General features: G+C 40.4%; 1 protein-coding gene and 1 long non-coding RNA gene across 3 annotated transcripts; one reads left to right on the top strand and one right to left on the bottom strand.

Moving 5' to 3' along the window:
* Nucleotides 1-20,192: 20,192 nt before the first annotated feature.
* LOC107783153 (uncharacterized) lies at nucleotides 20,193-35,040 on the top strand. Of its 2 annotated transcripts, none has more exons than XR_001647394.2 (4): nucleotides 20,193-20,740; nucleotides 33,267-33,398; nucleotides 34,096-34,501; nucleotides 34,585-35,040. It is a non-coding gene; the product is annotated as an uncharacterized LOC107783153 (long non-coding RNA). The 2 variants fall into 2 exon arrangements; XR_012711681.1 differs by lacking the exon at nucleotides 20,193-20,740 and adding an exon at nucleotides 22,918-33,184.
* A 7,685-nt stretch (nucleotides 35,041-42,725) lies between these two features.
* LOC107783152 (FCS-Like Zinc finger 8-like) lies at nucleotides 42,726-45,204 on the bottom strand. The gene is made up of 3 exons (XM_016604125.2): nucleotides 44,840-45,204; nucleotides 43,874-44,749; nucleotides 42,726-43,194 (listed from the first exon to the last, which is right to left on the bottom strand). Exons 2-3 carry the CDS (start codon nucleotides 44,689-44,691, stop codon nucleotides 43,089-43,091), a joined length of 924 nt encoding a protein of 307 aa, XP_016459611.1. The 5' UTR covers nucleotides 44,692-44,749; nucleotides 44,840-45,204; the 3' UTR covers nucleotides 42,726-43,088.
* Between the last annotated feature and the right edge of the window lie 26,885 nt (nucleotides 45,205-72,089).

Here is a 72,089-nt window from a genome sequence, read left to right on the forward strand (position 1 = left end):
TTCCACTTTTTCATATGTGTCATCATATTTTGCTTGTTATTTGGATATGCCCTATGAGTCTCTTATTTTATCTATTCGTGTATCTACTCCGGTGGGCGATACTATTATTATGGACCGTGTGTACCGGTCGTGTGTGGTAACTATTAGGGGTCTGGAGACCCGAGTGGACCTGTTATTAATTTGTTTGGTAGACTCCAATGTGATATTAGGCATGGATTGGCTATCTCCGTGTCGTGCTATTTTGGACTGTCATGCTAAGAAAGTAACATTAGCTATGCTAGGTGTGCCACGGATTGAGTGGCGACGTTCGACTGATTTTGTCCCCAATAGAGTGATTTCGTTCTTGAAGGACCAGCGGATGGTAGGGAAAGGTTGTCTTTCATACTTAGACTTTGTGAGGGATGCCGGTTCAGAGACTCCTAGTATTGATTTTGTTCCTGTTGTAAGGGATTTTCCCGATGTGTTTCCTACAGACCTGTCGGGCATGCCAGCGGACAGTGCTATTAATTTTGGTATTTATTTGGTGCCGGGCACTCAGCCCATTTCTATTTCACTGTATCGTATGGCACTAGCGGAGTTGAAGGACCAGCTTCCGGAACTCCTTGATAAGGGGTTCATTCGGTCTAGTTTGTCGCTGTGGGGTGCGCTCGTTCTATTTGTGAAGAAGAAGGATGGTACGATGAGGATGTGCATTGATTACAGGCAGTTGAACAAAGTAAAAATCAAGAACAAGTATCCTTTGCCTCGTATCGATGATATGTTTTACTAGCATTAGGGAGCGAGAGTGTTCTCCAAGATTGATCTTCGTTCAAGGTATCACCAGCTAAAGATTAGGGACTCGGATATTCTTTAGACAGCTTTCACGACTGATATGGTCATTATGAGTTCCTGATGATGTCGCTTGGGTTGACCAATGCCCCAGCAGCATTCATGCATTTGATGAACAACGTGTTTCGGCCTTATCTCAACTCGTTTGTCATAGGTTTCATTTATGATATTCTGGTGTACTCGCGTAGTCAGGAGGAACACGCCGAGCATTTGAGAGTTGTGTTGCAGAGATTGAGCGAGGAGAAACTTTATGCAAATTTCTCCAAGTGTGAGTTTTGGCTTAGTTTAGTGGCTTTATTGGGGCACGTGGTGTCCAGTGAGGGTACTCAGGTTGATCCAAAGAAGATTAAGGTGGTTTAGAGTTGGCCCAGACCGTCCTCAGCCACAGAGATCCGCAACTTTCTTGGTTTGGCTGGCTATTACCGTTGGTTTGTTCAGGGATTTTCATCTATCACATCACCTTTGACCAAGTTGACTCAAAAGGGTTCTCCATTCAGGTGGTCGGATGAGTGTGAGGAGAGCTTTCAAAAGCTGAAGACTGCCTTGACCACAGCTCCAGTGTTAGTTTTGCCATCAGCTTTAGGTTTATATACCGGGTATTGTGATGCTTCGAGAGTTGGTATTGGGTGTGTGTTGATGTAGGAGGGTAGATTTATTGCTCATGCTTCTCGTCAGTTGAAGCCCCTTGAGAAGAACTACCATGTTCATGATTTAGACTTGGCTGCGATTGTTCGAGCGTTGAAGATGTGGAGACATTATTTGTATGGTGTGTCTTGTGAGGTATTTACTGATCATCATAGCCTCCAGCACTTGTTCAAGCAGAAGGATCTCAATTGTGGCAGCGGAGATGGTTGGAGCTGCTAAAGGACTATAATATCACTATTTTGTACCATCTAGGGAAGGCCAATATGGTGGACGATGCCTTGAGTAGGAAGGCGGTGAGTATGGGGAGTTTGGCGTATATTCCTGTTAGGGAGAGACCTCTTGCAGTTGATGTTCAGGCTTTGGCCAATCAGTTCATGAGGTTAGATATTTCGGAGCCCAGTCGGGTATTTGCTTGTGTGATTTCTCAGTCTTCCTTATTTGATTGCATCAGAGAGCGCCAATATGACGATCCTCATTTGCTTGTCCTTAAGGACAGATTTCAGCACGACGATGCCAGAGATGTTACTATTGGTGATGATGGGGTATTGAGGATGCAGGGTCGGATATATGTGCCCAATGTAGATGGGTTTTGCGAGTTGATTCTGGAGGATGCCCATAGCTCGCAGTATTCCATTTATCCGGGTGCCGTGAAGATGTATAAGGATCTGAGACAGCATTATTGGTGGAGGAGAATGAAGAAGGAGATTGTAGATTTGTAGCTCGGTGTCTCAATTGTCAGCAGGTGAAATATGAACATCAGAGACCGGGTGGCTTACTTCAGCAGATGGATATTCCAGAGTGGAAGTGGGAGCAGATCACCATGGACTTTGCAGCTGGGCTCCCACAGACTTTAAAGAAGTTCAATGCTATTTGGGTGATTGTGGATCGGCTGACCAAGTCTGTGCACTTCATTTATGTGTGTACTACCTATTCTTGAGAGCGGTTGGCAGAGATATATATCTGGGAGATTGTTCATTTGCATGGTGTCCCAGTTTCCATCATTTTAGATAGAGGTACTCAATTTACTTCATAGTTTTGGAGATCTGTACAGCGAGAGTTGGGTAATCAAGTTGAGTTGAGCACAACTTTTCACCCTCAGACGGACGGGCAGTCCAAGCGCACTATTCAGATATTAGAGGACATGTTGCACGCTTGTGTCATTGATTTTGAAGGGTCGTGGGATCAGTTTCTAACGCTCGTAAAGTTTTCTTATAACAACCGTTATTAGTCAAGTATTCATATGGCTCCATATAAGGCTTTGTATGGGAGACGGTGTAGATCTCCGGTCGATTGTTTTAAGCCGGGTGAGGCTAGGCTTTTGGGTATAGACTTGGTGCAGAATGATTTAGACAAGGTGAAGGTGATCCAGGAGCGGCTTCGTACAGCACAGTCGAGACAAAAGAGTTATGCTGACAGGAAGGTTCGAGATGTGTCCTACATGGTTGGTAAGAAGGTTCTATTGAAGGTTTCACCCATGAAGGATGTTATGAGATTTGGGAAGAAGGGTAAATTGAGTCCTCGGTTCATTCGGCCTTTTGAGGTGCTTCGAAGGATTGGGTAGGTGGCTTATCAGCATGCTTTGCCACCCAACTTATCGAGTGTGCATCCGGTATTTCATGTTTCTATGCTCCATAAGTATATTGGCAATCCGTCTCATGTTTTGGATTTCAGTACGGTTCAGTTAGATAATGATTTGACTTATGATGTGAAGCCAATAGCTATTTTAGAGCGTCAGGTTCTAAAGTTGATGTCAAAGGATATAGCTTCAGTGAAAGTGCAGTGGAGAGGTTGGCCCGTAGAGGAGGCTACCTGGGAGACCGAGCAGGAGATGTGGAGCAGATATCCTCACCTATTTGAGACTTCAAGTATGTTTCTTTACCCGTTCGAGGATAAACGTTTGTTTAAGAGGGGAATGATGTAACGACCCAGCCAGTTATTTTATGAGTTATCGCTCCATTTCCCCCATTTTTTCTCCTTTATGTCTTGTTTAGCTGTTTTATGTGGTATCAGGTTGGTTGGCTCGAGTTCGGAGAGGTTTTGGAAAGGAATGAGACACTTAGTCTCTTTTGAGTAAGCTTAGGTTGGAAAAGTCAACCGGATATTGACTTATGTGAAAACTAATAGCTTCAGGAGGTGATTTGGGACTTAGGAGCGTGATCGGAATGTGTTTTGGAGGTCCGGCGCAGATTCAGGCTTGAATTGGCAAAATTGGAATTTTGGCGCTTTTCGGTTGATAGGTGAGATTTTGATATAAGGGTCGGAATGGAATTCCGGAAGTTGGAGTAGGTCCGTTGTGTCATTTTTGACATGAGTGCAAAATTTTAGGTCATTCGGATGAGGTTTGATAGACTTTTTGATCGAAAGCGGAATTTAGAAGTTTTGGAATTCTTTGGCTTGAATACGATGATGATTTGGTGTTTTGATGTTGTTTTGAGTGTTCCTAGGGTTGGAACAAGATTGAATAATGTTGTGGGATATGTTGGCATATTTGGTTGAGGTCTCGATGGCCTCAGGTGAGTTTCGGGTGGTTGAACGGATCAAATTCATGTTGGAGAAGTTGCAGATTTCTGCTGTTGGTGTTAGAGACATTTGGCCTTCGCTTTCGCGAAGAGATGTGGTGTGAGGCTGGGAGTTTGGCCTTCACGTTCACGATGATGGTCCCGCATTCACGAAGGGTTAGGTTCTATGTTCATCGCGAACGCGATGAGGTTCCCACGCTCGCGTAGAGTAATGAGAGCAGCTGGGTCTAGGTTCATCTTTGCTTCGCATTCGCGAGCTAGAGGTTGCATTCGCGATGGGTTGAGTAGCTGAAGCTTCGCGTTCCCATTCAGGATGTCGCGTTCACGATGAAGGATTTAAGTAATCAACATTTTTGTGCTTCGCGAACATGAGGCGTTGACCGCGTTCGCGAAGAAGGAAAGGGTCACCTGGGCAGAATGTTTAAATAGCCAATGTTCGTGATTTTGGGTCCTACTTTCACCATTTTTTAGCGCTTTTGGAGCTTTTTGAGAAGGATTCAAGAGGGAATCAAAGGAAAATACTTGGAGGTAAGATTTATGGACTTAATACTCGATCCTATTGTGATTTCTACCTAATTAAACATGAAATTTGTGGAATCTAAAGCCTAAAATGGGAGAGTTAGGGCTTGGAATTTGAGACATTGATTTGAGGATTTGAGGGGTCATTTGTGGTCAGATTTTGATGTATTTGATATGTATGAACTCGTGAGAGTGTAAGGATTCTAGTTTTATGATTTTTGTTAGAATTCGAGACATAGACCCGGGGTCGGGTTTGACCAATTTCGGGATTTTTTATGTAAATTGGTTGTATTCGAGTGGACTTTGTGCTTTTAGCATATTTTGATGGTATAAATCTATTTTTGGTTAGATTTGGAGCATGCAGAGGCCGATTCGAGGGGCAAAGGCATCGGGGCTAGAGTTTAGATCAGATAGAAGTAAGTAATGATTGTAAATGTTGTCCTGAGGTTATGAAACCCCGGATTTCACATCGTTATGCTACCTTGAGGTGATGCACACGCTAGATGACGAGCGTGGGGTCATTCACCATTGGGGATTGTAACTTAGTCCATCTTGTATGACTGTTAAGTCGCTTATTTGATTGAAAACTGCTAGATATCATTGTGTTTAGAAAGTATTATCATGTTTTGGGCTGAGTGATATATTTGGGCCTCGTGCCAACTGTTTTGGACCCTTAGGGGATTTTTACTACTATTCCTCACTGTCTTCACTTCATATTTTTACTCAGTCATGATGTATTCTACTGTTTTCATAACTCAGCCATATTTACTCCGTTTTGATATTTTAAATGATATTTTGGGCTGAGCATCATGTTTTACTGTTTCCCGAGTGGCTTGAGAGATTTCTTACTGAGTGAGTCCGAGGGCCTGTATGGTGAGGATATTATGGGATCAGGCTGCGCACCGCAGTAGTGTTGAACTGATTCATCATTATGAGGCCGGGGTCTTGATTTCTTACACCACGAGGTGGCTTGTTATGAGGTCGAGGGCTAGTTTGATTATGCCACGAGATTGCTTGTTATAGCGCTTGGGTTGTAGGAGCCCCTCTGGAGTCTGCACACCCCTAGTGAGCGCGGGTACCCAGTGTGAGATGTGATATTGCCCGAGGGGCTGATGTTGTTTCATGTTATTTCCCGAGGGGCCGATATGAGTGATTGTGAGGTAGCCCGAGGGGCTAGTTCTATTGATATTTTTACTGAGGGGCTATTTTGCGTTTCTATCCTTTTTCTTACTATTTTCATCCCTCGTTTGAACAACTGAAAGATGTTTTAAAAAGGTTTTTACTGAACTGATGTATTTTACGAGTTTTACTGCTTTACTGCATTGTTCTGGATTAATACTGTTTTGTTATAGCATTATGTTGTGGTTTACGTGTTTTCTTACTGCTCAGCTGCCTTTACTTTTATTACTTATTGAGTTGACATACTCACATTACTCCCTGCACCCTGTGTGTAGATCCAGGAGTCTCGGGTCATGCTAGTGAGTGTTGATTTGTCTTCCAGCAGGCTTTTCGGAGTTGACTATATAGCTGCTTGGCGTTTGCAGCCCAGTGCTTCTCCTTCTTATCTCTATTCCGCTTGTATTAGTTTTGTTCAAACTATGTTGTCCTTTTTTCATATTTCTAGACGAGTTGTCGATGCTCATGACTTGTGACACCCCGATGTCGGGCTATGTTTGTTTCCGCACTGTTCTATTCTACTTTATATTTTGGAATTTTTAGCTTATTAATAACTTTAAATGGCTTATCTTAATTGTTTTGGTTGGTTTGGGGTTTCCGTCGGCTGGCCTAGTTTCACGATAGGCACCATCACGACCGGGTTCGTTTTAGGGTCATGACAGTTGTGGCTGATAGAGAGGTCAGTTGCAGATACTTCATTCTGGAGACCCAAGGTACTCCTGCTGGTGTCCGCAGGCCCTGGCGTCCCTCCTTTGTTTCTATTTCCCTGTTTTCTCTTCTTTTCGAAACATATGTAGTATCTTTCATACCAGTATTTGTAGTAATTCTTAGTATATTCGTGGAGTGTGACACCAGTTTCTGGGTGGTAACAGTTTCAATATTGTTAATAGTATATAGATCATCGGCTTATTATGTACTTCTGCATTTATTTCCGTTTGATTTAGCTTTGTTAATTTTAACTATAAAAATATAAAGGAAAAAGGTGAATATAACTCTAACGTTGGCTTGCCTAGCGAGTGCGATGTTAGGTGCCATCACGGTCCCGACGGTGGGAAATCCGGGTCGTGACAAGAATATATATACACACACACACACACATCACTGACAACAGTAACTCAGTACCGAGGAAGGCCAATCCACCCCTATGGAGAAGATCCATCTCCAGGTATCAAATGCTTCGGACAAGATCCATGTCCAGGGAAGATCCATCCCTCAAAAATACCAACTGCGCTCACTGGGGGTGTGTTACAGACTTCGGAGGGGCTCCTATAGCCCAAGCGCTATCACAAATCAATATAACCATTGCGGCATGCAGCCCGATCCTATAACTGTAACTCATAATTAGGCTCTCAGCCTCACTCAGTCATCAATCTCTCCAGTCTCACCCATGGACTCACAATGTCATGAAACTAACCCGAAACAATGATATGATGCATCAATAAATAACAGAGACTAAGATCTGATATAAAAATGCATGAATATGATTGAGCACAAAATAGCAATGAAATCAGTGAGATGACAGTAAGAAACGACCTCTAAGGGGTCCCAACAGTACTGACATCAAGCCTAAACATGATATCTAGCACAATTTACAGCTTAATTACTTTATCACATTTTGAAACACGGATATGAACAAGATAGAGTCACTATACTGTAGACATGTGATTTTTGACCCTCCCCAAGATTTTTCATATTTTAGCGCGTAAACATTTAATTTAGGCGTAATATAGATATTTCAAGTAATTTTTGCTCTTTTACTTTATTTTATTACAAGAAAATAAAAATCACAAAAAATAAATTCATTAATATTTTGTAGTCATTTTTAATCTTAAAAAAAAGCTTAAAAAAATATAAAAATAGTATCGTATTTTTATTTTAATATGATATTTGAAATGTCAAAAGTAGGTTTGCTTTAATGGTTAGTTTTATTTTAGTAATTATTTGAATAGTAGGATTAATAAATGGGCCCGTATTTTTAATTTCGTTCGCAGGGAAAGAATAGAACTTGGGCTCGAGCAACCCATTTTCAGGCCTAATTTTGGACCTAGCCCACAATTTCCAAGTCCATAATTCCTAGGCTCATACCCCTTTAACCTATAACCCCTACCAAAACCTAGCACCTACAATATAAAAAAAAGCCTAAGGCTAGAGACTAGAAAAGGAAAAAAGCTGAAGAACGAACAAAAAGCTGCGCAGCCATAAAAAAAAGGGCGATCCTTATCGTCGTCTTCTTCAAAAAAAAAAATCAACGCCAAAAAACGACCTCGACACCCCCCCCCCCCCTACGTCGTCTATCTTCTTCAAGCACCCCCACCCAAATGACCACTTTTTCTAAATCTCAAAGAGAACACCCAAAAACCAACCCACCCCTTGAACCTCTGCGACGCTGACCAGCCCGAGCCAACAGCCACCACCCCACCACCATCTTCTCCACACGCACACATAACTCCTCTTTCTTCTTGAGACAGAGAAGCAGCAATGTTCTTGATTCGAGTTTTTCCTTTGCCATGGCTTTTAATTCGAGTTTTTCCTTCTTTTTGATTTTGTTTCACTGATATAATCCAAAAACAAAAACAAAAAAAAAAAAAAAGGATTTCAGATGGTTTATCTTCATTTTTAATTCCAAACTCAGAATACATAATGAGAAGTTAGTCTATTACGTTGTCTTCGATTTTCAAATGTTGGAGTTGTTGTTCGAGTAAGGCTATCAGTCGAGGTCGGAGCTAGCGGTTATTGTCCTTGATTTTGTAGCTGATTTTCCGATCAAATTTCATCACCGAGTCGCGCACACAATCGGGCCGAACATATCTTTGTATTAACTGATCCTACTTGTTTTAAAAAAGGGTATATCTTAGGTCCATTTCTTGACTTCCTCCTCTCTTATTTTGGCGACCTTATGTGCTTGAGAGTTTTTTTTAATTTGACTTAATATATCAGTGATGTGGTTTTATTATTAGCCTGACTATTTGTTGTATATACTTCTTGTGTTGTGAATGTTTTAAACTAATTGTTATTGGTCGAAAATCACTGTAATTGTCTTGTCTTCTTTGATCGGTTAATTCGGCTAGTGCAACATTATGTTTGGATTTGAAAGAAACGGAGTCAAGAGTTCTATATTCGTTGTCCTATTTTATTGCTTTAATCAAGTTTCTGGCAGTAGTAGACAATTTCAAGCGTTGTTAGTTTCGTTTGTGAATTGGAGATTATTAGTTTGAAATCAATTCATAGACTTGTAACTACAAGGCAAGGATAACTATTTTTAAGTGGCTCTTGTTTTGATTTGATTCACTCCTCACCTTCTTATATTTGGGCCGTTGAAACTTTATTATTGTTTATTACTTTTCTTTGATATTCTTGATGAAATACATGCATTTAGATGCCGTAATCATCTGGTCCAATTTGCTGGAAATGGGTTGTGGGGTTAGACATTAAATATAGAAAGTTGAGTTTATAATGTTAATCATTTACTTTATTACTTATCTGTCAGTAGCACGCCTAGGCCATCAATAAAAAATGAATTTCGTAGTTTACTTTAGACACGTTAATTAAATAATTATCATGGCTACGGGTACGACTCCCATGATATAGTTGTGATTTATAACTACTAAAACTCGGGTGTGCATTTATGTGACCCAAATCTAAATTCGAACAATGTTAGACAAGATGTGTTGCGGACTGCGGGTGCATTTATGTGACGTGGTTCAAAACGCGTTTTATGTGACGTTGAATCTTCCTAAAAATATTAAATAAAAGCGGTTATAAAGTTAAAATTGAACCATAGGTTAAAACATGTATTAAAAAAATCAGATAATTAAGCCGAATATAACAGTTGAGCGACCGTGCTAGAACTACGGAACTCAGGAATGCCTAACACCTTCTCCCGGGTTATCAGAATTCCTTACTCGGATTTCTGGTTCGCGGACTGTTAAACAGAGTCAAACTTTTCCTCGATTCGGGATTAAACCGGTGACTTGGGACACCATAAATCTCTCAAGTGGCGACTCTGAATCTTTAAATAAATAAATCCCGTTTCGATTGTCCTTTAATTGGAAAAACCCCTTTATACTCTTCCACGGGGGTGTAGTGTAAAAGGGAGGTGTGACAGCTCTGGCGACTCTGCTGGGGATCGAACCCAGAATCTCTGGTTCAGGGTTCAAGAATTCAAGCTTATAATAATTGTTATATCTAGCTTTGTTTATTATCTGATTTTATTACATGTTTGGGTCTAATGTGTTAAATGTTGCTTTTACCACTTTGATATTATTTGAATTGTATATATAAACTGCTACGAAATCCCTCTCTTCTCTCTCTTGAGGAGTGCACGTTGGTCGTGACTTCTTTCTGTTAGTGTCATATTCCAAATAGAACGAGGTTCGGACATGTTGCAAAGCCGGATGATCTTTTGGTTACCGGTATGCAGCCCACCCTGTGCTCGAGCTGTCCGCTCGGGTAAGCCAGATCTAGAACAATACACCCAGGTTTTAAACCTAGAATAACTCAGCCTCATACCGGATTCCTAGTAGGAACGCTTGTTTGCATCATGTGCATTTGACTTAGGGGACTCAACACACGGGTTGGGTTCGTCTAGGACAGGTGTACCCAAAATAACAGACCATCTTGATGCATCCTATGTGCTACATGTTGCATTTCCTCAAGGGTAAAAGGGTCATTTGGCAGACCACTGATAATTGAGGGCAAATGAAAAAAAATGAAAAAAAAAAAGAGAAAAAAAAAGGAAAAAGAGAGGGAGAAGTATGAAGATAAAGCGAGTGGGGCCTAATTATGTTTTCTGTCACATTTTTGTTAAGAAAAAAAAAGAGCTTGAAAATTCAAAAAAAAAAAAAGATTTTGCACTTTTCATCATTTTCCGAAAAATCAAAAATCAAAAAAAAAAGGAAAAAGAAAATCCAAAAAGATTTTGTATGTTTCATCATTTTTCAAAAAAAAAGACAAAAAAATATTTTCTCCAAAATTAGTTGTTTTTTTAATTCTTGCCCGTATCCAATTTCCCGAACTACGCAAACCTGATTCGCGTCTTTCGGGGCGGGATACGTAGGCAACCCACATAGGGTCCGGTATTCCTAGTAAATCATAGGTTCTTGGCTTTGTGGGGTCTTAGCTAAATCTTGCATTTTTAGCCACTTTCAGCCACATAGGTTAATTTTAGAAAAATGGTCACAACCATATCTTGCGTGTGTCTAGTAGGGAATATTTTCATCTCACATAGTATTGGTTTAAGTTTTCTCATACAGGTGTGGATTTATTTACCGGAGTTTGAGCAGGACAGACACCTCATGACCATCCAGTCAGGATCGCTCATTCGGGAGTTGCTTAAGGAGATTTGTTTTATTTTTTATGTCCTGAGGTTGTTCTTCATTTTATGTCGTCTTTTACTTTGTACTTTTGTACAGTAATGTCAAGTCTTTTGTTATTGTTATTTTATGTTTTATATTTGAAAAAATGTGCTGTAACTCAAAAATCCAAAAAAAAGAGATGTTGCATTTTATATTTCCGTTATAAGTTTTCTTTAGGAATACTACTCCTAGAAATTGAAAAAAATTCGTTTGATGTGGTTTTTCCTTAAGGTAATTAATATCTAGAACTTAAATAAAAATTTTGTTTTTATATTTCCTTTAGTACATTAGGACTAAAAAAAGAGAATTTTTATTTTTAGTACCTCTTTAAAGGTTTTCCCTAAGATATTAATTGCAAAAATCCAAAAAAGATTTTCTTTTGAGGTTATAAAAAAAAATTCTTTCATTTTTACTAGATTTAGGACATTGCATATAGGAGAAATAAGATACCTTATCTTCTGTTTATTTTTAAAATTTCTCCTTTAGGTAATTAAAATTGAAATCCAAAAATAATTTTTATCTTTTTTATTTCTCGTTACGAAGTTTTTCTTCAGGGATATCAAATGAAAATTCAAAAAAAGAGTCAAAAAATATCTTTCTCTCTTCTAGGATTTTTTTTTAATAGAGTATTTGTCTCAAAAAGAAAAGAAAAGAAAAAAAATCCGTTAAGCTTGAGTTTAAAATAGGTTATAGAACATTAAGTTTAGAAAATTAAAAAAAAGGGTTTGCTTCTTTTATTTCTCTTTTCTCATCAAATTGTCATAAAAAAAGGGGAAAAGAAAAAGAGAACGTTGGTTTGTTTACTTTATTTTCGATCTTCCTGAACTATGCAAAGATCTGATTCATGCGGCGTCATGATACGTAGGCAAACTACATACGGTTCGATCGACTCATTTTCTTATTATTATTAAGAAATGAAATAAAAAGAAAAAAACAAACAAAAGAAAAGAAAAAAAAAGTTGAAATCATGGGATGAGAGGGAGGAAAAGAGCGATAATCAGAAAGAGAAAAAGAGAAAAATGAGCGAGCTAAGAAGTGCAAGAAAAGAAAAGAAAAGAGAAGGTTCAAATGGACAAATTGGGATGATGCCAAGTGACCTTGTGACCCTCGAAGTCATTCTTGGTCCGTTAATTATTGCTAGGTGCATGGCACGAAATGTGATATTTTTAGCTGTTAAATGCTCTAACGCTAACATGATGACTTCATTTTGTTTCTTTTTGTTCTCCTCATTATAGCAGAAGGTTGGTTGGTTTGTGGTTCTTAAGATAACTCATCCATTCAACGCAAGGCCAAAGGGCAAGGTAGCCATGACTAGCAAAAACTTGGGCACAAGAGTTGTTGACCCGTCAAGGGAGTTTGTGGAGTCAGAGTCTGAATTGAAAGAGGAGTTCCAAAGGGTGAAACAACAGATGGCAGAAATGTATCAGTCTTGGATCAGGGGGCATCCTCCGCTTTCATTCCCCACTACCTACACCGAAAACCCTGCAACTATCCCACCACTATCCCAAATCCAGATTCCCACTGCTGCTGATATCACCCCACAACCTTTTCACACTCTACCCGCCAAAACCACCTCGTATCCCGCTCTTTTGGCCACTCATGCTCTTGTAGATCCTCCCCCAGCTACTTTTCCTCGATCCTCTAACGAGGTTGTGTTCAAAGTCCCTGATTCCCAACACTATGCACCAGAACCAACTTTCAAAGTCTCAGATTTATACTCTCTCGCTCCTCATTTTGAGCCTCCTGGTGAAACTGAAAAGCCTGCTAAGATAGTGGAGCAAGATGAGATATCCAGGAAGGTGAAAATCTTAGAGTAGTCTTTAATAAACATGTAAGGGATAGGGAGCCAGATGAGCGTGGCTTACAAAGACTTGTGTTTGTTTCCTGACGTCCAACTGCCTGATGGGTTTAAAATGCCAAAGTTCGATTTATATGACGGGCATGGAGATCCCGTGGCCCATTTTAGAGGCTACTGTAGTAAGATGAGAGGCATTGGTGGGAAAGACAAATTATTGATGGCGTACTTCAGTCAAAGTTTGGGTGGGGCAGCTCTGGAGTGGTACACCCGCCAAGATGCTGGCAGGTAGTAAACGTGGGATGATATGGCTCAGGCCTTTGCCAGGCACTTTTAGTACAATGTAAAAATTGTCCCAGATCGCATGTCCCTTGCCAAGATAGAAAAGAAGCCTAATGAAAGCTTTAGGGAATACAGGCTCAGATGGAGAGAGCAAGCTGCCAGAGTCCATCCTCCCGTGGAAGAAAAGGAGATGGTCGAGTACTTTCTTCAAGCTCAAGAACCAACTTACTTTAGGCATTTGATCACGGCTGTGGGTAGGTCTTTTAATGATGTGGTAAAAATGGGAGAAATGGTAGAAGATGGGTTGAAGTCTAGCAAGATCATAAGTTATTCTACTTTAAAAGCCACAACACAAGCAATTCAGAACGACACAGGAAGCTTGCTGGGTCAGAAGGAACATGATGATTTTGCCATGGTTGTTTCAGAGTCACGACATGGACCAAAGGGTTTGCCTCACCAATATACCCATCCTCAACTCCAACCCCAAACCTGTCCCCAAGCTCTACATAATCCACCTCAGTATTATCCTCCGAACAATGTCTAGTCATATGTCCAACCACCAGGTAACTTCCTATGGCGAGTGCCAGCACCACATAATGCATTCTTGCCTTTACAACATTTTTCGAGCACCCAACAACCCTAGAAAACAGGGGCGGGGAAGGGAACAAAGGCAAAGAAATAGTTCTACGCCAATTGGGGAGTCCTACACAAGCTTGTTTGAAAAGTTAAAGCATTCTGGCCTGATTGAGCCGCTCCTCGGCTATACTCCAGACCCATATACAAAAGGCTTTGATCCTACTGTACGATGCATGTACCACTCTAATGTCCAAGGGCATAGCATTTAAGATTGTTGTTCTTTGAAAAGGGAAATAGAAAGAATGATTCAAGAAGGGGTAATTGTGATCAATGACAGTGACAGGGAGCATGCGAATCCTCTTGGGAACTTGCTGACTGAAGTTAATGATATTGAAGTTGGTAATGGTTTTGGCAATATTGATGTGGAAACCTGTGGCTAAGATGTCGTGCTTGGTAATTGGAAAGACGCTTCATCTCTTGGCTAGCTGGAGAGGAGTCTTGGTGGTTTATTTTGTTGTCATTTCTGCTATTCGGGTTATTTTCAGGGTTGTAATCCGGATATTGTCTTGTGATTCAAATCCTTCTATCCTTTTATTTTGCCTAGTTTATTTTTTGTAGTAACTTGTTTAGTGTTGTCTAGGTTTGTTTCAGGGTTGTAACCCAATTTAGTTTGCTTGTTTTGTTGTTCAAACCCTTTCACCATCTGTCTAATGCAATTTTCTGTTTTCTGTTATTTTTAGTCATTTCTGTTTAGTTCTCTTTTCCTTTTATAGTCCTTTTCCTGTTGACTCTAGTGACATGACATGCACGCGTAATTCTCAGCCTAGTCTTAAAAAGTTAGTTTAGTCATGAAGCAATGAAACAATTTTGAAGATGACAGGGACATTTGAGAAAACAAATATAAAGTCATTTTGTGATCACTTCAAGCCCGAATTGTGAAACTGGGGCAGATAGAACATAAAGAAACCTTATTGAAATGTATCATGTCGCATCGGATTGAAGCTAAAGGCAAGTTTTCCCAAATTGACAGGAGTCGTTCGTGGTAATGAGAGTGAGAGTATTGTCCAATAGTGCTTTGTACTTAACAGATGTAGAAGGCAAATGTGTGGATATGGCTACCAATTCTGATGCAGTCAAAAGATATTATGTGTGATTTCTTTGGATTGTTTAATTGTGCCATTTGCATCTGGCATGCTTTGAAGATTGGAATGACGAAGGCATTTTGTTATGCTATCTAAACACTTTATCCTTTGTTACCCCCTTTGAGCCTTACTTACTTCCTTTCGTATCCCTCTTTTGGAATCAGTAACAAAGATCAAAAGCGCAAGCGCAAAAGATAAGTAAAGGAAAAAAGAGAAAAGAAAAGATGAAAATTGAAAAAAAAAAGAAGAAGAAAAGAGGAAAAAGAAGAAAAAAACAACAACAAAACAACAAAAAGAGAAAAAGAGTAAAGAAAAGAAAAGAAAAGAAAAGAAAAAAAAGAGAAAAAAATAGAGAAAAAGAAAAAAAAAGAAGAGAGAGAGAGAAAGGTACAAAAACGAAGCAATTCCTATATCATGAACTACGTTCGACCTGATTCCTTTTAAGGATACGTAGGCAGCCTCACGGTTCGGTCTCATCAAAATAAAAATCTAAAAGTCCCCAAACAAGAAACTAGGGGCAGAAGTTGTGGTTGTTGTAAGAAATCTGATTCCGAAAGTTGTAATTTTGAACCCATTCAAATTGTTTTGAGCCTTTGATATCCTTTCTTTCTAACCCTATCCAAAAGCCCACATTACGGTACAAAGAAAGACCTTCCGATCAGTCTTCGAGAAATGCCAAGTCAAGCAAGTGGAGGTGATTCATATCAAGGGCAACACTCTAGTCCAAGCAGAAAATAATGAAAATGAGAGAGTCTTATTGGTGAAAACCCTCACGGGCACTGTAAGGCGACGGGAGCTGAGAGAAATCAAAATGAGAGAGTCTTATTGGTGAAAACCCTCACGGGCACCGTAAGGCGACGGAAGCTGAGAGAAATAAAAAATGATAGAGTCTTATTGGTGAAAACCCTCACGGGCACCGTAAGGCCATGGTAAGTTGAGAGAAACAACAAAATGAGAGAGGCTTGATAGTGAAAACCCTGCGGGCACTACAAGTCGAATAAGGATTGTGAATCAGATTGGATGATCGGAGTTTTGAAGCCCAGTTTCACGGTTTAGCGGTATAACAGGAGTTGAACATCAAGCTTGCTTAACAAAATAGGCCACAGGTGCATATCATGGTCATTAGAGTTGGTATCCACATCTGATAGGTTTCTACTTCGTAGCTTTCTTGTTAGGAATCATCCCTTTCTTTTGCCCTTTACTTTATTCCTTTTGTCTTGTTTACCTCCTCTTCCCGAGTCTGTTTGGTCATAACAAGTGAGAAATGATTTCAAAATTTGCCACCAGCTTTCTAATTGCACAAAACGGGATCTGGCTAGCACATCAGTCTCATAAGTCAGGAAAGAACAACAAGCGCACTGAGTTTGTAGCAATCAACATGCTTTGGGGTCCATGAGAAATACAAAGGTTTGGTATGTTTCAATTTGTGAACAGTGCAACAGATAGAGGATGTTGGGTGAAAGGGTCAAAGGTATTCTCTGTGATGAGATCAACAAAGAAAGTGGTTAACCAGTGACAAGTGAGGTCTTCCAAGCAGAAATCAAAGTTATCGTGACAAGTGAGGGAACAATAGACTTAAAGGCCAAGGCCAGTGATTTAAGTTAGGAAAAAAAAATAGCATATGCACTAAGTGGATGGCAATTAACGTTATTTGGGATTCATGTGAAACACAAAGGTTTGGTAGATGTCAGTTCATGAGCAATGCAATAGATAAAGGGTATTGGGTCTGAACGGAGAAGAGGTATTTTTTGTGATAAGGGTGACAGAGAAATTGGTTAGTCAATAAGCGAGCAATGTCTTTCAAGGTGAAATCAAAGTTATCATGGCAAGTGAAGGAGCAGTCGCCGCAAAGTCAAGGCCACAAACCAACCACCATGTTTAAACTCACAAGTTTTCTTTGTCTGAAACAAGGACGGAAGCTATGTTCATATCAAAGCTTGGAAGGTTGAAATTTTCAGGTGTAATGCCCCAATTCTGCTTACGCAAAGGCTATTGAGAAGATCACACATCAACACTAGGAAAAGCATTTCCTAGTCTGGGTTTTCAAGTTATGTTTTGCTCTAGGAGACGCACTTCCTAGTTTGAGTAATTGAGATTTCACCCCTAGGAGACGCACTTCCTAGTCTGGGTAGTTCAGGTTATATTTCTGTTTTAGGAGACGCACTTCCTAAATTGAGATTTCACCCCTAGGAGACGCACTTCCTAGTCTGGGTAGTTCAGGTTATATTTTTGTTTTAGAAGACGCACTTCCTAAATTGAGATTTCACCCCTAGGAGACGCACTTCCTAGTCTGGGTAGTTCAGGTTATATTTTTGTTTTAGGAGACTCACTTCCTAAATTGAGATTTCACCCTTAGGAGATGCACTTCCTAGTCTGGGTAGTTCAGGTTATATTTTTGTTTTAGGAGACGCACTTCCTAAATTGAGATTTCACCCCTAGGAGACGCACTTCCTAGTCTGGGTAGTTCAAGTTATATTTTTGTTTTAGGAGACGCACTTCCTAAATTGAGATTTCACCCCTAGGAGACGCACTTCCTAATCTGGTTCATTTAAGTTCATTCGTGGGAGACACACTTCCTAGTTTGAGTCATTGAAGTTTCACCCCTAGGAGACGCACTTTCTAGTCTGGGTTTTTCAGGTTATATTTTTATTTTAGGAGACGCACTTCCTATATTGAGCTTTCCCCTAGGAGACGCAATTCCTGGTTCCACGCACTAAAGTTATACCCTTAGGAGACGCACTTCCTAGTCTAGGTCTTTTAGGATACACTTTCAGGAGACGCACTTCCTAGTTTGGATCGTATGAGTTTTAGTCACTGAAGTTCTCACCCCTAGGAGACGCACTTCCTAGTCTCGGTCATTTAAATTCATTCTTAGGAGACGCATTTCCTAGTTTAAGTCATTAATGTTCCACCCCTAGGAGACACATTTCCTAGTCTTGGTATTTCAAGTTATATTTTGGTTTACAATATTGCTAACAACTCACAAATCTTCCTAGTGCAAACTGGGGTAGAAAAATTTTCTTTGTTTTGTCTATTTTGTTGAAATCAGGAGCCCGCCTGGAGAGCAGGGAATACTTTCAAGCACAGCAGTCAGGAGCACGCTTGGAGAACAAGGGAGTACAATTTAAGTTTTAGCTTTCAAACTCTTTGTTTTGTCTATTATGAAGTCAGGAGCCCGCCTGGAGAGCAGGGAATACATTTCAAGTTGAAGTCAGGAGCCAGCCTGGAGAGCAGGGAATACTTTCAAGCGTAGCAATCAGGAGCCCGCCTGGAGAACAAGGGAGTACAAATTGAATTTTAGCTTTCAAATTCTTTGTTTTGTCTATCTTGAAGTCAGGAGCCCGCCTGGAGAGCAGGGAGCACTTTCAAGTTGAAGTCAGGAGCCCGCCTGGAAAGCAGGGAATACTTTTAAGTCAACAATCAGGAGCCCGCCTAGAGAACAAGGGAGTACAATTCAAGTTTTAGCTTTCAAGTTCTTATTGATATTTGGCAATGTGATCCATTTTACACTTACATCTGTGCCCAACCACCAAACCGGGGCAGAAAATTTTCTTTGTTTTGTCTATTTTGTTGAAGTCAGGAGCCCGCCTGAAGAGCAGGGAATACATTTCATGTCAGCAGTCAGGAGCCCGCCTAGAGAGCACGGAATACATTTCAAGTTAGCAGTCAGGGAACCCCGTCTGGGGAATAGGGTCAGTTTTTACTTTATTCAAGCTTAGTTTATAGTTTTCCTAGTCTATTCTTTAGTTTAATTTCATCACTGCATCAATAGTACAAGTGGTTTACAATTTTGCTAACAACCCACAAATCTTCCTAGTGCAAACTAGGGCAGAAAATTTCTTTGATTTGTCTATTTTGTTGTAATCAGGCGCCCACCTGGAGAACAAGGGGAAACAACTCAAGCTTCTAGGGAAAGCAGTGTCGAAGGAAGACAACTCGAGTTTCAAGGGAAAGCAGTTTCGAAGGAAGACAGTTCAAGTTTCAGGGGAAAATGGTTCAAGGTGCAAAGGAAAACAGTGTCAAGTAACAAGAGAAGACGGTTCGAGTTCAACAGTTAGGCGTCCACCTGAAGAAAAGGAAAAGCATCTCAGATTGCAATTCAAGTCAGCAACCAAAGAATCTCGCGGCAAGAATGCGAGTCAACAGTCCGAGGTGATCAATAGAAGTTAGTCACAATAAAGAAAAGAGAGAAAGGCAAGAAGTGAATCCAACTGCAGAAGTTGATGAAAGATGTGAACTGCTTAAGACGTGGTGGAAGCCACAAGCACTACATGTCCGGTCCTGACCCAAAAGCTGTAGAAGAACGAGCTAGCACCTATGGCTAACAAGCGCCAAGGTTCAAATCTAAAGTCTGCATGAAGAACCATTTAAGACTCAAAGTCAAGCTTCAGAAGACTTATAGATAGGAATCTTGTAACTCGGAGTTGATAGACTTAGCTAGTCTTTTTCATGTTTTGATTTTGATGTAATAGCAGGACTGCGGAATGGAACCTCGACGGAATGACACCTCGACCGGCTCTCCACCTCGGTATACTCCATCACCTCACTCATCTCTGAACTACACGTGGCCTGATTCCTTTATAGCCAAGGATATGTAGGCAGCCCAGATATCAAGGCTATGTCACATTCCCCTTTTCTCTTAATTTTAGTCTCTCCAAATAAGGGTCGGGTCAAAAATCTGTCTAGTCATTCTTTGTCTGAAATTACAACGTCTTTCCAGTCAAAGAGGGGCAGCTGTAGACATGTGATTTTTGACTCTCCCCAAGATTTTTCATATTTTAGCGCGTAACATTTAATTTAGGCATAAAATAGATATTTCAAGTAATTTTGGCTCTTTTACTTTATTTTATTACAAGAAAACAAAAATCACAATAAATAGATTCATTAATGTTTTGTAGTCATTTTTAATCTTAAAAAAAAATCTTTAAAAAATATAAAAATAGTATCGTATTTTTATTTTAATATGATATATGAAAATGCCAAAAATAGGTTTACTTTAATAGTTAGTTTTATTTTAGTAATTATTTGAATAGTAGGATTAATAAATGGGTCCGTATTTTTAATTTCGTTCGCAGAGAAAGAATAGAACTTGGGCCCGAGCAATCCATTTTCAGGCCTAATTTTGGACCTAGCCCACAATTTCCAAGCCCATAATTCCTAGGCCCATATCCCTTAACCTAAAAACCCTACCAAAACCTAGCACCTACAATATAAAAAAAGCCTAAGACTAAAGACTAGAAAATGAAAAAAGCTGAAGAACGAACAAAAAGCTGCGCAGCCTTAAAAAAAGGATGATCCTTATCGTCTTCTTAAAAAAATCAACGCCAAAAAACGACCTCGACCCCCCCCCCCCCTCCCTACATCGTCTATCTTCTTCAAGAACCCCACCCAAACGACCATTTTTTCTGAATCTCATAGAGAACACCCAAAAACCAGCCCACCCCTTGAACTTCTGCGACGCCGACCAGCCCGAGCCAACAGCCACCACCCCACCACCATCTTCTCCACACGCACACATAGCTCCTCTTTCTTCTAAGAAATAACGTTCTTGATTCGAGATTTTCCTTTGCCATGGCTTTTAATTCGAGTTTTTCCTTCTTTTTGATTTTGTTTCACTAATATAATCAAAAAACAAAAAAAGGATTTCAGATGGTTTAGCTTCATTTTTAATTCCAAACTCAGAATACATAATGAGAAGTTAGTCTATTACGTTGGCTTCGATTTTCAAATGTTGGAGTTGATGTTCAAGTAAGGCTGTCAGTCGAGGTCGGAGCTCGCGATTATTGTCCCTAATTTATAGCTGATTTTTCGATCAAATTTCATCACCGAGTCGCGCACACAGTCGGGCGGAGCATATCTTTGTATTAACTGATCCTACTCGTTTTAAAAAAGGGCATATCTCAGGTCCATTTCTTGACTTCCTCCTCACTTATTTTGGCGACCTTATGTGCTTGAGAGTTTTTTTTAATTTGACTGAATATATCAGTGATGTGGTTTTATTAGTAGCCTGACTATTTGTTGTATATACTTCTTGTGTTATGAATGTTTTAAACTAATTGTTCTTGGTCAGAAATCACCGTAATTGGCTTGTCTTCTTTGATCGGTTAATTCGGCTAGTGCAACATTATGTTTGGATTTGAAAGAAACGGAGTCAAGAGTTCTATATTCATTGTCCTGTTTTATTGGTTTACTCAATTATATAGCAGTAGTAGACAATTTCAAGCGTTGTTAGTTTCGTTTGTGAATTGGAGATTATTAGTTTGAAATCAATTTATAGACTTGTAACTACAAGGCAAGGATAACTATTTTTAAGTGGCTCTTGTTGTGATTTGATTCACTCCATACATTCTTATATTTGGGCCGTTGAAACTTTATTATTGTTTATTAAATTTCTTTGATATTCTTGATGAAATACATGCATTTAGATGTCGTAATCATCTGGTCCAATTTACTGGAAATGGGTTGTGGGGTTAGACATTAAATATAGAAAGTTGAGTTTATAATGTTAATCATTTACTTTATTACTTATCTGTCAGTAGCACGCCTAGGCCATCAATAAAAAATAAATTTCGTAGTTTGCTTTAGGCGCGTTAATTAAACAATTATCATGGCTACGGGTACGACTCTCGTGATGTAGTTGTGATTATAACTACTAAAACTCGGGTGCGCATATATGTGACCCAAATCTAAATTCGAACAACGTTAGATAAGGTGTGTTGCGGACTGCGGGTGCATTTATGTGACGTGGTTCAAAACGCATTTTATGTGACGTTGAATCTTCCTAAAAATATTAAATAAAAGCGGTTATAAAGTTAAAATTTAACCATAGGTTAAAACATGTTTTAAAAATCAGATAATTAAGCTGAATATAACAGTTGAGAGATCGTGCTAGAACCACAGAACTCGGGAATGCCTAACACCTTCTCCCGGGTTAACAGAATTCCTTACTCGGATTTCTGGTTCGCGGACTGTTAAACAGAGTCAAATTTTTCCTCGATTCGGGATTAAACCGGTGACTTGGGACACCATAAATCTCCCAAGTGGCGACTCTTAATCTTTAAATAAATAAATCCCATTTCGATTGTCTTTTAATTGGAAAAACTCCTTTATACCCTTCTCCGGGGTTGTAGTGTAAAAAAGGGAGGTGTGACATCTATACAATGCCATGGAATTAACCAGATCACAATTCTCATGATGCACGCCCATCACTTGGCATGTGCGTCACCTCGATACCAATCACATGACCATTATTCGGGGTTTCGAACCCTCAGAACCATGTTTGAAAGCGTTACTTACCTCAAACAAGCAAAATCCTATTCTGCAATGCCTTTGCCTCTCAAATCGGCCTCCAAATATCCCGAATTTATCCACAAGCAATACAATACGATCAATATAGGCTAAAGGAATCAATTCCATAAGAAAAATACCAAATTATATCCTAAAATCCGAATTCGGCTCAAACTCGGCCCCTGGGCCCACATCTCGAAATTCGACAAAAGTCACAAAACTAGAAAGCCCATTCACTTACGAGTCTAACCATACAAAATTTACTCAAATCCGATAACAAAATCTCATTCAAAACCCTGAAATTCTAACTCAAGAACACTTCATCTTCTTCCCCAAATTTTCCACCCAAATCACAATTTAGATGATAAAATGTCACGGCCCAAACCGATAGGTCGCGACGGGTGCCTGAGTCCTACCTGTCAAACACCCCTAATCATGCGTCTAAGATATGAAACTAAATAACATCTACTGCATTACGAAATTAACATACGTGAAGGAAACCTATCATTAAGGCATATGTACGTATACATGTAGAATACAGTGGGCGAGCTGGCAAGGCTGCTATAGACAACAATACATCCAAAACTAAAAGCCGACAAGGCCACATACAACCCAACTAGACACACTGTCCACAGACCTCTGACAGAAACATAACTATACAAAGACGGGACTGAGCCACATCATACCCATATATATATATATATATACAAGCATATCGTACCAAAATCAAAAGCAGCTCCGGATCAAGTGGAGCACGCCAACTCTTGTTGATCAAGGATCCTAAGAAGGGGGACCGATCAGCTTGCCTACCTACACCTACGGGCATGAAACGCAGGCCCTGTAAAATTGGGCGTCAGTACGAAAAATGTACTGAGTATGTAAAGCATGAAAATTAGTACGTAAAAGACATAGATGAAACATGGAATACAGAAACACATCTTTAAATCTGAATAAGTTTGTAAATTCTTAAACGTTTATAATGTCATGCACGTGCATATAAATGTCGTGTCATGCATAAGTATGGGTGTACATAATATCATCAAGCCACTGAGAGCATCCCATCATATCGTCTCGATCATTGTGGGCAACATCATCAACATATACCAGCTGATCAGGTGGTGGTGCGTATATAACGTCGTAACCTTTTCCCATATCCCATATACATATATTTACATATATACATGTATATAACGCCATCTGGTCATGGGTCAATGCACATGTATAAATGAGTGAAATGCATGAAAAATACGTAATAATCTCAATATTCCTTTCGGATAAACTTTTTCAACTGTGTATTATTCTGTGACCCATGAATAGAAGATAATAACAATTCTTATGGGGAATCAAGAATATAGACGCCCCTACTGTTTCTATGAATAGAGTAATTTATAAAAACTAGGTATTTGCTCGTTCTTCAATATAATTTGGATCACGCCAAAAGAAAGAAGGGAGGGCATTAACATACCTGGAGTAGGGAAAACTCCGTATAATATTTCATTGGAAAACCTTCGTTGATTGAACCAGATTTGCCTCCGCCCCTTAAAAATTCGTGGACGAAAACTTGTTTCTGGTTGTTAAAAACTATGGAATGAAACAATTCTAGTTTCTTGAAATTGAAAGGTAAACGTTTTTGAGAATTGAGGGGAACACGTTTTTGTCCTTTTGAAGTTTGGAAAGAATTGAATTCATTTTGATTCATAGAAACAGCATCTGACTTAGTTAGTCATCACTTTTTATTTATGCCTAGGTGGAACTTATTAGTCACATTCTTGACATGGTGGATGCTTTCTATGTGTTTGGGAATAATTTATTAATTATTTATCCACTTATTAGTTAACTGGATAATGTTCTGTTACTCGATAAGTAATCAATTACCCGCATAATTTGAAAATTACCACAAATTACTTAAAATTTTATTTATTTTTAAAATACTTCATATCTACTTTATATATATTATACTACCGTGGTCATATGGTATCTTGCATGATACTAGTTCATAATTATCGGGTATTATCGCTCGACCCATATTTTATTCCAAATTGGTCACATTCAACGAAACTCGTTTTCTTTAATCCATGTACCCCCTTATCCTTCATAACACTTATTTATCGCTTGTTATAAATAGCGTAAGTACGTTAATGTCAAAATGATCTCATCCTTGAATCTATGTTAGTTAACTGAAAACGAAATTTTAACGTACAAAAACGCGAGATGTAACATCCTTCCACCCTTAGAAACATTCGTCCTCGAATGTTCAACTCCCTATGATCCATATAACTTTGGCAGGGTCGCCTTTGTAACAACACTACTACCAACTCTCCCTGTAGAAGCTTAATAATCCAACGCCACACCAGACCACAATTATCAATAACGACAATGGCCTCACATGACCAACGACAATAACCAACACAAGAATTTATACATGTATCTTATGATTATGACCTCTCAGTCGGACCCTTCTTTGGAGGAGGAAATAAGTAGGGATATCTAGACTTCATGTTTTCCTCGGCCTCCCAAGTTATTTCTTGCACATTGTTGTTTCTCCAAAGTACTTTCACGGAGGCTACCTCCTTATTCTGTAGCTTACGGATTTGTCGGTCTAGGATGGCAACCGTAATTTCATCGTATGATAAGTCTTCTGTAACCTGTACATCATTTATGGGCACTACTCGGGTAGGATCGCCAATGCACTTCCGTAACATTGATACGTGAAAAACCGGATAGACAGACTCTAACTCCGAGGGCAATTCTAACTCATAAGCTACTTGTCCCACTCTCCGAATGATCCTATAAGGCCCAATACACCGTGGGCTAAGTTTTCCTTTCTTTCCAAACCTCATCACACCTTTCATAGGTGACACCTTTAAGAATACCCAGTCATCAACCCCGAACTCTAAATCTCATCGCTTCACGTCAGAATATGACTTCTAACGACTTTGAGCTGTCAATAGTCGATACCGAATCAACTTTACATTTTCTATGGCTCACTGAACCAGGTCTGGCCCGTGTAATCCAGATTCTCCAACATCAAACCACTGTATTGGCGACTACACCTCCGCCCATAAAGAGCTTCGTATGGAACCATCTGAATACTGAAATGGTAACTATTATTATATGTGAACTCAATAAGCGGCAGATGATCATCCTAGCTACCTTTGAAGTTTATTACACAAGCTCGTAAAATATCCTCCAGTTTCGGAATAGTACGCTCAGCATGTCCGTCTGTCTTAGGATGAAATGTTGTACTAAGACTTACTTGAGTCCCCAATCCTTTTTGGAAGGACCTCCAGAAGTTAGCTGTAAATTAAGCTCCTCTATCTAAGATAATAGATACAGGGACACCATGTAGTCGTATTATCTCTTTTGGTATAAAGCCTCGCATAATCCTCTGAGGAATATGTAGTTCTAACGGGCAGAAAATGGGCTGACTTTGTAAGCCTATCAACAATCACCCATATTGAATCGAACTTACGCTAGGTACGAGGCAAGCGTATGATAAAGTCCATATTGATTATTTCCCATTTCCAAGTCAAAATCTCCACATCCTGCAATAATCCACTGGGGTTTGATGCTTAATCTTAACTTGTTGACAGTTAGGGCGCTGAGCAACAAATTCTGCTTTATCCTTTATCATTTTGTCCCACCAATATACTTCTTTAATGTCATGATACATCTTTGTTGCTCCTGGATGGATATAATAATGAGAATAGTGAGTTTCTCCCATAACATGTCGACGCAGCTCTGCAATATTAGGCACACATAATCGCCCTTGATATCTAAGGACCTCATATTCTATAATTTCAAACGGTGTCTTCTCCTTCTGAAGAGTGGTATCCCTATAATGAACTAGCACAGGATCCTCGTACTGGTGTTCCTTTACTTCAGTTACTAAAGAGGATGTTGTCGTATCCTGAAGAGTAATTCCAACGTTACTTGAGTCCAGTAACCGAACTCCAAGACTAGCTAGCTGATGAACCTCATGAGCTATTCCCCTCTTTTCTGGCTGCAAATACGACAGGCTACCCATAGACTTACGGCTGAGGGCATCGGCTACTACGTTCGCCTTCCTCGGGTGGTATAAAATATCAATGTCATAGTCTTTAAGTAGCTCCAACCATCTCCTTTTACGTAGATTCAATTCCTTTTGCTTGAAGATGTATTGGAGGCTCTTATGATCCGTATAGATATCAACATGAATGCCATACAAGTAGGGCCTCCACATCTTTAGTGCATGAATCACCGCAGCTAACTCTAAATCGTGGGTCGGGTAGTTCTTCTTGTGCTTTCTTAGTTGTCTAGAAACATAAACCACAACCTTACCATGTTGCATCAGCACACAACCCAATCCAACACTTGAAGGGTCACAATAGATCACATAACCATCGGTCCCTTCTGGAAGCATTAGAACCGGTGATGATATTAATCAGTCCTTTAATGCTTGAAAACTCCATTTGCAAGCATCAATCCATTGAAACTTTGCTCCTTTTTTAGTCAACTTTGTCAAAGGTGCTGAAAGGGAAGAAAATTCCTCTACAAATCTCATGTAATATCCTGTAAAACCAAGAAAGCTACGAACTTCCGTCGGTGTTGTGGGTCTAGGACAAGTCTTTAATGCCTCACTTTTGTGTATCCACCCGGATGCCTTCACCCGAAATGATATGCCCAAGGAAAGCTACAGAGTTCAACCAGAATTCACACTTAGAAAATTTTGCATACAACTTCCCTTCTTGTAGAACTCTGAGCATAGTACGCAGATGCTCATCATGCTCATCCTCTGAACGAGAATACACCAATATATCATTAATAAATACAATTACGAATAGATCTAAAAAAGGCATGAACACACGGTTCATCAAATCCATGAATACTGCTGGGGCATTGGTCAGACCGAATGACATAACTCGAAACTCAAAGTGCCCATATCTAGTCCTAAATGTTGTCTTCGGAATATCTTCATCCTTAACCCTTTCCTCATGGTACCCAGACCTCAAGTCTATCTATGAAAAACACTTGGAAACTTGCAACTGATCAAATAAATCATTAATTCTCGGGAGCGGGTACTTATTCATGATCGTCAACCTATTCAGCTACCTATAAACAATACACATTCGTAAGGAGACATCTTTATTTCTCACAAACAAAACAGGTGCTCCCCACGGTGACGTGGTAGGTTTGATAAAACCTTTTTCAAGCAAATCCTTAGTTTTTCTTTCAACTCTTTCAGCTCTGCGGGGGCCATTCTATAGGGAGGAATAGATATTGGGTGAGTATCTGGTAGTAAGTCAATAGAAAACTCAATTTCTTGCTCTGGCGGGTGACCCGGAATCTCATCGAGTAAAACATCGGGAAACTCATTCACCACAGGGATGGACTGAATGGTTGGTGACTCCACTTCCACATCCTGAACCCGAACTAAGTGATAAATGCAACCCTTTCTGATCATCTCCCTTGCCTTGAGATAGGAAATAAATCTAACTCTCGGCGATGCCGTGTTACCTTTCCACTCCAAAACAGGCTCCCCTAGAAATTGAAATCGGACTATATTTGATCTACAATCAACATTGTCATGACAAGAAGCCAACCAATCCATACCCATTATAACATCAAATTCTACCATATCTAACTCTATTAAGTCTGGTATATCAACCATGAAGTACTATTATACAACCCCTATATACTTGCTTAGCTATCACCGAGTCCCCAATAGGTGTAGATACCTCAAAAGGTTTAATCAATTCAGGTTTTATTCCAAACTTACCAGCAACTAGCGGAGTAACGTATGATAAGGTGGAACCTGGGTCAATCAGTGCATATACATCATATGAGGAGACTGATAATATACCTATAACAACATCAGGCGATGACTTCTGGTCATGTCGTCTTGCCAACGCATAAATGCGGTTTTGAGGGCTGCTCGAGCTAGATGCTCTACCTCTGCCTCTACCATGATTCATTGGTGCTTGTGGACCTTGCTCAGGGGGGCGTACTGATGATGACGAACTAGTTACAGATCCCGACGGCTGAGCTATGCTTGCACCACCTCTCATTGGACAATCCCTTATAACGTGGCCCGGATAACCACAAGTATAACAAACACCTAACCTCATATAGCACTGCCCGGTATGCTGCTTACCACATTGAGTACATCGTAGCAAGGGTGGCCTCATCTGATTTGACTTACCCCTATACTGAGAACTTGAGGCCCTGAAATTCTAACCAGACCCTGAGTATGTGGAACGATCGAATCTCTTACTGCCAAATTGAGGGGGCACGCTAGCCGAGGGCTGGGATGGATACCTCAAGTACTGCTGCCTCTGACCACCTCGAAACTCACCAGAAGAACCCGAAGGCCTTGCTCTTTAATTCTGGGCCCTATCATGCTCATGATCGGTCCTCTGTTTCTGTTGACGCTCCTCTACACCCTAAGCGTATGCCTGAATACGAGAAATATCCATGTCTGGCTGAAGTGAGACTGACATACAATCGTTAAACAAGTAAGGCTCTAATCCCATCACGAACCGGTGAACCCGATCCTCCATCTTAGATACAATAGTGGGAGCATACCTAGCCAATGAATCAAACTGAAGACTGTACTCCTGAACACTCATGTTACCCTACCGAAGGGTCAAGAACCTATCAACTCTGGCCCGTCTAAGCTTTGGTGGCAGATAATGACGAAGAAAAACTTATATAAACTCTTTCCATACCGCTGGAGGGGCATCCTCACCTCTAGACAATTCCCAAGACTCATACCAATTAACTGCAACATCTCGGAGTCTATAGAAAGCTAGCTCAACTGACTCAGTCGCAGTGGCCTTCATTACCTGTAACGTCCTCTGCACTCTATTAATAAATATCTAAGGGTCCTCGTTTGAATCTGCCCCAATAAATACTAGAGGGTCTAAATTAATGAAGTCACGTCCCGTCGCACTCACGGACCTGTTTGCGTGACCAATACCTACTTCCTGATGTCGAGCCTGTGCAGTTACTAATCAGTCAATAACTGAATAACATCTCTATCTCCTGACCCGGTGCATCCGACTGAGGTGTTGAATGTACAGGGGTGGGCGCTTGAGCTGGTGCCCCTCAAAGCTCTTCCGAAAAGGGCGGGGTATGTGAAGTCTGAGATGGAACCTCACCATGAGACTCTCCCCGAGCCCTGGTAACTCGTGGCGCTCAACTAGTTGTCTCACCAGCCATAGACTTTCCCTTCTGGGTGGCCGTACTCTTTGGAGGCATCGTTGAAAATATAACATATCTTTAGGAACATGAATTCTTGCATTGCACGATTTGAGATAAAAAGAGAGGATAACACCCTATATGTCCTGTAGCCTCATATTTATAAGTGTGGTGCACAACATACCCATAAACCCACACTTATAAACAAGACTCTACTAGACATGGTCTGAAGAGAACCCTAGGACAGAACTACTCTGATACCACTTTTGTCACGACCCAAAACATGGGCCACGACGGGTGCCTGAGTCCTACCTGTCAAACACCCCTAAGCATGCAACTAAGATATGAACCTGAATAACATCTGCTTCATTACGAGATTAACATACGTAAAGGAAAACTGCCATCAAGGCATATGTACATATACATGCAGAATACAGTGGGCGAGCCAGCAAGGCTGCTATAGACAATTATACATCCAAAACCAAAAGCCAACAAGGCCACATACAACCCAACTAGACATACTATCCACAGACCTCTAACAGAAACATAACTGTACAACGATGGGACTGAGCCACGTCATATCCATATACATCCATATATATATATATATACGAACATATCGTACCAAAATCAAAAGCAGCTCCAGATCAAATGGAGCACGCCAACTCTCGCTGATCAGGGATCCTAAGAAGGTGGTATGTCAACTTGCCTACCTATACCTGCGGGCATGAAATGCAGGCCCCGTAAAATAGGGCGTCAGTACGAAAAATGTACTGAGTATGTAAGGCATGAAAATTAGTACGTAAAAGATATAGATGAAACATGGAATACAGAAACACATCTTTAAATCTGAATAACTTTGTAAATTCTGAAACGTTTATAATGTCATGCACGTGCATATAAATATCGTGCCATGCATAGGTATGGGTGTACATAATATCATCAAGCCACTGAGGGCATCCCATCATATCGTCTCAGCCACTATGGGCAACATCATCAACATATACCAGCTGATGAGGTGGTGGTGCGTATATAATGCCGTAACTTTTTCCCATATCCCATATACATATATTTACACATATACGCGTATATAACGTCATCTGATCATGGGTCAATGAACATGTATAAATGAGTGAAATGCATGAAAAATACGTAATAATCTCAATATTTTTTTCGGATAAACTTTTTCAACTGTGTATTATTCTGAGACCCACGAACAGAAGATAATAATATTTTTCATGGTGAATCAAGAATATAGACACCCCTACTATTTCTATGAATAGAGTAATTTATAGAAACTGAGTATTTGCTCGTTTCTTCAGTATAATTTGGATCATCCCAAAAGAAAGAAGGGAGGACCTTAACATACCTGGAGTAGGGAAAACTCCGTATAATATTTTGTTGGAAAACCTTCATTGATTGAATGAAATTGGCCTCCGCTCCTTAGAAATTCATGGACGAAAACTTGTTTCTAGTTCTTAAAAACATTGGAACAAAACAATTCTGGTTTCTTGAAATTGAAAGGAAAACGTTTTTGAGAATTGGAGGGGAACACGTTTCTGTCCTTTTGAAGTTTGGAAAGAATTGAATTCATTTTGATTCATAGTAGACTTTAGCATCTGACCTAGTTAGTCATCACTTTTCATTTATGACTAGGTTGCCATCTAGGCATAAGTGACTTATTAGTCACATTCTTGACATGGTGGATGCTTGCCATGTGTTTGGGAATAATTTATTAATCATTTATCCACTTATTAGTTAATTGGGTAATGTTCTATTACCCGGTAATTAATCAATTACTTGCATAATTTAAAAATTATCACAAATTACTTAAAATTCTATTTATTTTTAAAATACTTCATATATATATTAAACTACCGTGGTCATATGGTACCTTGTATGGTACTAGTTCATAATTATCGAGTATTATCGCTCGACCCGTATTTTATTCCAAATTGGCCACTTTCAACGAAACTCGTTTTCTTCAATCTGTGTACTCCCTTATACTTCATAACACTTATTTATTGCTTGTTATAAATAGCGTAAGTACGTTAACGTCAAGATGATCTCATCCCCGAGTCTACGTTGGTTAACGTACACAAATTCGAGATGTAACATCAAATCAAAGATATAATCGTAGGATTTAACCAAAGCCAAGCAAGAAACACTTACCCAAATCAACTCCGCGAAAATCCCCTCAAGAATCTCCCAAATCTGTGATCTCTAGCTCAAAATATGAAAAATGGGCTCAAGCCCTCAATTTTGAATTTAACACTGTCTGCCCAGATTTTCTTCTTCGCGAATGCTACCGTCCTCTCGCGTTCGCGTAGACCAACTCGGACTGCCTCTCCAGTTTACTCTTCGCGAACGCGACAACTGCTTCGCGAACACGATGCTTTACCAACTCAAAACTTCGCAAATGCAACCATCACATCGCGAACGCGTAGAACAAGGACATGCGGCCCCAATTGCCTCACTCCTCTTTCGGTACGCGGCACAACTCACGTGTTCGCAATGCACACACTTCCATACCCTACGTGTTCGCATCTTCTCCTTTGCAAACACGTAGAACAAAAATTTACCATCTCAGAAACACTTTTCGCGAACGCGAGGCCCCTCTCGCGAATGCGTAAGAGGAAACCAAAAACAAAATGCAGCAGCAGATCAGCTATCTCACCAAGGCCAAAAATGATCCGTTAACCACCTGAAACTCACTAAGACCCTCGGGACCTCAACAAAACATATCAACACGTCCCATAACATCATACGAACTTAGTCGAATCTTCAAATGACCTTCAACAACACCAAAAACACGAATTACACACTGATTCAAGCCTAATGAACTTTGAAATTTTCGAGTTCTACAAACGACGTCAAAACCTATCAAATTAAGTCTGATTGACCTCAAATTTTGCACACAAGTGATAAATGACACCACGGACTAGTCCAACTTCCGAAAATCTATTCTGAACCCGATATCAGAAAGTCCACTCCCGATCAAACTTTCCAAATTTCTAACTTTTGGCATCTCAAGCCTAATTCTTCTACAGTCCTCCAAAACGCAATCCGGATGCACTCCTAATTCCAAAATTACCTAACGGAACTATAGAAATTCAAATTCGAGGTCGTTTACACATAAGTCAATATCTGGTCAACATTTTCAACTTAAGCTTTCAAATAAGAGACTAAGTGTCTCAATTCATTTTGAAATCACTTCGGACCCGAACCAACTAACCCGGTAAGTCATAATACAGTTGTAGAACACAAAAGAAGCAGAAAACGGAGGAACTGGGCTACAACTCTCGAAACGACCGGCTGGGTTGTTGCAGATCAACACCCACCTGTTATTTCAAGTAGAGACACGTTAAATGCATCTACAGAGGTTAATCCTATTTGTGGTGAAGTAAGAACGGAGGGGCCTACTACATCAAAGGTGTCGTATATCATACCACCTAAAACTGACGAGGATGTACCCATAGAAGTACATGTATCACAATTTGAGTTGGCGGATGAGTTCCTTCCAAGTCAAATTCCAGAAACTAGAATTATGATAGTCAAGCAGCAAAACTTGTTGATTCAACCCCCTTACCCTCTTATAGGACTCAACATCCAAATCGATGATATTCTTCGCCTTACGAGTCAAACTTCGGCTCCGCCGGTTAGTAAATTATTATACAAAAAATATGTATTATAAAGTTATGATATATTTCCCCATGATAACTATAATTAAATGTTGCTATTAATGACTTCGATGAACCACAAGTACCTCAGTAAAGTTGACTCTCATATTTTACCAAATTTACCCCTTTGAAGATGACCATTAGTAATTCGGGAATACGAGAAATGGATTCGTGATGATATTCTTGCTAAACATGATCAAAAGTAAGCTTTTTTTTTTTATCTATATAATATGGTTTTATCAATTATTATGTATGTATATAATGTTTTTTCCAATTCCTTGTAGAAAGGATAAGAAAGACCATTACAAGAAAAGCAAGTCAACATTGCCTATAATGTTGGATTTTGGAGTTGATGAAGTCACTTCAAAAAATTGGTTTTACCTTTCTCATTTGACGGTAAATTATTGAATGACTATGTAAGATAAAACCCTTGTACATTCAGTTAATTTATATTTCTCTATTTAGTTTGTCTAATTTTGTATTTCACAGTTTTATTAATGACATACAAATTATGTATTCATTATATTCATATTTTTGAACACAGTGTATTCCGACGTATTCTATATTAATAGAAAGACAATTAAATACTATATTTAATGTTTGTGACTGTTTTATCTAGTACTCATTAAATTCAATAAATTCTGTGAATTCAGTGTATTTAACTATATTCAGATTTCATTTTGTTTCACTGTTTTATCTAGAAATTTTTAAAAGCAGTATGTATTCTTCCTTAGGTATTTAACTGTATGCCTTATTGAGAGTAGTATTTTATTTATCAGTATGCATTTAACTGTATGCAAAGTGAAAACTCAAATGTATTCAGCAGTATGTATCTAACCATACACACTATATTCAATTTGTTTTAAGCAATACTGACTTCTATAATCAGTTTCTTCAACATACAATACCTGTATATATAAAGTTTCTTCAATGAAGTTTGTTTTCCTTGTTTTAATTCAATGTACTGACACTATGTATTCAACTTTATATATAGCATACTGATGTCATATTTTACTACCTAATAAAGAAAGGCATGTACAACCAAACCACCACATTCAAATATACAACTGTTGATTGTATATTCAAGACAAAAATTGCTAAAATCTTCGACAGGTATGCTGATACAGATAGTAATGCAAGTGCAGCCAAAGAAGAAAATATTTTATGTGAGTACATAAGGGGCTACAGATTTCTAGCTAATGTACCATGGCATACGGTTGCCAATGTCTTGATACTAGTCAAGTTGCAGGACAAACTTTATTGGATATTGGCAGTTGTCTCATTCAAGAAAAGATGTATCAATGTATATATACCGATCAACAGGTCATGATGCCTATGTGGGTTTTGAGATAGATAAGCTTGCTAAGCTTGTACCTCTATATCTATCGATCAATGGTTTTTACAGATATAAGCAAGACATAGATTAGTCTCGTGAACCAGCATACAATGACAAGGCACAAACTGATCCTTTTGATGTTGTATTCATTTCGAATCTGCCTCAACAAAAGGCTGGGAGCATGTATGTATTCAATTCTCTTACTTCTATCATTTATAACACTAATAATATGAATTATAATTAATTGTATCAATCTACATTTTCAGGGATTGTGGGTTGCATGTCGCGGCATACGTAGAGTATCCGAGCACATTTGGTTTGGTTCCACAAACAACATTTGATGCCAATTTACTCCGTCAAAGATATGGTGCCCTCATTTGGGACTATGCTATGCGGAAGATAGACCCGGTGCCATAAGCGAGAATGAAGCACCCTCAAAGATTCTTAGGCAAATCACAGATTCGGATACTTCTATGAAGATAGTTTTAGAATAGTTTTCTGTGAAGATGTATTTTGAAGATGGTTTCTCTGAAGATAGTTTATGAAGATAGTTTTTTTAACATAGTTTTCTGTGAAGAATAGTCCTTTGTGAAGATAGTTTTTGAAGCTTATTAAAGAACACATGATGGTTTTAGTCAACCTATTTTGTTTTTAGAATACATAACTTTTTTGTCTATAAGATGTTACTGAAGGAATACATAACAGCCTCCAAGTTATGTTCTCATCAGTTTATTCAATTTATCTAAAGCTTCAATGTGTTTCACTAAATTATCCAACTATACGTATTCATCAGTATGTATTCAGTGTAGTCCAATATATATTTTTATGTATTCAGATATATTTTTAACTAATATCAGTTATGTTATTCCCATATATATTTAGTAGTAAATTTGCAATGCAAGTTATGTATTCACTTTATGCATTGTATTCACTATAGTTATTGTTTTCTATGTTTTCAATTTATTCACTATATTTTCATTGTATTTCATGTATATTAGTGTCTTCTACTTTTTCAATCTATTCACTCTATTTAACTATTTTCAATGTAATTCTATAATTCAAAGATTCACTCTGTTCCATTATTTTTTTCAGCAATATATATTCAACAGTATATCTCCAATGAATTGTAGAATGTATTCATATCTTTTTAATTAATATAATTTATGTATTCAGATTTATATATGTATTTAACTATACATGTGGTATGTATTCAATGCATTGCACTTTTGATGACCTGTTATACCTCATTTTTGTATATAAATCAATTTGTAAAGATATCACTAAAAAAAAATTTAGTGATCTGAAATTAAAAATTTTGATACACCAATAAATCAAAATGTAATATAAAACTTGAACAAATATGTAACATATTGTTATTGCAATAATTGAATATAGAACATGAACTAACTCCTACGTGGAGACTTTTTACAAGTATGCTTATTATGTCCTCCCTGACCACATATACTATATGAATGTTAATTTTTCTTCTGAAACAATTCACTGAACGGCTTATCGCGCTTCTTTTTGGCCTTCCAGGAGGTCTTTTCCATTTGGGTGGTAAGACAACTTCCTCTGACATATGTGTTGGTATATTCCATTCACTTCGGTCAGGCCAGTGGATACACTCTTACCTCGTATGTCATTACAACACTCTTTGGTTTGTAATAGTCCTAGCAAAAATCTTCTAGCATTATAAACTTGCTTTTCAAGATAGCCCAAGCATGTGGGCATGATAATTCATCAACTTGGAACCGCCTACAATTGCACTTTTTCTCTAGGAGGCAAACAGTGTAAGCCTTCCTTCATCGTTCACCATATGCAAGTGTTCAGTCAATGGTATAATCTACATTAAATAGAGAAATATACTGTCACGACCCCAAATCGGACCCGGTCGTGATGGCGCCTCTCGTGAAACAAGGCCAGCCGACACATACCCTCAAACCATTTAAGACAGTTATAATAATTGATTTTAAGTCATAAATAAATTATAAATCCCAAAATAAAGAGTGAAACAGAACAATTGCGGAAACAACACAGCCTGACATTGGGGTGTTACTAGTCATAAGCATCTAAACATCCGTCTAAGAGAATGAAAAGACTACACAGTCTAGTACAAAGCTAGTACAAGGAAAATAAAGATAGGAAGGAGAAGCACTAGGCTGCGAATGCCGAGCAGCTACATAGTCAACTCCGAATAAGCCTGCGGTGGAAGCAAATCAACCCTCGCTAGCATGGCCTGAGACTCTTTAATCAGCACACAAGGTGCAGGGAGTAATGTGAGTATGCCAACTCAGTAAGTAATAAAAGTAAAGGCATCTGAGCGATAAGAAAACACGTAAAACATAGCAAAATGCTACAAAGAGGCAGTATAATACCAGAACATTGTAATAAAATAGTAAAAGCTTGTAGAAACATCTTAGTTCAGTAAAACCCTCTTTAAAACATCTTTTAGCAGCTTAAACGAGTAAATGAAATTAGGGAGAAAAGATAGATACATAAATCAGCCCCTCGGGCAAAATACCAATAGAATCAGCCCCTCGGGCTATCTCACATTCACTCGTATCAGCCCCTCGGGCAATAACATGGAACAACATCAGCCCCTCGAGCTATATCACATCTCACACTGGGTACCCGCACTCACTGAGGGTGTACAGACTCCAGGAGGGGCCCCTTACGGCCCAAGCGCAATTATAAGCCATCTCGTGGCATAATCAAACATGCTCTTGGCCTCATATCAAGCCACCTCGTGGCGTAACAACTCAGGCCCTCGGCCTCATAATCATGAATCAGCACAATACTGCTACGGCGCACAGCCAGATCCCATAATAACCTCACAACACTGGCCCTCGGCCTCACTCAATCAGAAATCTCTCAAAGTCACTCGGGCACAGTAAAATATGATGCTCAACCCAAGATATCATTTAAGATGTCAGAACAGAGTAAGTATGGTTGAGTTGTGAAAACAGTAGAATACAGCATGACTGAGTACAAATATGAAGTCAAAACAGTGAGGAATAGTAGTAAAAATCCCTAAAGGTCCAAAACAGTTGGTACGAGGCCGTAATATGGCATTCAGCCCAAAACATGATGATAGCAAAAAGTTTTCAATCAAATATGTGGTTAAACAATCATACGGGATGGACTAAGTCACAACCCCTAACGGTGCACGCCCCCACGCTCGTCATCTAGCGTGTGTGTCACCTCAAAATAGCACAATAATGTGAAATCAGGGGTTTCATACCCTTACGACAGTATTTACGATCATTACTTACCTCTATCCGGTCCAAACTCTAGCCAGCGATGCCTTTGCCTCTCGAATAGGCCTCCGAATGCTCCAAATCTAACCAAAATCAGTACATAACCATCAAAATATACTAAGGGAACAACGCTCACTCGAAAAAAATCAAATTACAACACAGATCCCAAAATTTACCAAACCCGGCCCTCGAGCCCACGTCTCGGAATCCGACAAAATTTACATCAATGAATCCTTATACCCCCACGAGTTCATTCGTACCAAAAGTACCAAAATCCTCCCACAAATGACCCCTCAAATCCCTAATTCTAGGTCTCCAATTTTTCAAGCCCTAACTTCCAATTTGCTACTGATTTTCCCATAGATTTCAAGCTTACAACGTTAAAAATCATAATGAAAACGAATTTAGGGACCAAGGACCTTACCTCTAAGAAACCCTCTTGAGTTCTCCCTTCAATTAGGGGACTTTTACTACTATTCCTCACTGTTTTGACTTCATATTTGTACTCAGTCATGTTAACAGGTGCATACAACCTAACCCACTTTTCGTACCAGCTAATTTCAAGTATTATTTCACCCAAATATCTACCTTCTCCATCTTTTCCATTAGACTATCAAATTCATCCTGAGTGTATGCTTTTGCCATCGAGAAGTATATCTCGCTCAACTTTGAATGACTCTTTTTGAATTTCTTATATACGTTGTTCCATAAATGCCATATACAAACAAGATGGGGTACCGTAGGATACACTCTCGCTACAAATTTGATGATGCTCTCATTCCTATATGAAACGGTGCATATGTTTTCTATCTCACCATATGCTTCCTTGAATTACTCAAAGAGTCACGACCAAGCAGCATCATTCTCTGAATCAACAATACCATAAGCTAGTGGCATTATGTGACCTATAAATACAATTTCATACATATATAAAAGTATCATTCAATATATATTAGGCTGTAAACTTAACAAATTTTACTATAATCCTATATATATATATATATATATATATATATATATATATATATATATATATTAACAATAATAACCTGCACCATCCAACGTTCTAGCTGAGACGAATGTCCATGTGTATGCCAATTTTAGGTGGCTACCATCCACAACCACGATGAGTCTATAGAGATCGAACCCCTTTATAAAAGCATACAACGATATATACAAATACATGAACTCATTTTTTGGTTATTTTACTATTCTAATATGCGAACCAGGATATGTCATATCCAGTGTATATAAGTACCTTGGCAATTTATTGTATGAATCTGTCGGTTCACTTCTCAAAAAATTCATTGCCTTTTCTTTAGCCCGTCACGCCAACATGTAACTAACATCTACACCAAAGTCTGATTTTACATCATCAATTATATCCTTTGGGGTGTTTTCCTCTTATAATTAGTAAATTTGGACCTAATCATACCACCAATAAGGCTGCTACTTGCTTGACGTTGCTCATACACCTTATCCTTTAACGGACATGTATACTTATCATTGAACTCCCTCACTTTGAACATTTGTGATTTGTTAATGCTCTGAAATACATAATAATGTATAGCTGTAAATACATTTATGATTTACATACAATCAGTTATGTATGGATATAAAATATAAACAGAAACTACAACTGATTTGTCTACGTACACCCGGTATTTTCATTTGGCAACAAAGTTGTCTATATGAAAACATACAGTGAAATACAATGTTTGTTTATTGAATACACTATAACTTTTTTCAATACATATGAATAAGTGTTACATATGTATACATAATTATAGAATACACTCATATACATGTTAATACAGTGATGCATATGTATACATAATTATAGAATACACTCATATACATGTTATGAATACAGTGATGCATATGTATACATGATTAGACAATACACTTATATACATATGAATACAGTGTTACATATGTATACATGATATAATTGTTTCAGAAAACTCGGGTACAACAACACTAATACATGAAAAATATAACGAAGGAAATCATATATTATCAAATATATATTATACAGGCTGTATTTTAAAAAATTCTGCCATGAATACATCATACAAAAATTCAGAATACATATCAATACAGTTGAATAAAACATGTTGTTCAACATGTTGTAAGTAAGAACACTTAAACCTGATAGCATTAGACTTAGCAACCCGGAATTGAAACCTTTTAGCAATTGCATAATGCTCCATCACAGCTTTCAATGTGGCCTTATCCTTATTTACTTGTCCAACCATAACCTCTATTTGGTTAGTTTATGAAATAATCAAATCCCTTTCCAGTTCGAACATATCAATTGGTTCACCTGAATTGACTGACTCAAGAGCAAGTGTATCAATTGTATCAAATTTATTCACTACCCCATCTATTCCGTCTATTCACATTAGGTCGCCTTGAATTAAACTACCTCCAACTACAATTTCTTTGTCCATTGTTGTTATACACAAAGGATACATCCCGAATTCTCTGTTCTCTTTTTTCAACTCTATATACACCCTGAAACCTATGTCATTGTGTATTTCCATTGGCGTGCAATTTTCTTCCACTTTGTATTCAATTTTAATTGACTTTGAGCTCAAATCTATGGCAAGTTGCTTCGAAATCGATGCTACAAAATCATTGTACGTCGCAGACTCCTTTATCAATATCCCCTCAATCGAATAATCGACATAGTTATTCACACTGTTCCACTTGCCAGAATGATGAAGTAGCACTGTTAAACTTTACATCTATAAAATCAAATTTCAGTATATTTTTGTATATACGTGTATGAATTTCGAACAATATTTGCGTGCTAGAAATTCCACGAATTATACCAAAAAAAAGAATGAATTGAAATCTCTGAAGATTGCTCTGTTTTGTGGTGTTTTTCGGCTGAGATTTTTTTCTATAACTAGAAATACATGTTTTGCGTGTTATAATTAAGTTTGTTGAGTTATATTAGGATTCTATCGCGTTAATTGATCCACTTACCGTTTTTAAAAAGCTAAAGAGACCTTTTTTCCGCTGATTTACGTTACTGTATTCGCGAATACATATGAATACAGTCTATGTGGTTGCTGGAATTCCCTGATTTCCGCCGAGTTTTGCTATTGTATTCATGAATACATTAGCTTAAATACATCGAATACACTCTATAATAACTGAAATCTAGATATAGGAAGTAATTTAGTAAATGGTAGCTATAGCTAGTTAATAACCACCAAACAATAGTGGTTTCTGGAAATTTGTTTAACCCAACCTTAGTCCATTAATTTTAAGGAGGACAGGCTGGAGTAAAAATAGCACGGTATAGCCAGTTTTCGGACTGGTCATTCAAAAATAGCCAGCGTTTACCAAGTCAATGAAAAATAGCTACTATTTTACTGCAACGGAGACCGGTCCAACATAATATACTGGAGTTCGGTGCACCTGTATATGAACTCCAGCATATTATGCTGGACCGGTATACTTTGCTGGCTCCAGTATAATATACTGGAGACTGGAGCACCGATGCTCCAAACTCCAGTATATTATGCTGGACCGGTATACATGCTGGAACTCCAGCATATTATGATGGAGTTCTAGTGTACTTATGCTGGAACTTCATCATATTATGCTGGAGTTCCAGCATACTTATCCTGGAACTCCAATATAATATGCTGGAGTTCAAGTATAATTATGTTGGAACTCTAGCATAATATACTGTCGTATTTTCCGGGTTTTGAACAGTATTTTCGCTCAGATTTATCTTTACATAAAAAGTGACTAAATTTCGATTACTTTTGAAACTGTGCTATTTTTGAACGACCAATTATAAATTTGACTATTTTTGAATTTCTCCCTAGGCTGGATCAGTCTGCTAATGGACTGGGCTGGGTCAGACATGGGCGGGCTAGGTTTAGTCTGACATGTTTAGAAACTTCCATTACATTCTATGCATACAGTGCATCTGCTGCCCCTAGGGGGTAAAATGATTGGGTAAAATTGGAGAGAATAACAAGGGCAAGAAGCCAACAAGTAGGTTAAAAGAGTACTGTAGAGTGGGAAGTTGGTAAATGAGTTACATCATGCCGTAATGGTCCCAATTCCCAACTTGCATTCATTATTTATCTCTTCAGTTGTTGGGGACTGTTGCAGCTCTCTCAGATTTCATCAGTCACCACTCACCTGTGATCAGCATTCAGCCCCATGCCTGTTTCCTTTTCTCCAACCATCTTCATATACCTTCCTCTGCACTTTCAGATTTTATTACTCTTCGGGACCAGTATATTTCATTTGCTTTCTTTCTAGTACTACTACAGGTTCATAAAAGAGCAAGAAACTCAGCACCATATAATTGGTACTAAGACTATTAGCCCAACATTGCCAATTAGCTCCTCCTAACATTTTCAACAGACTAACAACTTGTTGAGAAAAAATAAAAAATAAAATCCATCTTTTCTGTAGCGCTAAATTCATAAATGATGCGAGACAACTTAACATGTTATCAGAACAAAACAAACCGTGTTTCTGAATTCGACTTTGTGTTTGAGTAATTGTAACTTTCTTGAAATAAAAAAATTCTTGTTAAAGTACAACATTTGTGGGTGAAAGTTGAATATTTGAAAACTTCACTTGAAATGCACATCTAAACCATATCTTCAAAAAGTTGAACTTGGAAACTCAACAAAGTGTGATAACCACCAACTTCATAAAATTATTTGCAAGTGCAGTTTAAAAATTCTATGAACAAATGCAGGAAGTGGGTAAACCCATATATTAGTGATATAATTTACCATTTATATGGAACTTAACAAGAACACAGGGTAGTTGCTACACGAGGCCACTAGCCCAATTTTTCATGTTTGATCCGTATCTTTTTTTTTTTTTTTAATTTCATCTAGGTTATCACACTTATTAAACAATAGCATAGGTAGAATAATTTCTTGTATAATACTACACCATGATAGTTTCTAGCTGAATTGTTTTAAGATGAAAGCCCGGTCAAAATAGCTACACTTGGCCAATCAACAAATGATGAAAGAGGACATCCCAAAGAAGAGAAAAGAATCTACTCAATTGAGGTCATTGGTTATGATGATGTGTGCATTATTATGGGATTGATTAGTGTATATTATAATACCATAATCAAAGATAATGCCAACAGCTTTACTCTAACATCATCAATCAACATCATTATATAAACTTTCAAAAAGCATACTACAAAGTAGTGTCAGACACCATAATCACCTACTACATCTTTTCTTTCAAATAAAAATTCATCAATCACTTCAATATTATCTCATCAGCTTTCCTGTTCCTCAACAAAGACATTTTCTTACCCCTAAACCAAAAACAAAAAAATAAGGCAAAAAAATGACAGATACATCTAAACAGATTCAATTATGCCAATTTACAAAAAACAGTTTTTCAATCTGCAATAGTCACTCAAGTCTTAACACCTTCTCTTCTTTTTTGCAAGTTATACTACAGATAAAACTTGCCATCAGCCTTGAGTGACTCAGTTACTATCAGGAAATGATACCATATACATCATCGGTCTCTGGTTTATCCATTCCCTCTTCCAACATCATTTCTTTGTATCTGCAATCACTGCTACAAAATGCCTTCTCACCTCTAAAAAGAACACAGTACAGAAATACAACTCAGGAAATAATGCATCACATATTGTTCTTACAAAAAGGAAAGTTTCCAAAGTTTTATCAATGTATTACTAATCTTTAAGGCACAAAATAAAAGATTGTAGAACAAGATGTGAAACTCTAGCTGATAACTACTCTGATCTTTTGCAGAATACAGAGCCCTACAAAATTTCTCAATGCTACTAGAAATTTGCAAAGAGAATGTCCAGATTACATGTCCTAGAGCAAACTGTTCTAAAAAGGTGTATCAAACAACAATTAAGTAATGAAAAAGAAAAGCAAAAATCTCACCCTCATGAGTCATACCAGATTAATAAACTTATAAACTGAAATTATCAAGTACTTTAAAATAAACCATGAAACTTAAACATATACGATACTTTAAAATAGTCTACTATTTTAAATGGTCTTTTACAGAATACAGAACCTTTGGAGAAACTCTAAAATGCTACAAGAAATTTGCTAAGGGTGTGTCAAGATTACCATGCCCAAGAAACAGTACTAAAACAAGTCTCAAATAACAATTAAATCATGAAAAGGGAAAAATCTCAACCTCATGACCACATTAATAAACTCATAAACAGATCAAAATATGAGCATAACTATAACCCCCTAGGCAAATTTGAAATTTTAAAATAGAAAATTTGGATTACCTGTACATGTAAATGTCTTTCCCTAATCCAAGATTTTTCTTGCAAGAGTGACAGAAGCTGAGAAAGCTCTCAGAGGGATAGGGATAGCTCATCGGCAGACTGGGAAAATGCTCATTTTCTTTTCTTGAAGCAGAGTACTTAACAACACCACAACAGCTCTCAACAATGCAATCATCAAATATGTGAGTGGTTCTTGGATTTGGACCATATGAAATGACACAAGTATAGTCCTCAGAAAGCTCCATCTCAGCGGCAGAGATACTACTGAATGCCCCTGGTGAATTTGGGATGTCCATGTTAGAATTTGAAGACCCAAATGGAGATTTCTTCATATGAGATGGGGAGAAAGAACCTAAATGAGAATTTCTGGTCTTGATACCAAAATCACCAGGAGAAGGTGGTGAATCAGTAGGGGAATGAAAAGAGGGAGGCAAAGTAGTAGGGATCTGAATCTTCAACTGTGAGCCAAAAACAACCATTCTGCTCACAGGATTCAATTCTTTGGAATCAGATTTTTCATCAATGAGAGCATCAACAAGGCCAAGACCAACCCCTTTTGAGTCAAGTTTCTCCCAATGAACTCTACTATCTGGTTTAGGGGATCTTGGAGTGTTTGAGTTAGAATCAGACCAAAAAGGGTTTCTAAAAGCAGATATAGGTTTACTACTATCAAGTATTGAAGTAGGACTCATTATAGACTCAGTATCAGGAAAGCCCTTTGTAGCAAAACCAGTGAACAACCTCGGTGAACCAAAAAAAGAGGAAGAGGTTTTTCTACAGTTATCTGTTGGAGATGGTATAGAACCATAATCTGCCATTATAACTTTGTTACTGGATATTCTTGAACTCTTCTTTAGCACAGAGATCTTTTTTTTCCTGCACCAAAATCAAAGCAAAGTTTCAAACTTTCCACTTCAAGATCATCAAGAAACAAGTCAAACTTTATTTTCAACAAAGAATACACACCTTGATTGGTTTCAGCTTGTATCCACCATTAACATAAACTCTAAAGCTCAAGATTCAATTTTTAACCAACCCCAGAAACTGTTTTCTTTGTCTTGGCAACTTACAGCTCTACCATAAAGTAAGGATCCAAAGAAGAGAGAAAAAAAAAGGCAACTTTTTTTCAGCAAGAATCCCTCATATCTGAGAACCGACATGAAACCTCAATAGTCATCATCAAGACCAAACATTTACACAAGCAACAAAAAAGAAAATAATGTCACACAAAGGCCAATAGGTCTTTGGTCATCTTTTTCTCTCACTTTGCTTTTTCCCCTCTTTTGTTTCTTTGTGAATCCTCACACTGTATTATTTCAGCAAAAGATTTCTTTGCATCATAAAGACCCAAAGCCTTATAAGCTTTTTGGCCCAGCCGTAAAAATTCGTTTATCTGTGAGAACTATTCTTTTTAAAAAATATTTTTTTCAAAAGTACTTTTGGTGAGAAGCATTTGGTTAATTAGTTTAAAAAATATTTCTGAGCAGCAATTAATATTTGATCAAGCTTTAAAAAACTGCTTCTAAGTGTATTTTTCTCAAAAGTGCTTCTCAAAAAAATACTTTTGGAGAGACTACTTTTTTCTCTTCTCCAAAATTGCTTCTAATTCTCATTAAAAGCACTTTTTCTTCGAAAAGTTAGACCAAACGCCTCAATTTTTGAAAAAGCATATTTGACCAAAAAAAAACTTGGTCAAATAGGCTATTACATGCAGACAAAGACGTTTATATCAACAGTTATTCAACAAAAACAAAATTTAAATAATCCCCTTAAAAATAAAATAAAAGTCTAGAAAGTCTGATTCACTGTTCTAGTGCTCCTATTAGTAGTACTTTTTAACTCTCTACCTCGTAGTGGGTTTTTGTCCTTTTTCCCAACCCACTACACTTTAGGCTCTTTTTTCACCCTTTATCCACCCTTTGGGCGTAGGTGTACAACTGTGGTACATTGGGAGATTATTTGTACAACCTTTACCAGCCTTTTTTACTTTTCCATTTCTTTTGTGAAACAAAAAATATTAGTGTGTCTAATTGAAGACGAAATTTAAGAAATTAAAATTGACATATTACTATGCATCGCAATATTCTGCAGCATTAAGAGCAACGGTCCGTTATAGGAAATTTGGTATTTATGTCCATCGTTACATCTTCATTACTGACCCTCATAATTGACATTAAAGGAGGGCACAATCATCGGCCTCCTTCCGTAGACACAATTATAAATAGTGAGTTTAGTTATCATTGTAGAGGATACGAATTTTCTGGCAAACTTACATTACATTCTATACAAAGCTTAATACAATTTTACTTTCTTGCTTTTTGATTCCATCAAAATTGTGCCCGGAAATCTTGTTCCCGGAACTGTCATCTTTGATGTTTCGTCTACATTTCAAGGCTAAATATTGCTTAATTCTTTATTTATTCTATTATTTTCAAGATCAAATTAATTCACTTGTCTAGAAACCACGTATAAATTCAACTGTACCGTTTTATGGGTAAACAGTTTGGCGTCCTTCGTGGGGCCTAGACAACCATGCAATTAAATTGATCCTTGCCTTTTTACTAACGTGCTTTGAGTATTTTTGTCTTAGAAAAAATCATAAGAAACGGCAGATAATGTTGTTAACAACATACATAACCCCGAGGTTCAAGAAGATCAGCCTCACTTCGAGAACTCAATCAGTGACACCCACAACGAGGGGAATGACGCTACATCGGTGCATGACAGGCAGTATCCTCGACATGTTCGACAGAGGACTCCCGATGATGCTGATGAGGAGCATGTCGTCCCCGCGGTAAGGGTTTTGCAAGAGCAACATGCGATCATTCTAGGCCATTTCACGCGGCAATACAAGATTATGGCGGAGTTGAAGCAGGCTGCCGGGGGACTTCGAATAATTCAAACAGACAAGATCCAATTCCTCCCGGTGTTCCCGCAAACCAAACAACGCAGAGAATTGACATCAGCACTCCCGGGGGTGAAGTTGGCTCCGACAGGGCTGGGGGAGCGGATCTGGTCTTAATAACGAGAACGGTTCTTTTAAGAATGAACTTTTAGTAAACTATCGCATGGACCAAATCCCGGGTGCACCACCAGAATTAAAGGGCTCGGACTCCAAGAAGTATAATCAATTGCCGTACAAGTCGAGCGCGATACCAGAATTAATCCTGAAGCGGTTAAAAATGCCCGAAGTTCCAAAGTATGACTTCAGACCCTCAAGAGTTACCCCCTACACACACTATAAGAATATTGACTTTTAGCGACCAAATTCCAACGAAGGGATTTGAGTCCGGTCGTTATAAGTATATTTATGACGACCAATTTTTTTTCGGTCGTCAAAATCAAATTTTAGTATAATATTAACGAAAGGATAATTTTTGGTCTTTAAAAATCATGAAATCCGGACGTTAAATATAAAAATTAGGCGCTAAATGTTTTCCCTCTTTTTTTGTAACCCATAATCAGCCCACACACCCCTCAACTCTCTTCCTTCCCCTTCACGAGTCCACACCCATCTTCTTTTACATTCTTCCATCTTGCTTTCTGAGAGGAAACTTTATCATTGCTATGGCCAGGACTTCTAGAATGGTTCCTCGGCAAAATGAAGCTACATCTTCTTCTCGGTCATCCAAGGAGAAATCCAAAGCGGTACCCACATTGGAATAATGCACTCCCTCCAAGCTTGATATGTCAAAATATTTTACCGTCGATACCATTTCATCCACACCGGGCCGATGTGAACATGTGTCCAAATACATTAGTGTCGTGACCAACATTGAAACAGTGAAGACGGACTGCCGATGGAGTGAGGCAGTGAAGGTGGAAATTCCCGGCCCTGATGAAAATATAACGGACTACAAAGCCAGCTTCCTTCATGTGTATACCTACCTATTAACCTTGGGTCCTGCGGATCCTCCTAAATCTTCTCCCCCGGAAATAAATCTGGTTATCATTGATTTTTGTGACAAATATCAAGTGATGCTCGGCTAGATCTATCCCTCTATCTGGAGGATAGTATTGATGCTCCTTCATTTCATCGAAGGGGTTGTGGGCGAGGTTTTTATCCTCAAACATTTGATAAGGTTGTACAGCCCTCGATTTTATCGAGGTTTGATAAGGCTCCATAATCGATAAAAAAAATCATTTTTCTCGAACATCAACGAGGGGAAGGACCAAGGATGGATGAGCAGGTTTGTCTGAGTAAGGACCTCGGACATCATTCCGGCCCAGAGGATGCCTTTCTCGGAGAGGTGGAACACACAGCGTAAGGGACTCTCCCTTAACCATGTTTTGTAATTTTCTTCCCTTTTCCCCGGAATGATGACCTCTTTGTCGTTTCATGCAACCGCTGTTTGGTACCCCGAGGCGGTTTCGGACTTTCCAGGGTGGATCAGACGGTTGGACACCGCGTTCCCATATCATGTTCGGTCTTGGACCTACCTGGCCAAGGAGCGATGGGTGGCCAATAATCATGGTAGAGCTTCTTTGCTGTCTATGTCTTAGGTTTACGTTTCTCCCTACGTCCCTTGTGCTGACAAATTACAGTTATCATGCTTGTGTAGGCCTTGGCGAGAATATGGAGATGAGGTTGCCCCTGGTGGTGGGTTGGAGGCTTCGGAGCCCGGCAAGGGCAAGAAGAGAGAAGGCAAGGCGGCTGTCGACCTTCCTACAACAAAGAAATCCAAGTCACTCGAACATCAAGCCACTACTAGGACCTCAACTTCAACTTCAGGGGCAAATCCTGACACCAAGGATGAGGATGAAGATGAATGCCAGTTGGCCCGGAAGACGATGTCGAGTGCGGGAGCCTCGTAGGTGCCTCGATCCGAGGCTGCTGAGTTTGGAACGGCCAACTCAGGTCGGTCCCGTAGACCATAGACCCTTGAAGAGGGTGTTAATGTGGCCTCAGATCGCATGATCAGGTTTGGCGTAATTTCCATTGGGGGGACCGCTGCCATCGATCCTGAAGGGTTAGGGCCCGAAGCTTTTCAGGAGTAGGGGTTGCCTTTTGGGGAAATCAGCGACATGAATGATTTCATCTCGTGCTTTCAGGTCTCGTCAGGGGAACTGAGGGACGCTTAAGAAGCGAATGCCGTCAAAGCAGGGATTCCTCTCAAAGGTGGAGGCTCTCTTGCTAACATCTTTGATAGTGTTAGCGATAGCATCAGTCTTGACGTTCCTGGCACCGTCAAGGTGGCGGAGAGATTCATGCAGCATGTGATAGCTATCTTTCGTATATTTTTTTTATATTTTTTTAGTCTTGGGCGTCATTCTTCGTCTTTCTAACTTTTTCGCTATGCTGCAGTGCAATGATATATATGATCATGCCCTCTTTCGGCTCCACGAGGAGCTTTCTTACCGTGAAAAGGAGTGTAAGAAGCTTACCTTGATACTGCGGGATTCGGAGGCTCACTCTGCCCGAGGAGAGAAAGAATTAGGAGAGCTCCGAGCTGCTTTGGAGAGAGCGCTCCGGGAAAAGGCTGATCATGCCACACAGGTATTTCTCCACGCTTGTACCCGACCTTTTCTCCTATATTCCGACACAAATTGGCTTACCTTTCTTTTGCAGGTCGAGCAAAATGGCTCATAGATTAGTCGACTGAATGTGGAGATCCTCAGGCTGAGGAAGCAAAGTGAGGTAGCTACTGAGGAGTTGGCGTCATCTCATGATCTTCTCAAGAATGCTCGCAAGGAGATTGCTGCCTCCAAGTCCTAGATTGAAAGAAATGCTGCCACTTATCTGGATGACGCAACCATGATGCATAAAATAGCTCATTACGTATCTATAGCAGCCGAGCAGAAGCTAGCTCGAGCTATTAAACATGCTATGGTAGAGGCGAAGAGAGAAACCCTGGAGGAGATCAGAGCCAATGACATCGATCTGTCAGTTGATCTCGAGGAAGCCCGCGAACTGGAGAGAGAACTAGCACTTTTAATTGTCCCAGATGAGGGCGAAGATAGTGGTGATGAAGAGTAGTCCCCAAGTCGTTTTGCGTCCTTCCTTTTTCCTTTTGTATGCAGTTCACGGGGGATGGATTTTGTAAAGATGTCTCTTGTGGATACGTTTTTTGGCAATGTAAAAAGAGGGACTTTTCTTCTTTCCGTTTTTTTCCTTTGCTTTCGTGGATTTAAACTTTTAACTTTTGACGTTAGCCTTTCGAAATCTGTTCTTGGAGCGATCGGGACCCTCAAGTTAGGCCATGCCCCGGGGTTAAATCGACATCTTCTAACGGGCCAGTGCCGGCGATACCGAAGAGCCCCCAAGGCCTCGTAGTTTCTCGAATTCTGCCGAGTAGCAACATTTTCTCGACCTGGTAAAGGGGGCCCTAGGGCAATTCTGTTAGTGCGTTTCCCTAGGAGAGGATGATGTTAACGCGACCAGAATTAATTGGTCTTTTGGATATGCGGGCAGTTGCTGTTTTGCCCCTATATATTCATTCACTTTCCTTTCCAATGTTGATTCTGCTGCTTTGAGAGACTACCTCTTCCACAGAGCCTAGCGCTTTGTGTTAGTCCTTCCGTTGCTTTAACTCAAAATTTTTGCTCAGATCCACATCTTTCTTCCCATATTCTATCGTAGCCATGACTACTTCGTCGACGTTAAACCGCCAGAGAGAGGGGAGTTCTTCCTATGCTTCGTGTTAGGTTGGTGATAGTGACGCACCGCTGGTGCCCGGTGAGCGGGCCTCGGGGTGCCCTGCCTCGAGGTGAGTCGTCACACCAGGGAGGCCTCCGAATGTTTCGGGTCATCGGGAGCATGTGTCGAGGATCATCTCGTCAGTGGGAGAGGAAAACCTCTAAATGATCGGAAAAGATTGTGGATGGGGAGAAGGCGTGGTATTACAAGTACCTTATTCCGATGAGAGCATCACGACATACGTTGAGGGTTTTTTGAGAATATACACGCATATTTTTGCGTCGGGTCCCCCCGACCAGGTCATGCTTGATTTTTATCGGAGATATCGGGTTACATTGGCGCGGGCTCACCCCTTCCTTTGGAAAATAGTACAAATGATAAGATATTTCACCAATAAGGCCAGGATAGAGTTTACCCTCAGCCATCTCATGAGGTTATATCGGCCACTGCGTTAACGAGGTTTGATTGCTCTCCAGTGTCGATCCACCCGGGCTCCTATCGTCGGTAGCGAAGAGGATAAGGATCTTGAATGGATGAATCAGTTCGCTCGGATTCGAACGACCAATGTCATCCCTAGAGAATTTTTGCCATTTCCTGAGAAATGGAACTTTACGCGTAAGTGTCTCATCTGAACTATCATCGTTTTGACTGGAGGCAGGCTCCGTAATGATATCTTTCCGTTCCATATTTGTAGCAACTCATTTGTCTCTAAACGAGGTCCTCGATTTAGCCGAGTGGTCTCGTAAGCTGGCAGCTTGCTCGATTTATGATAGGCGCCGGTGACGAGATCTATCCAAATGGAGATGGGAGGCGAAGCATTGTGGTAGGTGTCTAGTGTTTTTTTTATAAATGGTGTTTTTCTTGTCAGCTCATTAACTCAACTGCCGCAGGTATCAGAGATTTTTCTAAAATGAGGTCGTGTCCTACGGGGGAAGAAGAGAGATTGCTGGCCTCGGAATCGAGGATCGACAACAAACGAAAAGATTCTCTGGGGTGCGAAGGAGCTTGCAGTGGGGTGATCCTTCTCAACGGTTAAGAAGAAGCGATTCGTTCGATCGGCTACCTTCTAAAGGTAGTAAGCTATCGGATATATGCTCAGCTTTTGGTGAGGCTCAGCGGCTCGGCCTTATGGTGAGTTTTTGATCGCTGTAAGATTGTTCCGGTCCCGCGCTCTTCTCTTTTTTCATTTAGTTTTCTTCATAGGCCTTTGACAGGCTCAAATCCGATCTGCTTCACTGTGAGGCCCCCGCTGCAGGAGGCTTTGGGTAAGGAAAAATCCCTTAATCTCTTTTGTACGGAAAAGGAAAGCGAGTTGGTTTCCCTGTGACGCGAGGTGGACCGGAGCCAGAGCCGTGAGATCTGCCTAGAAAAATAGGTACCACGCATTCCATGCTAGCTTGCACTCCCCTTTTCATCTCGACGGATTAATGTTTTGATATTTCAGTTGGAGAACAAGGTAGAGGAGCTGGGACAGCTCTGGGGCGAGGTTGGTCGAGCCAAACGCGAATTCAATGAAATGCAGGCGCATGTAAGTGCCCATTTTGCAGCCAAAAAGAGTGCTCCAGCCATAGTTTCTGCTCTTGAGGTGCAAATCCAGACCGTTCGTGCGAATGATTCTACACGAGCGGATATGATTGGAAGGATTTTGTTTTCGAAGGCAAATGCCGAGGTGGTGAATGTTTGGGTCGAGATCGTGATGAGCAGCACCAGGGCAGGACAGAAAACGGCAGCCTATTTGAAGAGTGTTGCCGTTGCTAAAGCTGAACTGAAGAGAGCCCTTGATCGTACAAGCAGCAGCAAGGAGTATGTGAAGTGCAAATCTCGGAGGGAAGTCCTCGAGAAGATCCACTCCAGGGGCTTTGATCTCTCAGAAGAGATCGAGCAAGACAAGGGGGAGGAGTATGATGAAAAGTTCCTTCTGTCCGATGTTGAACATGATGAGGAAGGGGCCGCTGGGCCATAGTCACCAAAGGGGAGGACATTTATTTCCTGTCTTGTTCTTGTGTACATAGCTTTCTCAGTACGTTATAAATGGAGCTTGTGTTTTATCATCTGTATGTATAAGGGGGGAACCCAACAATTTATGCCTTCTTGTTTCTGTTTGTCAAGATATAAACCAGGTCGATTCGACCTTTGAGCTAGTAGAAATCTTTAAATCCATGATACGGCCCTGAGGCTCGTTAGGTTGGCGACAACGACTCTTACGCTTTGCCTTTGGGCATATGTATTTTAACTATTTTGGGTTCAGTCTCTGAGTCGGGTTTCGACTCGAGCTCAATCGACCCTCAAGTTTTGTATTTGTGTGGGCTGGCGACAATGGCTCTTACGCCTTGGGTTGAAGCGACCTTTTATATGCGTGGCCCTGAGGCTCGTTAGGCTGGCGACAATGGCTCTTACGCTCTGCCCTTAGGCATATATAGTTAACTATTTTGGGTCTGGTCTTCGAATCGGGTTACGACTCGACCTCATTTTGACCCTCAAGCTTTAAAATTTTAAGTTGGCGACAGTGGCTCGTACACTTTTGGTTTTTGCGACCTTTTAGTGTGTGTGGCCTTGGGGCTCATTAGGCTGGCGACAATGGCTCTTACGCTTTGCTCTTAGGAATATGTAGGCTTTATTTTCCTCTCATTGAGGACTTTTTGAAATGATTTTGCTTGACCCGTCGTCGGTTCAGGAAGAACCTCAATTTTAAGTCGTTTGCATTGATGTTCGAGAACCTCGGAAGGTTTAGCTCATAGGCTGAGTAGCTCGAAGCCTTGTGATTTGGAGCTGACATGGTCGAAGCTCTTTTTCCTATCAAGAGTAGCCTGTTTAACCGGTTCTTTTCGAAGTAGATTTGAAGTAATGGCCTATGATTTTGTAGCAACGGTCGGGCGTCCCCGAGTCACGTTAATTCGGCTGGTACAACCGTATAACCGAGGTCATTTGTGTTTGGATGAAGCCATTTTTGATCCCAAGTGTAGTAGTTTAGGCGTCTATATCGAGGGTATGCCCTTTCGGGAGTCTTACAAATGCGACATATAGCCTAAACTTCGGGATTGAGTTTATGCCTGTAGTAAGGTCTTACAAAATTTTCATGTCTTTTGAGGTCTTACATTTTTGTTTATACTAGGTACAAGTATGATTCATACCTTGCTTGAGGTCTTACAGTCTTCGTTGCTGCCTTAAATAGGTCTTACTAGACCGAGTCTGCCCGTTCGGGGTCTTATGGCCTCGGTTTTTTAAATGAATTGCGATTGGCGACAGTCCCTGAGTCATCGAGTTTGCTTAGGCATGGGGGCCGTTACTCGTGAGATCGGAATTGCCTCATTGAGGGCTTACGATTTTGGAGATTCCGACCCTGGGGTCATGTGCTTTCTGAGTTAGCGATGCCGGTCTCCGAGTGTTCTGGACATTTTTCCCTTTTGTAGATGTTTCGTGATTTCTGTGCTGCCTCATGAGGGCTTATGAGTTTGGAGCTCTGACCCTGAGGCCATGCGGGTGCCGAGTTATTGACGCTAGTCTCCGAGTACTTCGGAGCGTTCTTGGTGGAGGGATCCTTGCTGTGAAAACGCTGAACTTCCTTTGGAGTAGGAGATGCTTTGGCAAAAGATATTCTTTGATTGTTTGGCATAAGTACATGTTGTTTTGTAACCGTGAGCCCGGCTTATGCGGACACGGTTCATTTGACCATTTGGCCCGATACATCATTTCTTATTGGGACCTTGTTTGTCGTTCCCCGGTTCTTCCGAGTGGATGACCTCTCAAGGGGGCGCCCTACAGTGTTCGGGGTCGATTGCAAAAGAAGCCTCCTATTCTTGTTGGGTCCTTCTTAGGTAGCGCATGGATGTTGCCCCATTAAAAACCTTGCCGGTAAAAACCCATTTTGGGGATAAAAACTCAGTCGAAGGAAAAGAGTACAACGGACGCCTTGGAGCCTCGAGGTATTCGAGCTAGATCAGCATCTCGACTGCTTTGGTCGATGGCCTGCGCAAAAGTTATCGTAACGTAAAAAAATATAAAAAGGGGGGAGATGATTATACCTTAGTGGCGATAGTGCTCTTGAGTTTCGGTGTTTGTTTGGCGGACGCGATGTAGTCCTTTATTTGAATACAGTCGAGGGTGTGTCTTAAAAGATCGTGTGGATGACGTGTTGGGATTTGTCTGCTTTGTTCTTTTTGGTTGTTTCTCTTTCTCGGAACTGGTTCATAGCTCGATCGCTAAGGAATTCCTGAAGGTGTCCGTTATCGACTAGCCGGGCCACTTCCTCCCGGAGTTGCCGACAATCCTCGGTTCTGTGTCCATGTGAGTTGTGAAACTCGCATATCAAGTTATAGTTCCTATATGAATGATCCGACTGTATAGGCCTGTGCCATTTGGCGTCTCTTATTCTACTGATGGTGAATACGATGTTCGATACATCGATGTTGAAGTTGTGTTCTAATAAGCGAGGTGCCCCCGTGTCCCCGTCGAATCCGCCTCTGTTGATAAGTCACCGAGGGTTCTGTCCTCGGTTCACCAATCGATCGTTGTGAGGCGGATTGCGTCTCGAGGCATTCCTCCAATCTTCGGGATACGACTGATACCTCTATTTGTTCAGTTTTGACTCCTTTGCCAAGAGTCTGCTCGGATACACTAAGCCCGAGGGGGCTTCCAGCTGGTCATCCTCGACCCTGATCTTTGGCTGGTATCGGTTGTGGACATCCAACCAGGTTATGACGGGATACTCGATCAGATTCTCTTTCAGCTATCTTGAGGCCACTGAGCTTCGTTCATTCAGACCTTGAGTGAAGGCCTTATGATGACCCAAAAGGTCATCACTGGTTTTAGAAATAAATTTTGTGTTCCGAGGCCTCAAAAACCTCTTTTCGTATCACCTCGATTTGTGTGCACAGTTTGGGCGCGTATCCGAAAAGCTATTATGTGAAAACCTATGAAAAATGATAAAAATTTGCCTTTAAAATGAATTTAAGTTGACTTCAGTCAACATTTTGGGTAACCGGACCCGGACCTGTGATTTGACGGTCCCAGAGGGTCCGTACGAAAATATGGGACTTGGGTGTATGCTCAGAATTGAATTCCGAGGTCCCAAGCCCGAGAAATAAAATTTTAAAGAAAAATTGTTTTCTGGAATATATATGAGTTTTGGAAATGAAAATTGTTTGGAAGTTGATGGTATCGGGCCCGTATTTTGGTTCCTGAGCCCGGTACAAGTCTTATATGTGATTTAAGTTGAGCGTGTAAAATTTGGTAAGAAACGGACTTGAAATGACGTGATTCAGAACCTTAGTTGTTGATGTTATTTTGATTGCACGAGCAAGTCCATATGGTGTTTTTGGGTTAGTGTGCATGTTTGGTTTGGAGCTCCGAGGGCTCGGGTGAGTTTTGGACAGGCCACAGGGTGTTTTAAACTTAGAAAGTTTCAGATTTTCAACTGTTGCGTGTTGCAGGTCTGCAGGCTTCGCAATTGCGAAGCCTGGCTCGCAATTGCGAGCTCGCATTTGCGAAGCCTGGCTCGCAATTGCGAGCTTGCATTTGCGAGAGAACCATCGCAATTGCGATGATAGGCTGGGGCAGGAACCCTCGCATTTGCGAGGCTTGTGTCGCAAATGCGCCTCACAAATGCGACTTCAACAGGTACCGCAAATGCGAACATATGTTCGCAATTGCGAAGATAGCAGAATTGACCTACCTTCGCATTTGGGAAGCCTGGGCCGCATTTGCAAGTTCGCATTTGCGAACCTGACTTCGCAAATGCGATATCTGCACCTGTGCAAACTATAACTTAACCAAAAATCTCTCATTTTTCAAACCCTTTTAAAACCATAACATCTTTGGGCGATTTTTCAAAGGCAACTCTTCTTCCAAATCGATTGTAAGTCAATTCTAACTTGTTTTCTTCAATCTTTAACATCTTTTTACATGATTTCAACTCAAAATCAAGGGTTTCCATGGGGAAAATTAGGTGTTTTGGGTAGAACCTAGGTTTTTTAAATTTTGGGGATTTGGACCCCGATTTGATGTCTGATTTTAAAACAGATTGTATATTTGGATTCGTGGGGGAATGGGTAATCGGGTTTTGGTTCGAACCTCAGGTATTGACCTTGTGGCCCCGGGGCGATTTTTGACTTTTTGGGAAAACTATAGAAAATCTATTTTCATGCATTGTAATTGATTCATTTAGCATTTATTGATATAGTTAAGCAGCTTGTGGCTAGATACGAGCAAATTGGTGGTGGAATCAAGAGGTAAAGCAATAGTTGAGGATTGAATTGTGTTCGTGGCATCGAGGTAAGTGTTTGGTCTAACCCTAGCTTGAGGGATTAGGAGTCGTATTTTATTTGCTATGTGTCAACTGTGGAGTACGACGTATAGGCATGGTGACAAGTATCTATACGTCCGTGTCAAGCATGCCCGTAAGTCTTGTATTGTAATTTTTACGACTCCATTGTGGTTTATTCGTGCTTCATATTAGAATTATATTATTGTTACCTTGCCCGAATGTTGTTGTGATATTAGTGTTCCCTTGCCGGTATGTTGTTTTAATATTGTTGTCCCCTTGCCGGGATGTTATTACTATATTATTGTTCTCTTGCCGGGATGTTGTTGTGATATTATTATTCCCTTGCCGGGATTCTTTTACTATTTGTGTTGATAAATGAAATGGGAGCAGGTTGCACGCCTGAAACGGTAATATGTGAAATGGGAGCGGGTTGCATGCCTGGAACGGTAATATATGAAATGGGAGCGGGTTGCACGCCTGCAACGGTAATATATGAAATGGGATCGGGTTGCACGCCTACAACGGTAATATGTGAAATGGGAGTAAGTTGCACGCCTGCAACGGTACTATATGAAATGGGATCGGGTTGCATGTCTGCAACGGTATTACATGTGTACTTGTTTTCCTTATTTCCTTATCTTTTGCCGGTAATTGATTTATGGCGTTCCTTACATTTTTCTACTGTTATTCTATTGTTATATGTTACTTCTCGCAGAATGTTTCCCCCGTCCAACGTTAGCTGTAATTATCTGCTTTTATTTCCGCTATATATGATTTAACTGCATAGGTTTATTTGGTAGTCTGGTCCTAGCCTCATCACTACTTCGCCGAGATTTGGCTAGGCACTTACCAGCACATCGGGTCGGTTGTGCTGATACTACACTCTGCACTGTGTGCAGATACTGATACCAGAGCATTTTTACCGCAGTGAGAGTGTTGTCTTCAGTCCATTCAGGTGACCCGAGGTAGTCCTGCAACCATCCACGGGCCTTGGCGTCTCCTCCTATGTTTTCTCTTCTATTTTTACTTATTCAGAGACAAACTTATGTATTTCATTCAGACCTTATTTGTAGTATTCTTAGACAGTCCGTGACTTGTTACACCAAATTCTGGGTAGTATTGTACTTCAAATTATGTAGTAGTGTTTGGTTGAATATTGATTTTCGGCTTTCGCATTTCCGATTACTTAACTTATTCTGCTGTTTAATCACTTATTACTTTAAATTGTTGAACATGTTTAATAAAAAGGGTAGTGATTTTTTAATATTCGGCTTGTTTACCTTCTACGGGTAGGTGCCATCACGACTCCCGAGGGTGGGAAATCCTGGTCGTGACAAGTTGGTATTAGAGTTCTAGGTTACATAGGTCTCACAGTTTATGGACAAGCTTAGTAGAGTCTGAGGGATCGGTACAGAGACGTCCGTATTTATCCCTAGATGCTACGGAGTTAGGAAAAACTTCACATCTATTCTTTCGTGTCGTGCGGTTTGGTTTTCTCAATGCTAATTGAATTTCTACTTTGTTCTTTCACAGATGGCAAGAACACGCGCTTCCTCATCCACTGATCCGCAACCCGAGCCCCTAGCATCAGCTCCCGCGAGGGGCAGAGGGTGAGGCCGAGGCCGTGCTAGAGGCCGAGGTAGGGCAGAGCCCAGCCCAGAGTAGCAGCACCAACGGCAGAGCCTCAAGTTGAGTTTGATGATGAGGTTCTGGCCCAGGCAGTTCCGATGGGCCTAGCTCAAGTCCCAGAGGGGTTCATTGCTACCCTAGTACTCCAGGATGCTCTAGTCCATCTAGTGGGCCTTATGGAGAGTGTCACCCGGGCAGGCTTGCTTCTGTAGCACCAGCCGTCTCTCAGGCTGTAGGAGGAGCCCAGACTCCTGCTACTTACACTCCGGAGCAGATGGCTCCCCAGTTTCAAACTCTAGCAGCTCATCCAGTTGGAGCAGTTCAGCCGAGTGTGGTGGCTCAGACTGGTGATGGAGCAATTATGTCTGCAGACGCTTTGTGGAGATTGGATAGGTTCACCAAGCTCTTTACTACCACTTTCAGTGGTGCATCTTCCGAGGATCTCCAGGATTATTTAGATAGCTGTCATGAGGTTCTCAGGAACATGGGGATAATGGAGACCAATAGGGTCGACTTTGCTACCTTTCGCTTATCTGGATCCGCCAAGACTTGGTGGAGGGATTATTGTTTGGCTAGACTAGTTGGGTCACCAACTTTGACTTGGGATCAGTTTTCTCAGCTGTTTTTGGAGAAGTTTCTTCCTGTCACTTAGAGAGAGATCTATCGGAGGTAGTTTGAGTGTCTCCAGTAGGGTTCTATGACTGTTACTCAGTACGAGACCAGGTTTATTGATTTGGCCCGTCATGCTCTACTTATACTTCCCACTGAGAGATAGAGAGAGAGTGAAGAGGTTCATTGAGGGACTCATTCAGCCTATTCGACTTTAGATGGATAAGGAGACGGGGAGTGAGATTTCTTTTCAAGAGGCGGCCAATGTATCTAGGAGAGTTGAGATGGTTCTATCGCAAGGAGGTGGTCAGGGGTCTGACAAGAGGCCTCGTCATTCAGGAAGATTCAGTGGTGCCTCGTTTGGAGGTAGGGATTCATATTGTAGAGACCATCCTCCTAGGCTTTTTTCAGTCAGCACTTCAGGTTTCTCACGGCGCTTCAGGTGGTCCTGGTTCTTGTATGCAGTATTTTGATCAGCAGTCTTACAGTGCACCATTAGCTCCTATCAGTGCACCTCCACATCAGAGTTTTCAGGGTCGTCAGTCCCAACAGCCGAGGGCTTGTTTTACTTGTAGTGACACGAGGCACATTGCTAGATATTGCCCTCGAGCACAGAGTAGTTCTCAGCACCAGGGTTCCCGTGCCATGGTTCAGGCACCGAGTGTTCCATCGCATGCCCAGCTAGCTAGAGGTGGAGGTAGAGGTATTAGAGGTGGAGGCTAGCCAACAGCAAGCCATCCTAAAGATGTAGTTCAGGGTGGTGGGGCCCAGCACTGATGTTATGCTCTTCCAGCCAGGCCTGAGGCTGAGGCTTCATATGTAGTTATCACAGGTACGGTTCTGGTTTGTAGTAGAGATGCTTCAGTTCTATTTGATCCAGGGTCTACATACTCGTATGTGTCATCTTATTTTGCACCGTATCTAGTCATGCCTAGTGATTCTTTGAGTGCCCCAGTATATATGTCTACACTGGTGGGTGATTCTATCATGGTAGATCGAGTCCATCGTTCGTGTATAGTTGTGATTGGGGGTCTTGAGACTTGTGTAAATTTGTTACTTCTAGACATGGTTGATTTCGATGTCATATTGGGGATGGACTGGTTATCACCTTACCACGCTATCTTGGACTGTAATGCCAAGACTGTGACCTTAGCCTTGCCGGGTTTACCTCGTTTAGAGTGGAGAGGGACTCTTGGTCATTCTATCTGTAGTGTTATCTCATATATGAAGGCTCAACGTATGGTTGAGAAGGGGTGTTTGGCCTATTTGGCGTATGTTCGTGATTCTAGTGCCGAGGTTCCTTCTATTGATTCTTTGCCTGTTGTTCGTGAGTTTTCTGTGGTATTTACTTCCGACCTACCGGGTATGCCACCCGACATGGATATTGACTTCTGCATTGATTTAGCTCCGGGCACTCAGGCCATTTCTATTCCACCGTATCGTATGGCCCCACCTGAGTTGAAAGAGTTGAAGGAGCAGTTGCAAGACTTGCTTGAAAAAGGTTTCACTAGACCTAGTGTTTCGCCTTAGGGTGCGCCGGTGTTATTTATTAAGAAGAAGGACGAATCGATGAGAATGTGTACAGATTAACGACAGTTGAACAAGGTTACAATCAAGAATAAGTATACATTGCCGAGGATTCATGATTTGTTTGATAAGCTTCATGGTGCCAAGGTATTTTCGAAGATTGACTTGAGATTTGGCTACCATCAGTTTAGGATTAGGGCATCCGATGTCCCTAAGAAAGCTTTTCGCACTAGGTACGAGCATTATGAGTTCTTGGTAATGTCATTCAGATTGACAAATGCCCCAGTAGCTTTTATGGATTTGATGAACCGAGTGTTCAGGCCTTACTTGGATTCGTTCGTGATAGTCTTCATTGATGATATTTTGATCTTTTCCTGCAGCCGGGAGGAGCATGAGCAACATCTAAGAGTGGTCCTCCAGACTTTGAGAGATAGTCAGTTGTATGCGATGTTTTCGAAGTATGAGTTCTGGTTGAGTTCAGTTGCATTCTTGAGTCACGTTGTATCAGCAGAGGGTATTCAGGTAGATCCGAAGAAGATAGAGGCAGTCAAGAACTGGCCTAGACTAGCATCAACTACAGAGATCCGGAGTTTCTTGGGTTTGGCAGGCTATTACCATCGGTATGTGGAGGAGTTTTCCTCTAGTGTAGCCCTGATGACCAGGTTGACCCAGAAGGGTGCCTAGTTCAGGTGGTCGGATGAGTGTGAGTCGAGCTTTTAGATGCTCAAGACAGCTTTGACAACGACGCTAGTGTTGGTTTTGCCCACAAGTTCAGGGCCATATACAGTTTATTGTGATACATCTCATATTGGACTCGGTGTGGTATTGATGCAGGATGACAAGGTTATTGCCTATGTTTCACGGCAATTGAAGATTCACGAGAACAATTATCCAGTTCATGATTTGGAGCTAGCAGCCATTGTTCACGCGCTGAATATTTGGAGGCATTATTTATATGGCATGTCATGTGAGGTGTTCACAGATCACAAGAGTCTACAATACTTGTTCAAACAAAAGGAACTAAATTTGAGGTAGAGGAGGTAGTTGGATCTATTGAAAGACTATGATATCACCATCTTGTTTCATCTTGGGAAGGCCAATGTAGTGGCTGATGCTTTAAGTAGGAAGTCAGCTAGTATGGGCAGCCTTGCATATATTCCAGTCGATGAGAGAACGCTTACTTTGGATGTTCAGGCTTTAGCCAATTAGTTCGTGAGGTTGGATGTTTCTCAGCCCAGCCGTGTTTTAGCTTTTACAGTCATTCATTCTTCATTATTTGAGCGTATCAGAGATCAGCAGTATGATGATCCTCATTTACTAGTCCTTAGGGACACAATGCGGCACGATGGTGCCAAGCAGGTTACAGTTGGAGATGATGGAGTTTTGAGGATGCAAGGTTGAGTTTGTGTGCCTAATGTGGATGGACTTCGAGAGTTGATTTTAGAGGAGGCCCATAGTTCCCGGTACTCTATTCATCCAGGTGCCACTAAGATGTATCAGGATTTGTGGCAGCATTATTGGTGGAGAAGGATGAAGAAGGATAATGTTGCATATATGGATCGGTGTTTGAATTGTCAACACGTTAAGTATGAGCATCAGAGGCCTGGTGGTTTGTTCCAGAAGATTGAGATTCCTGAGTGGAAGTGGGAGCGTATCACTATGAACTTCATTATTGGACTCCCACGGACTTAGAGGAAGTTCGATGCAGTGTGGGTCATTGTTGATAGGCTGACTAAGTCAGCCCATTTCATCCCTGCGGCAGTCTCCTATTCTTCCGAGAGTTTAGCTGAGATCTATATCCGGGAGATTGTTCGTCTTCATGGTGTACCCGTGTCTATCATTTTGGACCAAGGTACACAGTTTACCTCACATTTTTGGAGAGCAGTTCAGCGAGAGTTGGCAAACGGGTTGAGTTGGGCACATCGTTTCATCCTCAGACGGACGGGCAGTCCGAGCGGACTATTCAAGTTTTGGAGGATATGCTCCGAGCTTGTGTCATTGACTTTGGAGGCTCGTGGGATTAGTTTTTGCCTTTAGCAGAGTTTTCTTACAACAACAACTACCAGTCGAGTATCCAGATGGCTCCTTATAAGGCTCTATATGGTAGGCGGTGTCGGTCGCCGGTTGGATGGTTCGAACCGGGAGAGGCTCGGTTTTTGTATACGGATCTAGTGTAGGATGCCTTGGACAAGGTCAGGATTATTCAGGATAGGCTTCGTGCAACTCAGTCTAGGAAAAAGAGTTATGCCGACCGTAAAGATCGTGATTTGGCTTTTATGGTCGGTGAGCTGGCATTGCTTCGGGTGTCGCCTATGAAGGGCGTGATGAGATTCAGAAAGAAGGGAAAGCTTAGCCCTAGGTTCATTGGCCCGTTTGAGATTCTTGATCGAGTGGGAGAGGTGTCTTACAGACTTGCATTACCGCCGAGCTTATCAGCCGTGCATCTAGTGTTTCATGTGTTAATGCTTCGGAAGTATCACGGCGATCCATCCCACGTGTTAGATTTCAGCACTGTCCAGTTGGACAAGGACTGTCCTATGAGGAGGAGCCGGTAGCTATCCTAGACCGACAGGTTCGTCAGTTGAGATCAAAGAGTATTCCTTCTGTTCGTGTTCAGTGGAGAGGTCAACCCGCTGAGGCATCGACCTAGGAGTCCGAGTCCGATATGCTGAGCCGTTATCCCCATCTTTTCCTCGACTCAGGTACTTCCTTCTTATGTCCGTTTGAGGACGAACAATTGTATTAGAGGCAGAGAATGTGATGACCCAGAAGGCCATCACTAGTTTTAGAAATAAATTTTGTGTTCCAAGGCATTAAAAACCTCTTTCCGTATCACCTCAATTTGCATGCACAGTCTAGGCGCATAGCCGGAAAGCCATTATGTGAAAACCCATGAAAAATGATAAAAATTTACCTTTAAAATAAATTTAAGTTGACTTCGGTCAATATTTTGGGTAAACGGACCCGGACCCAGACCCGTGATTTGACGGTCTCGGAGGGTCCGTAGGAAAATATGGGACTTGGGCTTATGCCCGGAATCAAATTCCGAGGTCCCAAGCCCGAGAAATGAGTTTTTAAGGAAAAATTGTTTTCTGGAATATATATGAGTTTTTGGAAATGAAAAATGTTTGGAAGTTGATGGTATCGTGCCCATATTTTAGTTCCGGTGCTCGGTACAAGTCTTATATGTGATTTAAGTTGAGCCTGTAAAATTTGGTAAGAAACAGACTTAAAATGACGTGATTCGGAACCTTGGTTGTAAAATTTGAAACTTTGAAAGTTCTTGGATTTTTATGCTAAATGCATAGTTGTTGATGTTATTTTGGTGATTTGATTGTACGAGCAAATCCGTATGGTGTTTTTGGGTTAGTGTGCATGTTTGGTTTGGAGACCCGAGGGCTCGGTTGAGTTTTGGATAGGCCACGAGGTGTTTTGAACTTAGGAAGTTTCAGATTTTCAACTACTGTGTGTTGCAGGTCTGCAGGCTTCGCAATTGCAAGCTCGCATTTGCGAGAGTCCCATCGCAATTGCGATGATGGACTGGGGTAGGAATCCTCGCATTTGCGAGGCTTGTGTCGCAAATGTGACTTCAACAGGGACCGCAAATGCGAACATATGTTCGCAATTGCGAAGACAATAGGATTGGCCTACCTTCGCATTTACGAGTTCGCATTTGCGAGCCTGACTTCGCAAATGTGATATCCGCACATGTGCAAACTATAACTTAGCCGAAAATCTCTCATTTTTCAAACCCTTTCAAAACCAAAACATCTTTGGGCGATTTTTCAAAGGCAACTCTTCTTCCAAATCGATTGTAAGTCAATTCTAATTCGTTTTCTTTAATCATTAATATCTTTTCACATGATTTCAACTCAAAATCAAGGGTTTTTATGGGGGAAATTGGGTGTTTTGGGTAGAACCTAGGTTTTTCAAATTTTGGGAATTTGGACCTCGATTTGAGGTCCGATTTCAAAATAAATTGTATATTTGGGTTCGTGGGGGAATGGGTAGTCGGGTTTTGGTTCGAACCTCAGATTTTGACCATGTAGGCCTGGGGGAAATTTTTGACATTTTGGGGAAAACTTTAGAAAACCTATTTTCCTGCATTGGAATTGATACATTTAGCATTTATTGATATAGTTAAGCAACTTGTGGCAAGATACAAGCGAATTGGTGATGGAATCAAGAGGTAAAGCGATAGTTGAGGCTTGAATTGTGTTCGTCGCATCGAGGTAAGTGTTTGGTCTAACCTTAGCTTGAGGTATTAGGAGTTGTGTCTTATTTGCTACGTGTTAACTGTGGAGTACGACGTATAGGTATGGTGACGAGTATCTATACGTCAGTGTCAAGCATGCCCCTGAGTCTTGTATTGTCATTTTTACGACTCCGTTATGGTTTATTCGTGCTTCATATGAGAATTATATTATTGTTCCCTTGCCGGGATGTTGTTGTGATATTAGTGTTCCCTTGCCGGGTTGTTGTTGTAATATTGTCGTTCCCTTGCCGGGATGTTATTACTATATTATTGTTCCCTTGCCGGGATGTTGTTGTAATATTATTGTTTCGTTACCAGGATTATTTTACGATTGGTGTGGATAAATGAAATGGGAGCAGGTTGCACGCCTGCAATGGTAATATGTGAAATGGGAGCGGGTTGCACGCCTGCAACGGTAATATATGAAATGGGAGCGGGTTGCACGCCTGCAACTGTAAAATGTGAAATGGGAGCAGGTTGCACGCCTGCAACAGTAGTATGTGAAATGTAAGCGGGTTGCACGCCTGCAATGATACTATATGAAATAGGATCGGGTTGCACACCTACAACAGTATTACATGTGTACTTGTTTTCCTTATTTCTTTATCTTTTGCCGGTAATTGATTTATGGTGTTCCTTACATTTTTCTACTGTTATTCTGTTGTTATATGTTACTCCCCGCAGAATGTTTCCCCTGTCTAACTTTAGCTGTAATTATATGCTTTTATTTCCACTGTATATGATTTAACTGCACAGGTTTATTTGGTAGTCTGGTCCTAGCCTCGTCACTACTTCACCGAGATTAGGCTAGGCACTTACCAGCACATGGGGTCGGTTGTGCTGATACTACACTCTGCACTGTGTGCAGATACTGATACCTGAGCGTTTGGACCGTAATGAGAGTGCTGTCTTCAGTCCATTCAGGCGACCCGAGGTAGTCTTGCAAGCATCCGCGGGCCTTGGCGTCTCCTCCTATCTTTTCTCTTCTATGTTTACTTATTCAGAGACAGACTTATGTATTTCATTCAGATCTTATTTGTAGTATTCTTAGAAAGTCCGTGACTTATGATACCAAATTCTGGGCAGTATTGTACTTCAATTTATGTAGCAGTGTTTGGTTGAATATTGAGTTTCGGTTTTCCGCATTTCCGATTATTTAACTAATTCCGCTGCTTAATCACTTATTACTTTAAATTGTTGAACATGTTTAATAAAAAGGTTAATGATTTTTTTATATTCGTCTTGCCTAGATTCCACGGGTAGGTGCCATCACGACTCCCGAGGGTGGAAGATTCGGGTTGTGAGAGGCCTGCACCACCCAATCGTCGGAGACCAAGGGTAGTTCCATTCGTTCCGTTTGGAAGCGAGATACGAATTCTCGTAGCATTTCATTCTCCCTCTACTTAATCTTGAATACGTCGGACTACCTTGTTGGTACTTTGATGGCACCGGCGTGTGCCTTTATGAATGAGTCTGCTAGAATGTCAAATGAGTCTATGGAGTTGGGAGCTAGGTTGTGATGCCACATCATGGCCCCCTTCGAGTGCGTTTCTCCGAACTTCTTCAGTAAGACAGACTCGATCTCATTGTCTTTATGTTGTTGCCTTTTACTGTGCAAGTGTAGGCAGTAACGTGTTCATTAGGGTCTGAGGTCCCGTTGTACTTTGGGAGTTCTGGCATTTTGAACTTCTTTGGAATGGGTTTCGGGGCCGCTTTTTTGGGGAACGGCCTTTGTATGATCTTCTTCAAATCCATACCCTTCAGGACCAGGGGTGCGCCCGGGATCTGGGCGACCCTGGAGTTGTAGGTCTCGGCCTTCTTATCGTTGGCTGCTATCATTTTCTCACTCGATTCGACCCTTTTGGTCAGGTCTTCGAGCATTTTCACAATGGCAGGGTCGGCTATCGATCCATTGTTGCTCGATATCTCGGGTATCTGTTCGGCCGGGGGAGCAATCCACGGTGCTACCGTGCTGGGAGTCTTTGGGTGGCTTTGTAGCTGAGCGATAGCCAACTGTTGTGCCTGCGACATTTCATAAATAACGTGAAGGCTAACTTTCCATTCTTCTTGAGCTGGGGTTTTTTGGGCTTCTTGTTGGTCGCCATGTTCTATGCTCCTGTCAAGTGTGTGAGGTTTCGTCGACCTGCTGTGCATCTTACGAACCCGCGTCTGATGGAATCGGTCTAGGCACTTTGTCGGGGTTCTGTAGTGGCGCGCCAATAATTGGAATAGCCACACTGTTTTCTCCGTGGTTTCAAGGTTGTCGTTCTCAACTCTGTTCACTGAGCCAGACATTTTGACATGAAATCGAAGATCTTGGACAAGAAAAAGTGTGAAAGATAACTTGCGTTGTGTAACGAAACAAACAAGAAAATAATCACTATTATTTTTAGCCCCACGGTGGGCGCCAAACTATTTACCGAGAAAATGGTAATAACAATTAAATTTGTTGATGGGATTCTAAAAATACGTGACCTATTTTTATGCTAGTTGTTAAAACAGTTGATGCTAGATATGCGAAGATAAAAGATGAAATGCGAGCTAAAATAGAGTCATAATTAAACCGAGGGGTTAGTCGCCCGGGCCTCGAACTAACCGATGAGGGGCCTCGAGGTCGATGCCTGGGCTCGGGCTCGAGCTATCGAGGATAATCGGGAAGGTGCTTACAATTAGGATATAATTAAAGGAGGTTCTTTATGAACAATAACAAGCAATAAATGAAGAACAAGTATGAAAGTAGCAAGCAACAACAAGAGTATCGGGAGAATATGTTAGAGAGAAAGAAAGAGTTCTTGTATATTTCGTGTAGAATAGTTGGAGCAACAACAACCTTTTACAAAGTGGTAAGGATCCCCTTTATATAGGAGGGGAAACCCAACATAGTACAAAATGTATTAATTGTAAAGGTATGGAGATGGGACGACTAGACGTGACACCAGGCTCTACCAGTGCTATCTGCTCGCCTTGGAAACTCCCCATCTTCAGCATTGTCGTTGGGTCGAGCGTAAATGGACATTGAGGGAGGGAACTCGACCGCAACCTCGCAGCCTTGAGATCTCGAGATGACTTCCCGAAACACCTTAATGACGAGGAATTGGACCCTCCGTTTTCACCGTGTATACAACGTTTGTTTCCTATACTATAAAGCAAATGGTATTAATTTTTATAAGAGTAGAATTGTATGTGTTTAGATTAATGCTCCTGTCAAATTAATTCCTGAAGTGGGATCCCCTCTGCATCCGCATAAAAAAAAGACACCCTCATTCAAACATAATTTTTAATAGTTACAAGCTTTAGTTGCTGCATTTAAGTATTTCAAATGAAAATTTAGTTTTGTCCATGAAATTTAGCGAAAGACTTTAGTTGCCTTTCTATTTTAAATAAGATTATATTGTAGGAGAAGTCTACATTATGGTGTACAAAGGAAATACATTTTTGAAGCAAAATTAGGAGAAATACAGTTCCATTAGAACCACATAAGTATCTGGGTCATCATTATCGTCACATCGGCAAAGCTAAGGCACTAGAAGTTGTTCTTTTTTTTCCATCTTCATGTGCCTGCTAATGTGGTAATTGTATCGTAGAACAATTGTTTGGTGATTTCTCTTTGCTGCCTTTAGTTTTGGCTGTTAGGAACTAGTTCAGGCTATTTTCCATTCTCATTATTGTGACGATCCAAAAACCACCCGGGTCGTGATGGCGCCTATCGTAAAACTAGGCAAGCCGACACAACTCCCGAATCAACCATTATGCAATAAAAGTTATTTTTATACCATTTATTAATCAATAATCTCATGATGTAAGTTTAAATGAATAGTGCGGATTAAATACACAAGCCCGACATCAGATCACTAGTCATGAGCATATACTACAATTGTCTAATAACATTAAGACCAATATGGTCGGGAAACTTACAAGAATACATTAAAGAAGAATAAGGAGGGAGAAAAGCAGGGCTGCGATCGCCAAGCAGCTACTTTGCTAACTCCGATGAACCTGCTACCGAGCTTAGAAATACCTGAATCTGCACACAAGGTGCATGGAGTAATGTGAGTATGCCAACTCAGTAAGTAAAAGAAGTAAAGGAAGACTGAGTAGTAAGAAATCACATAAACTACGTCATAGCACCACAGCGAGTACTGCATGTTTCCAAAACATGATAAAAATCAAATCATTTCGTTAAATTTCCAACTTCAGTAAACATCCTTTAGAAAATATCTTTCCAACCTTTTCAGTAGAGGATTAATGATATATATATAAGTGATGAAAATCATAATCGGCCCCTCGGCCAAAACATAATTCGTATACAGCCCCTCGAGCAAATAGAAATTCATAACCATATCGTAACTTAAAAATCTCAGTGGAAGTAACAAAGCCAAATCAGTGACTAAATTCCGAATACCTTGTAAAAACTTCAGTTTAAAGGTAAATTGTTTAAAAATATTTGTTTAACATTTTTCATAGAGGCTCGGTCTAAAGATGAGTGAAACCAGTAATTAAATCAACATATTCAATAAAAACTCGCTTTAAGGAGGAGTGAAACCAGTAAGTTCATAAACAGGCCCCTCAGGCAAAACATCACTCGTTTACATATATATAGCCCCTCGGGCAAGCCTCTAAGTCACTCATGACTCAACTCATATAAGTCAGCGCTCACGCTCAATAGGTACCATATAATAACCGCTGCGGCGTGCAGCCCGATCCATATATCGCTGCGGCGTGCAACCCAATACATATATATAGTCGGCTGCGCTCACTGGGGGTGTGCAGACTCCGGAGGGGTTTCTACAGCCCAAGCGCTATATCGCTGCGGCGTGCAGCCTGATCCAATATATCGCTGCGACGTGCAGCCCGATCCATAAATATCTAAACATCAAAATCGGACATCAAATGCCCATTCAAATCACCAAAAGAATCGGCCTCTCTCAGCCATCAACCTCACAAACCACTTGGACTATCAGTAAAACAGAGCATTCAACTCAAATATCATTTATAGTATCAAAATTAACTGAATAAGGCTGAGCTATGAAATCAGTAAAATACAACATGACTGAGTACAATTATTAAGTCAAAACAGTGAGGAAAAGTAGTAAAAGCCCCATAAATGTCCAAAACAGTTGGCACGAGACCCAAACATGGCATTTCACCCAAAACATAGCAATACTTTTCAAAACACGATGATATTAAACAGTTTTCAATCAAATACGCGACATAACATTCGTAGGGAACGGACCAAGTCACAATCCCCAATGGTTCATGACTCCACGCTCGTTATCTAGCATGTGCGTCACCTCAAAGTAGCACAACAATGTGAAATCCGGGGTTTCATACCCTCAGGACAGCATTTACAATTATTACTTACCTCGATCCGGTCCAAACTCTAGCCTGCGATTCCTTTGCTTCTCGACTTGGCCTTTGAATGCTCCAAATCTAGCCAAAAGCAGATTCATACCATCAAAATAAGCTAAGGGAACGAAGTCCATTCGAAAATATCCAATTTATACCAAAAATCCTGAAATTGGCCAAACCCGACCCTTAGGCCCACGTCTCGAAATTCGATAAAAATTACATCAATAAAATCCTTATCCTGTCACGAGTTCATACATACAAGAACATCAAAATCGGACATCAAATGCCCATTCAAATCACCAAAAGAATCGGCCTCTCTCAGCCATCAACCTCACAAACCACTTGGACTATCAGTAAAACAGAGCATTCAACTCAAATATCATTTATAGTATCAAAATTAACTGAATAAGGCTGAGCTATGAAATCAGTAAAATACAACATGACTGAGTACAATTATTAAGTCAAAACAGTGAGGAAAAGTAGTAAAAGCCCCATAAATGTCCAAAACAGTTGGCACGAGACCCAAACATGGCATTTCACCCAAAACATAGCAATACTTTTCAAAACACGATGATATTAAACAGTTTTCAATCAAATACGCGACATAACATTCGTAGGGAACGGACCAAGTCACAATCCCCAATGGTTCATGACTCCACGCTCGTTATCTAGCATGTGCGTCACCTCAAAGTAGCACAACAATGTGAAATCCGGGGTTTCATACCCTCAGGACAGCATTTACAATTATTACTTACCTCGATCCGGTCCAAACTCTAGCCTGCGATTCCTTTGCTTCTCGACTTGGCCTTTGAATGCTCCAAATCTAGCCAAAAGCAGATTCATACCATCAAAATAAGCTAAGGGAACGAAGTCCATTCGAAAATATCCAATTTATACCAAAAATCCTGAAATTGGCCAAACCCGACCCTTAGGCCCACGTCTCGAAATTCGATAAAAATTACATCAATAAAATCCTTATCCTGTCACGAGTTCATACATACAAGAACATCAAAATCGGACATCAAATGCCCATTCAAATCACCAAAAGAATTGTTAAACTTTTCTTCCATTTTCCCCAAATTTCCACTCTTATTTCTCAAATTAAATGATGAAATTCAAGACTAAATCATGGTATTAAACCAAATATGAGTGAAGATTACTTACCCCAATATCTTCACTGAAAATCTCCTCAAATTTCACCTTCTCTAGAGCTCTCCAATGGTTTTTGTGATATTGGACTTAAACCCTCAATTTTGAACTTAAACATTCTGCCCAGATCTTTCTTTCATCACGAACGCGGCCTCACTCTCGCGTTCGCGTTGCACAAATTACACTGCCTCTCCACAATACGCTTCATGAATGCGAACGCAGCCACGTGAATGCGATGCTTCGCCAGTCCAGCCCTTTCGCGAATGCGACACTAACCTCGCGAACGCATAGCACCAGGGCCTGGGGTCCAAGTTTGCTTCACCCTTCTACGCGAACACAGACCTTGCCACGCGTTCACGATGCACAAGTAGATTCAACCTTCGCGAATGCTGGACCAACATCGCAAATGCGAAGCGCAACTGGCCTGCCACACTCAACATCTCTTTGCGAACGCAAGGGCCCTCTCGCGAACGCGAAGAGCAAAACTCTACAACACTGATATGAAGAAATCTGCAACTTTCAAAACAAGAATTTGATCCGATTAACCACCTGAAATTCACCCGAGGCCCTCGTGACCTCAACCAAACATGCCAACATATCCCATAACATCATTTAAACCTGTTCCAACCTTCAGAACGCTCAAAACAACATTAAAACACCAAATTTACATCGGATTCAAGCCTAAGAATTCCAAAAACCTCCAAATTCCGCTTTCGATCAAAAAGTCTATCAAACCTCGTCCGAATGACCTGAAATTTTGCACACACATCACAAATGAAACAACGGACCTACTCCAACT

Source organism: Nicotiana tabacum, chromosome 7 (assembly GCF_000715075.1).
Source record: "Nicotiana tabacum cultivar K326 chromosome 7, ASM71507v2, whole genome shotgun sequence".
In the NCBI taxonomy this organism is placed as follows: domain Eukaryota; kingdom Viridiplantae; phylum Streptophyta; class Magnoliopsida; order Solanales; family Solanaceae; genus Nicotiana; species Nicotiana tabacum.

Excerpts from the sequence above, each read along its gene's own strand:
- LOC107783152 (XM_016604125.2), bottom strand. The coding sequence starts at position 44,691 with ATGGCAGATTATGGTTCTATACCATCTCCAACAGATAACTGTAGAAAA. Across the intron at positions 43,195-43,873 it reads AAAGACATTTACATGTACAG|AGGTGAGAAGGCATTTTGTA; the intron begins GTAATCCAAATT and ends TGTTCTTTTTAG.